Source organism: Amborella trichopoda, chromosome 2 (genome assembly GCF_054954075.1).
Source record: "Amborella trichopoda isolate Santa Cruz 75 chromosome 2, AtrichopodaSantaCruz75HAP2 v2.0, whole genome shotgun sequence".
Lineage (NCBI taxonomy): Eukaryota > Viridiplantae > Streptophyta > Magnoliopsida > Amborellales > Amborellaceae > Amborella > Amborella trichopoda.
Genome location: NC_142337.1, coordinates 7862879 through 7925965, shown reverse-complemented (window position 1 = coordinate 7925965; position 63087 = coordinate 7862879). Strand labels below are relative to the sequence as shown.

General features: G+C 33.0%; 2 protein-coding genes across 11 annotated transcripts; one reads left to right on the top strand and one right to left on the bottom strand.

Moving 5' to 3' along the window:
- The first annotated feature begins 7403 nt into the window (after positions 1-7403).
- On the top strand, positions 7404-35117 carry LOC18443227 (transcription factor GTE12). 9 transcript variants are annotated; one of them, XM_088857786.1, is made up of 13 exons: positions 12474-12545; positions 19648-19762; positions 25999-26064; positions 26178-27204; positions 28277-28334; positions 28426-28503; positions 28590-28675; positions 29662-29737; positions 29848-29949; positions 30055-30173; positions 30673-30739; positions 30823-30935; positions 34862-35117. In XM_088857786.1, the coding sequence occupies exons 4-13, from the start codon at positions 26248-26250 to the stop codon at positions 34997-34999; spliced, it is 1794 nt and encodes a 597-aa protein (XP_088713912.1). In that variant the 5' UTR covers positions 12474-12545; positions 19648-19762; positions 25999-26064; positions 26178-26247; the 3' UTR covers positions 35000-35117. The 9 variants fall into 9 exon arrangements, with proteins under 9 accessions (XP_088713906.1, XP_088713914.1, XP_088713912.1 ...); XM_088857780.1 differs by lacking the exons at positions 12474-12545; positions 25999-26064 and adding an exon at positions 7404-7536 and having other exon boundaries at positions 26117-27204; XM_088857785.1 differs by lacking the exon at positions 19648-19762.
- Positions 35118-48931: 13814 nt separating this feature from the next.
- Positions 48932-57925, bottom strand: LOC18443226 (Single hybrid motif superfamily protein). 2 transcript variants are annotated; one of them, XM_006853418.4, is made up of 4 exons: positions 54889-57925; positions 52884-52972; positions 52159-52329; positions 48932-49306 (listed from the first exon to the last, which is right to left on the bottom strand). In XM_006853418.4, exons 1-4 carry the CDS (start codon positions 54977-54979, stop codon positions 49178-49180), a joined length of 480 nt encoding a protein of 159 aa, XP_006853480.1. In that variant the 5' UTR covers positions 54980-57925; the 3' UTR covers positions 48932-49177. The 2 variants fall into 2 exon arrangements, with proteins under 2 accessions (XP_006853480.1, XP_088713904.1); XM_088857778.1 differs by having other exon boundaries at positions 52766-52972; positions 54889-55136.
- Positions 57926-63087: the final 5162 nt, after the last annotated feature.

Below are 63087 nucleotides of genomic sequence, written 5' to 3'. Positions count from 1 at the left end.
ATTGGCTGGCTGCTTCCTCTTTCATGCTGCTCATCACCTTCTTCAATATCTTCCTCACCGATAGCCTCAAGAAACGCTCTATTGTGCAACATTAGCTCCTCCTCTTCTACTACCCATTGGTCTATTGTGTCAGTGACAAATATTGTGTCTAAGTCTATCGGCCCATAGTCTTCAAGCTTCCTTTTTATTTGTCGCTTTCGGAGGTTTAAGTTATAATGAACGTAGACTAGTTTATAAAGTTTCTCCGAAGCGAGTCGATTCCTCTTAGTAGTGTGCAACCATTGGAACGTACTCCAGTTGCGCTCACAGCTAGTAGCAGAATATGTTTGGGAGAACACCTTGATTGCTATCCTCTTTAGGTGAGGTGCATCAATATCATATATCTCCCACAATTCAGTTGGATTAAAATGCAAAAAGCATTGTAAGGGCAAGAACAATTCATAAGATTAAATATATGAATGAACAAAATATTAGCGAGGGGCTAACCTGGATCCATCTTAGTTCGAGAATTCCTGATAAGTCTAGTTCCGAAAGATCCTATAGCATCCCTATACATAGCAAGCTAAAACAAATATATTCCGTTTTACTATATTATTCCTCACACATATAACAACTCAATAAAGTTCTTACCCAAACATTAAATAATACTGCTTGTATTGCTGCTACTTGGTTTCGATGGCTTCTCTCCAATCTTACAATAATGTATCTGACTCCTTCCATGATCTTGTAGGGATGTTAGGTGTCAAATAGAAAAATTTTGAGTTGAAGTAGTAACTTAGAAAATATATAAATAGAAAAATGCCATTTACAATTTCATAAAAACTAGCTATCTCCTCATCCATCCTCTGCTTCGCAATTTTTTTTCCTTTGATAGCCTTGAGAAATATCGTCATCTGCTTTCTTACATTATTAGGGACACTATTGCAAGAAAAAACATCTCCCTTAACCCCTGACAAGTGTTGCTTGAACTTATGTACCCCACTACTTATCACTCTTTGACAGTAATTACAAATAATTTTGTCTTTTTTGTTGGGATCAAGTCTGACCCCATGTTGCCATGCAGGGTCTTCTGCAGATCTTGCCATGGTTCAACTTTAAAATGTAAAAGGTTAAAAATTAACCTGACAGTTCAACATGAAAAATAATCACCATGTGTAGTGATAATATGTATGGGTAGTTCATGAAGTTATATTTGTTAGTTAATACAAAATACTTCTATTGACAAAAATATTTTAATTCATACTGGGAAAAATAATTTATTTATGCAACATTATAGATAAAAATAGCCTATATCATCCACTACATAAAGAACAATAAATTTACATTGCTATAGTATCAATAAAAAATATATTCACAAGGCCAATACATATGGACTTGTCACAAATCTTCATTTCGACAAATATGAATTAGTTCTTACTGAGAAAAAAAAAGTATTTATGCAACATTATAGATAAAAAAAATTTGTATAAGTCACACATGCCAAATATTCATACATCTCAATTACAAATATACAAGATAATATAATAAAAAAAGCAAGCTCCAAACATGTCTACAACTCAATTATCAAGAACATACATTTTTTGTATTAAAAAATTAATAATAAAATTGTTAATTGCAAGCTAATATAATTATCATACATGATATTTTACAATGATATTCACTTTAATTCCTCATGATAATGCAGTTTAACAACATGTATTTTTTGCATTAAAAATTTTAAAAATTAAAAAAACTTTTTTAATGCAAAACTGCATTAAAAATATAATACAGTTTAACAACATGTATTTGTTAATATATTTTTTTGAATTAACAATAAATTAAAAAATACAGTTTTGCATTAAAAATATAACAACATGCCACGATTTTTTTACAATGATATTCACTTTAATTCCTCATGATAATACAGTTTAACAACATGTATTTTTTGTATTAAAAATTTAAAAAATTAAAAATACTTTTTTAATACAAAACTGCATTAAAAATATAATACAGTTTAACAGCATGTATTTGTTAATGTATTCTTTTGCATTAACAACAAATTAAAAAATACAGTTTTGCATTAAAAATATAATAACATGTATTTTTTTGCATAAATAATCTATCAACATGCAATTTTTTGAACTAGAAATTTAACAATACAAATTAAAAATATTGTTTAATTCCTCATGATAATCAAAAACAATTTTTCTAAAAATCACGATTTCTCAAAAAAATTGATAATGAAAAAAAAAACCCAGTTCTTCACAGACCAACCTAACATTAGTTATTCCAACTCAAAAATCCACCTCAAATCGAATAAATTACATCAAATTTAATACATGTTTTGATAAACAACACTATAAGCAATCAAAGCCCTATAATATTAACACATTATTATCAAAATATTAAATAAATCGATTGAATTGAGGAAAAAAAAAAGAAAGCGCAGTTCTTCACAGACTTCAGTCATTCAATCTCAAATTGAATAAATCAGATAAAATTGAATACATGAGATGATAAACAACACTATAACGAATCAAAACCCTATAAATTTAACACATTATTTACAAAATATTTACTGAAATTGTGAAAATGGTGGAAAAAAAACAAAAAAAACAATTCATTTTTTTTTAACAGACATCACTCTTATTTTCTACAAAATCCAACTCAAATTGAATAAATATAATCAAATTGAATATATCTAATGATAAACAACACTACAAAGAATCAAAACCCTATAAATTTAATACATGATTTGTAAAATATTGACTGGATTTGATCGCGTGGCGGAAAAAAAAAAAACAGAGTTTTTACCTGTTCTTCGTGCATCCGTGTCTTCAAACTCAAAATTGATATGTATTCCTCCAAGATAATCACAAATTATAAACACAAAATTATGACCAACACTCTTACAATCACTCAGCCTGAAATTTTACAAAAAATGAAGCTTTACTTCGATTAAAATCACTGAAATGGCGGAAACCCTAAAACTCACTATTCGATCCAAATTTGTTGATAAAAAACGGTGGTTTTAATTCCTTTTATTGAGTGAAAATGATTCGAAATTTGAATTAAAGCCTGTAAGATTCGTTCATAAGGCTGAAAAAGTTGAAAATCGATCACAAAATGATAAAAAAAATCGAAATCCCGTGTAGAACATTGTGCAGCCCGTGTTCTTCCGGGTGACTCGGTCTAACTCGGGCGGAATCGCGAGTCTACTATTGGGAATCGCCCGGTTCTCTCTGGACACGGGCGATTCCCGTTTTATGTGCAAAACCGGCTCGTCCGATGGCGATTCCCGACTCAACGTTTTTTAAAACCCTGGTTACAACATTAAAAATGTAGAATTACATATGCACCTTAAAAAACTATTTTAACGTTGAAAAACCCTCTAACCGATCATCTCGACATTGAGATGCAAAACCTTGCACCTTAAAAAACTATTTTAACGTTGAAAAACCCTCGAATTGATCATCTCGACATTGAGATGCAAAACATTTTAATTGATCATCTTGACATTGAGATGCATGAATATGACACCAAAAAAAAAATTTTGAATCACATAAATGGTGCATCTTGCAACACATTATCTAAATTGTCTATTTGAAGATTTTCATATGTTTATAGATCTACTTGATTTTAACTATTTTTAATTTAAAATTTCTTAATTAGATATGAAAATAGATTTTAAGATAATCTTGAGAATTTTTTACGATAAAATTACATGTTATGATAAAATTTGGAGGTGCCTCTTAATTGGATTGTTTAAGGTTACAACCTTATAGAAACCACGTCCATAATAAAATTTAAAGCTTGAAAAATAGTGAAGATCAAGCTGACCTGTTAACACTTGAAAATTAATCGTCCAAAAAATACGTTATATGATGCATTATTTTCAAAATTTTAAATCTTGTTTTTCTCATGTCCATACATCTTGAGGTCAAGATGATCGATTTGAGGATTTTTGGGCATCGAAACAATCTTTTTAGTAAATTTTTGAAGTGCACTTTAATTTGATTGTTTACAGCCTCATCCTTCGTTTTTCTTGCAGCCCTATTATATATATCTTTGTTATCCTGGTAATGAGCCCAAAAACTCTGGTTTTTTCTTAGAAAGAGATAGGATTTTCTTATTTTTCTTATTTTCTTAAAAGACAAATTATTCAGGATCAAAGAAAGACGGATACTACTCAAGATTTGAAAACGGAAACTTATCGCCATTGATTATATATTTTGAGGGGCCGAGAATGACTTGGAATTCAATAGTTGAATAGTGTTTTTCTTCTAATATAGCAGAATTATTATTTTTGGGTTGAAGTTAGAAAATATTTTTCAAAGTAGAATTATTGAGAAATAAGGTTCGCTGAGGAATATAGATTCCTAATTCGTTTGAATTTCTCTAGTTTCATATTTCAAGTCCTTTCTTAACTTTTGAACTCATACACAGAGATTTTTATTCTTTTAGAAAGATTGCCAGCTTAAAATCGGTATGCTATAATTCATTTTCACATAGAAATTATCATTAAGTAATACTTCCTTGCATATATATAAACATTTTGGGGAGTGATTTCATGCAACAGTTGTGCAGTAATATAATGAAAAAATATTCAAAAGTTAATGATAAGACCTTTTGTTTAACCCATATTTTAAAATATACACTATTTTCATTCTAACGAACAATCACAAAGAAATAAAAATAAAATAAAATAAATAAATAAAATAATAATTTGAAAACACAATCTACAAAGTGTTTTTTAGCCCAATTAAAAGAGATTGTTTATTTTGATGAGATACTTAGATCTAGGCTTTAGGATATGATTTTTTGTCTTTCCAAATTTTTTAGATAACTTTATTATCATTAGATTAACAACGTTAAAAAAAAAAAAATTTGATTTTGAATTCATAAAGGCTTAGATCTTGAAATTAATCAAATGGACGGTTTAGATTCATTGGTAGAAAGGACTCATTTTGTCCATATATAGGGTGCAAAATATATATTTTCTTTTTTTGAGGTTGATTATTGAGATGAAGAGAATATGTGTGCAAAAGTTTGGATCATACAAATATAAAAAACATGATTTTCTAGAGTGTGGTTTTATTATATTATATTAGCATGGTGACCTGAAACCATTTCTCATTTTATATAGGTTTTCTTACTTGTTATTTTCAATAAAAAAAAATGTGATGTGCCTCTTTTTCTTCTTTTTTTTTCCCCATAATTGCTAAATTAGGGTCTTTATATTTTATAACCATCAATTATGCCAATTTTAAAAATGAAGTGAGAATAAATTATGCTTGATTTCAATTTAAAATAAAATATTTTTCCAAACTTTATATGTAAGCTTTGACTATTTTACTTATTTAAAATTTGCACAAATTTTATGTCCAAGGAAAATAATGTTTATTCTTCTCTTTCAGGTAAGGTGTATAAAAGTACAAGTCTCCAGCAAGTATAATATGTTTGATAATTTCAGCATACAGGTCATGATGTCCATCGCATTGACAGGAAACTTTTTAGTTCTATCAAGTGTTTTAAACAAGTTCCAGGATAATATTGGTCTCGACTAGTTTCTTCATGATGCAAGGAAAATATAATAACCAGAATAACAAATATAAAAATAATAAAGGGTCGATAGATAATACCCTCTTTTTGGGTCTGCCGTGGACTTGATTTTTTACTCAATTCCAATAATCTTTATTTTATAAAGAGGGGACATCTTTCATTTAAATACACTTATAAAATAAAATAAATAAAATTGAAAAGTTTCTATACCTTCCCTACAACATTAGAAGATATATACTTCCCACTCCATCGAGCCGTCCAATTTAGATTGAGTGAGCCACTAACCATTTGATCTAGATCTGACGCCTCAAAAGTGTTTTTTCACAAATTGTATGAAAATGCAATTTGATATGTGTCATCTTCTCAATGGGACGCACCTAAAAGAAATATTAAAAATTGATAAAGTATAATAACCAAAATACCCCTTGAAACTTTTAGGAGTATTTTGGTTATTTTATTTTATTTTATTGGGATATTTTTTAAAATATTTTTTGTAAGTGCGAGTTTTAAGAGAGGAGTGGAGTCCCAAAATTTGGTGTCAAAATAATTTGTAAAATAATTTAAAATAAAATAGTATAGAGACATGACACTATGATTGTGGCCATATTAGCCGTCCATTCAAAATAAAAGGTTTTATAGGAAAAGTACATAAGTTTTATGAACTAAGGGAAGCATAAAAACCTTGTCCTAAATAAAAACCTACACCAAAATAACGTTATCTCTCTCTATTCTCGGCATACCACTTTTTCAACACACCCTTATCTCTATCGAACTTCACATTAAAGAAAGCTTGATATATTTTATTGCTCTATTTATCTCTATTCAACTTCACATTAAAGAAAGCTTGATATATTTTACTGTTCTATTTTTATATACTCATTAAAATATATTCTAACTAATTCTTATAGATAATTTATTGTTCTATCATTTCAATCTTTACAACTGAAGACAATAATAACTGAAAAAAAAACATAAAATTCAAATAATATATTTTTAAAAATTTTAAAAATAAAAAATAAAATAAATAAAAAACCCCAATTTTCATTTGCATCACCTCCTTAAAACCCATTTTATATATTGTTTCTTTTTCTTTTTTTGAGTCCCTTCTAAATATCCACATCATAAATCCCTATTTTAATTTTAATTTTTCACTAAATTTTTAATATTTTTGGATCTCTCATTCGGACTCAATTGTCAATCCAATGATCCGACAAAAACCCCTTTTATATATATATATATATATATATATATATATATATATATATATATATATATATATATATATAAAATTTATCTTTGAGTCCTCTCTAAATATCCACATCATAAATCCCTATTTTAATTTTAATTTTTTACTTTTTTATATATATATTTTTTATCACCGATTTGGACTCAATCGTCAATCCAACCATTTGACATGGATGTGTGGGCGAACTATCCACCCCACATATCTAAGTTTTGAAACACTGGTTCTGTCAATTTATTCTTACTTTTATTTTGTGATTTAAAAACATATTAAATTAAGGACCTGATTTCTATGTGGCCAAGCTAGAAATACGGGCCTCTTAATAAATCTATTTTTGAGTTGGATTTTAAGATAATTTTTAAGGACATATAATTTCTAACATGGAGATCATGAATATGAAAAAATAAATAAGTTTTTTTGAGTGAGTAAGATAAATAATTTTAAAAAATAAAAAATAATAATTATAGTAAGAAAACATTTGGATAGTTAGTTTGCATTATTTTTATATGGGAATGCCTGGTTGCATCGGCTTTACACTTTCTGGACCGCATATGTAGAAATGCGGTACAGCCCACAGGAAACAATTATCCTTAAATCAAAGCAATACGACTTGTATTCCTATAACTATCAAGCTTTCTTTCAACGAAGGGCTTCTCTGCTTCCTTCAACGAAGGATTTGCAGAGCTGAGTTTCTTATTTCCTGTTAAAACCCTAAGGGCTTCTCTGCTTCCTTCAACGAAGGATTTGCAGAGGTGAGTTTCTTATTTCATGTTAAAGCCCTAATCTTCTTTGATGAGTTATTTCTTTATTGTTTGCCCTAGTTCCTTTGATGGTTTATTCTCTTAATCTTTCTTTTATTTTTTTATGTTTTGTAATTTTGATACCTGTACTACTGTTTTTCCGGTTCTTTTATTGAAACCATTTTTCTTTTATTGTTTGCCCTAGTTCCTTTGATGGTTTATTCTCTTAATCTTTCTTTTATTTTTTCAATTTTGATAGCTGCAGTACTGTTTTTCCGGTTCTTTTATTGAAACCATTTTTCTTTCTTTCTTTCTTCTATTTGTTTTCTGGTTCAAGAAACAGTCCTCTTTACCAAAAGTTGGGAGAACCATTGTTAGGGTAAATTCGTTCTGCGAATTGAAGTTTGTTCAGCTTATAATTTGAGATTAACAATAAAAATAACCATCTTATCTTAATTGAGAGCTAATATGGAAACCCACCGAATGGATATGGAATCGTTTTTGTTACTTTAATGAGAATCAATAATAAGAAAAGTATATGGAATTGGCAATTAACAAAGAAGTCATATAATATGAGATCCAAGCTTCAATGTATTTTGTGACGTGGTTGGCGTACTGGACTATTAAAACAGAGGTATTAAAAGCTGGACCTCTTTCAGATTTAGGGCAACGTTTACATAGCTAAAATATTCAGGGTACATTCGGTTCGTGCGCAAATATTTATACAGGTGATTCGTGCCTGTCGAAAATATTTAGTCTAAATTGTTTGGGAAACTGCTTGGGTTTGGTGATTCGTCCTAAAATATTTAGCCCTATGAAGATCCTGGTTTGGCGATTCGTGCTTAAATATTTAAACAGCTGACATATTTAAATATTTAGCCCCATGAAATCCAAATAAAATTGGAGTATTTATTTTTTTATTTTTAATTGGGGATAGGTAGATATAGCTAAAAATATTTAGCCCTATGAGATCCAAATAAAATTAGAGTTTATTTATTTTATTTTTTTAAAATTAAGGATAGGAAAAGATAAATTAAGAGGACCCAATTTTTATTTTTTTAAAATTAAGCATAGGAAGAGATAAATTAAGAGGGCCTGATATCTTGGATTTTATTTATTTAGGGGTAATTGGAGTTTATTTATTTAGGGATAGGAAGAGATGAATTAAGAGGGCTTGGGTGCATAATTTGTTTTAGAAGGTCTATCTTTTTAGTTTAGGGAATAATATATAGATAAGGTAAAGATATTTTGGTTTAAGAAATAATAAGTGGTAGTTATCTTTTACTACTAGAAAGGTTAATGTAGAAGTTAGAAGAAGGTTTATCTTTTTAGTTTAAGAAATAACATATAGATAAGGTAAAGATCTTTTGGTTTAGAAAATCATAAGTGGTAGTTAGAAAAAATAGGGATGACACATGAGAGAGAGAAAATAAAATAAGAAAGAGAGATAAAATAGGGGAAAATACACCCTTTATTTAAAGGAATATGGCTTAAAAAAGTTTATTTAAAGGAAAATGACCTAAAAAAGTAGTGAATGAAAATCGAGTAAAATTGATCTTATGAGAAGATTGAGAATCGAGTAAAATTGATCTTGTCATCAAATTGAAAATATGAGTAAAGTTGATATTTTTATTCTTAGACCTTATTATAAGATCGAGAATTGAGTAAAGTTGAAAGGTGGAAGATCTCTCGGGGTGGAAGTTGATATTGTGACAAGATCGAGAATTGACTAAAATTGAGGGGTAGAAGACCGTGAGAATACCATCTATCGGGATGGAAGACCGTGAGAATACCAAGTTGAGGGGTGGAAGATCTCTTGGGGTGTAATTTGATCTTGTGACAAGATCGGGTGGTCTACGGTGAGAATACCGTCTCTAATATCGTTTTTTAGTCGACCATGAGAATACCATCTTTCGTTGAGAGAGGGTATAATTTTTTACCATTCGTCTTATTTTTTATTATAATTATTTTTTCTCCCTATATCAAGATCTCTGGACTGGCCAAGTATCCAAGTGCAATTTGGGTATATTATTAAAAAAATAGAAAAATTCATAAAAATAAGTAAACTTGTAGGATTGATGTATAAAAACTATACATGCAATTTAGATGTGTTTTACATTGATATGAGAGTTTTTATTCATAGATTTCCTTTTTTGGGGGGATTTTTCCTGAAATTTCTCCAACTGTATCTCAATTTTTCCTAAATCCATGTGTCTTGTATTTCTTTGTGTTCCTTGTGTTGATTTTTAGTTTTGTTCACTTTTTAAAGTTTTATTTTAATATTTATTATTTTTTGTAGTTATTTATGGAACATTTGCCTTCTAAATGTTATTTGGCCTCGGCCAGTGCGATATTGGCTTAAGACCCATATCTCATTTGAAGGGGCAGTTGTTATCGCGACTAGGTTGAAAACTAACAAATGTAGGAAAATTTTTAAGTCAAAATTTTGAAATTGAGGATTATGAGTAGTGTTTTTAAATGCACTATGCCACAAAATAATGTCAAGGAAGTGTCGTTATTCACATGTATCATATTATAGGGTTATAATCCAAGTTAAAGACCTTGATACCAATTATATATGTTAGGAATTTCAAGTTTGTTGTAGCCAAAATAATCTTTTCTAGTGAATTTTTGAGGTGCGCCTTAATTTGATTGCCCTATTTTTGAGGTGCACCTTAATTTGATTGCCCTGTTTGATTGCCCTATTTTTGAGGTGCACCTCAATTTGATTGCCCTGTTTTGTTTGTGTTCTCTGTAGTCCTAGTAATGAGTCTAGGGTTTCTACTTAGAAAGACCAAAGATTTTTTGTTCTTCTTATGTCATTGAAAGGCAAACTATTCAGCGTCAAAAGAAGGATGGCTACTACTCGAGATTCGGAAACGAAAAATTATCGGCTTTGATTAGATATTTTGAGGGGTCGAGAATAACTTAGAATTCATGTAGTGGAATTGTGCTTTTCTTCTAATCTAGCGGAATTATCATTTTTTGTGTTTAAGTTGGATAGCTTTTTCATAGTAGAATTATTGAGAAATAAAGTTTCGTAGCATGCAGAGGAATATAGATTCCTAATTCTTTTGAATTTCTTTAATTTCATATTTCAAATAAAAGTGAGGGACATGGTCCTTTCTTAACTTTTGAACTCATACCTAGATATTTTTATTCTTTTAGGAAGATTGCCATCTTAAAATTGCTATGATATAATTCATTTTCACATATAAATTACCATCAAGTAATACTTCCTTACATATATATATATATATATATATATATATATATATATATATATATATATATATATATATAAAGATAACTTCTCAGTTTTTTTAGGTTTTTTCACTTGTTATTTTCAAGAAAAAAAATGTGATATGCTTCTTTTTCTTATCTCTTTTTTTCTTTTCCTCATAGTTGCTAAATTAGAATGTTTATATTTTATAACCATCAATTATGCCAAATTTTAAGAAGAAGTGAGAATAAATTATAGTTGATTCCAATTTAAAATAAAGTACTTGAAAAGATCTTTCTAGATTTTATATATAAGCTTTGACCAATTTACTTATTTAAAGTTTGCACAAATTTTATGTCCAAGGAAAATAATGTGTTTTTATTCTCTTTCCAGTAAGGTGTCTTTAGCAAGTACAATGTGGTTGATAATTTCTGCATGCAAATGATAAACTTTCAGTTCTATCAAGTGTTTTAATCGATTTTAATCGATTCTTCCTCGTTAAAAACTTTTTTTTATATTAAGTTTATCTAATTTTTCTTTCAATCCTCTCTAAATCTCCACTTCATAAATCCCTATTTTTATTTTTATTTTTAAATAATGTTTTAGGCATTTTTGGATCACCAATTCAGACCAATTTGGATCATCAATTTAATAATGGTTTGACATGATTATCTATCTTTGTTTTGAAACAATAGTTTTTTCAATTTATTGAAGAGAAAAGATTATATGGAGCCGAGGCTCCTTTCAAATGAGAGCCTAGCTCAAGTATTTCACTAGAAGAGGTTGTTTTGATTCCCAAATATCTTCAAATTGATCATCTTGACATCAAGATGCATGGACATGATAAAAGTATTTCGCTAGAAGAGGTTGTTTTGATTCCCAAATATCTTCAAATTGATCATCTTAACATCAAGATGCATAGACATGGAAAAACAATGGATTTCAAGTTGTGAAAATAGTGTATTTTGTAATGCATTTTTCGACCGTTAATTTTCAAGATTTTCAAGTTTTCATAGATTTATTGATTTGAACAAAATATATTTTAAGGCTGTTGCAAAGATTTTCTGTATTAAAACCACATTTCTCGATACTTTTAAAGGTAGGTTTTAATTTGATTGTTTAGAGCCTAGGCTCTATGCAAACCGCACCTTTTATGGAATGTGCTTTTGTTGTGGTTTAAAAACACATTAAATTGGAGAGTAAAATAAATATTCTATAAAAATTATTGGCATTTAATGCTATTAGAGAGTAGAATAAATATTCTATAAGAATTTATTGGTATTTAATGCTGTTTATGTAGGGGATATCACATTTTCCTTTAATAATGCTATTCTTTCTAGAGTGATTTTCTATTTGGCTTTTGAATAATTACTTAAAATACCCTAGACAAAATTAATAGAATAAGGGTATTAAAAATAAAAAAATATTGAGTACATTAAAAACTCAAGCACCCTAATATAACCCCTTGACTTGAAATATAATGAAAAAGTAACTTTTCCTACCATGAGTGGAAAATATAATAAAAATTTGGATGAGGGTAAAGAAGTCAAAATAATTTTTCTACCAAAAAAAAATCCGCATGAGAAAGTGCTCAATCGCAACCGTTCGATTCTTCGAGATTTGTAATCAACGGTAAGTTATACGGTCTTTACTCTTTAGAATCCTAGTCCCAGTCAACTTGTAACTTTGTAAGTGGCCATAGGGAAAGTTATTTCTTCCGCTGCGATTTTGTTTGGAGTCCCTCGCCCTAGTATTTTCTAGGGCTTTCTCGCCTTCCTTCGGCGAAGGATTGGCAGAGGTGAGTTTATAATTTCATGCTAAAGCCCTAATTTTTTTTGATGAGTTTTGCCTTTCTTGTTAGCGCTAGGTCTTTCGGTTAGTCTCTTAATCTTTCCTTGTTCCTGAATATTGATACCTGTACCCATTGTTTTTCCGGTTACTTAGGTTTGAATTCTTCATTCTTTTTTCTTTGTTTTCTCTATTGAAACCATTTTTTTTCCTTCTTCCTTGTATTTGTTTTTTTTTCTTCTAGTAGCCATTGTTAGGGTAACTTCATTCTGCGAATTGAAGTCTGTGAATTAGAGTTTTTTTCTACAAAATCAGCATCTGTGAATTGGGTTTTTTTTTTTTTTTGTACAAAAGCAGCACCTTAATTGACAGAGAGATCTCTAGAGAACAAGCCTTAAAGAGAATAATAATAGAGAATAAGAATAGAAAAAAAAAAAAGAGAAAATATTACAAACCAAGAAGAATCCACCTTCCAATACGAAACGTTCTTGGCAAAATAACTAGTTAAATAACTCATAACCTAAAATATCCGCCTCCCAAACACCAAACGTTCGTGTCAAAATAACTAGTTAAATAACTTGTAGCCTAAAACATCCACCTCCCAACACCAACTGTTCTTGGCAAAATAACTAGTTAAATAACTCATACCCTAAAATAACCAGACGTTCTTGGCAAAATAACTAGTTAAATAACTCAACCTAAAATAAATGAGTAAACTTCCCTAAAGAAATAAAGAAATAACAATTAAAATAAACCCAAATAATCCCCTTATAACATTATTGCCTCTTTCTTTCCCTCTTGGGTCCTACAACCCTTCTTGGCCCAGCCACGAACTATCGACTGGGCATGGCTGCATCATTCCCCCAGTTCAAAGGAACTCGACTCTGGCTATCGATTGGGCATGGTTGCATCATTCTCCCCAGTTGAAAGGCTATCGATTCCCCCCAGTTGAAAGGCTATCGACTGGGTATGGTTGCATCATTCCCGGGCATGGTTACATCATTCCCCCTGGTTGAAAAGAACTTGACTCTGGCGAGTTGGCATGACTGCATCATTCCCCCCAGTGGAAAGGAACTCGACTTCGGCAAGTTGGTTTTAGTATAGATGCGGTATAAGTCTGGATTCACACTTTTGATTCACACTTTTGACCTTTTGCTCAGAAATCTACGTGCTATCAGAGTATGGCCTGGCCTTCTATTTGACTACATATTGGCGATAACCCTTTTGAGTTTGAAAGTTTTTGGTCTTCAAAACTTGCTCAATTTCCTCATCTTTCTTTCTCATTAATTGCTTCATCATATCAATTACTTCTTCGACTTTTAGAGGATCTCCATGAAACTCAAATAAGTTAGCAACATTAAATATCAGGGAGATATCCAATGCCTTTGGTAATTCCACTTCATATGCATTGTTCCCATATTGCTTCAAAATGCGGCAAGGGCCCATCTTCTTGGATTTGAGTTTATTAGAGGTTCTCAATGGGAACCTCTTCTTTCGCAAATGCACCATTACTAACTCACCATCGTTGAAAATTTTCTCTCTTTTATGTTCATTTGAGGCTTTTCGATACTTTGCATTGGTTTCCTCAATTTTCTTTTTGATTTAAGCTTGCAAATCTTAAATATGTTAAGCAAAAGCATTGGCATCATCACCTATCTTGCCTGGCATGTAATGGCACTAGGTTCAGCACATGATTAGGAGTCTGCCCATTAACAATCTCAAATGGTGATTTTCCTGTAGACTGATTCATTGAACTGTTGTAAGCAAACTCACCCTGAGGCAAAATGAGGTCCTACTGAGATATGCTATTTCCAACAATACTCCTCAAGAGGTTATCAAGGCTCTTATTAACTATTTCGGTATTCCCATCTGTTTGAGGATGATAAGTACTAGAAAATTGAAGTTTAGTTCCCATGCACTTCCACAAAGTATGTCAAAAATGACTTAAGAATTTTGTATCTTGATAAGATGTAATAGACTTAGGAACATCATGTAACGTTACAATATCTTTGAAAAAGAGATTGACAATATGTAGCATCCATAGTTATCTTACAAGGAATAAAATGTGCCATTTTGGAAAATTGATCAACAACAACAAAAATAGAGTCCATACCTTGTGTGATACGTGGAAGTCCAAGTACAAACTTCATAGAGATATCTACTCATGGGGCATCTGGAACAGGAAGAAGAGTATAGAGACTTGTATTTTGTGTGTGACCTTTAGATACTTAACAAGCTCGACATCGGGTCACAAATCGATCAACATCCGTTCGTATACGTGGCCAAAAATACTTTTCTCCAACCATAGCCATAGTTTTGTCCTTCCCAAAGTGCCCACCTAAGCCTCCACCATGAAGCTCCATGATGGTAAGCTAGTACCAGGCACCAAGTCAATGTGATGCTGAACATTTCTCATTGGAGGAAGACCATTAGGTAATTCTTCAGGCATCAAATCTTTATACTTTTCAAGTAGAGGTTCAAGAGACTTAGGAATTGTAGTCGGTGTAGAATTTTCTTTTGCAGGCAACACATAAATCACATCCATATCCTTGTTGCCCCTTTTTAATTTTTGCACATTAAGCAACTTTGGACCCTCCTTTTTAGTGGATTTGGGTGTAGGAAGTGCTTCATAGGGTGGAGTGTGATATTAATACCATCATTGACAAAAGAATAAGAGTTTGGTACAGTTTTATGCACCATATCATGATCAGAAAGCCATGGTCTACCAAGTAATATGTGCCATTGTCTACTAAGTAATATGTGACATTCATCCATAGGTGCTACATCGCACCACACTTCATCTTTATAATTAGCACCAATGGAAAAAGAGAATAAATATCGAGTAAGAATTGGTACCTCATCTCCTTTCTTGAACTACTGGATGTGATATGGGCGTGGGTGCTTATGGTCCTTCAATTGAAGTTTCTCTTTAGATACAATGTTTTCACTGCTCCCACCATCAATTAGTATTGTACATAACTTTCCTCTTGATGTGTAAGTTGTTCGAAAAATATTGTGTTGCAGCCACTTCTCTTCCTCATTAGGTCTTGGGGTGGATAGCATGGTTCGCTGCACAACTAAGGCTTCAACCCTTTCATCTCCATACAACTCCTCAATTTCACCTTTGAAAGGCTCAATCCCTTCATAAGATTGGCTCGTCCCAATATCACTCTGGCCTTCATAGCTGTATCCTTCATCAACTTCTACTTCATAATTTTCTTCTGCCAAATTAACTTTGACAGGAGGTTGACGTGAGGGGCAATTGAATGCTTTATGCTCAGGCTGTTAACACTTGAAACACACAATTTGTGTAACATCACGAGGTGTTTTACGTGCTCCCATCCTTATCCAAACACCACCTTCCCCCATATTAGGGTTTGGCCTAGTTGGAAAATTTTGAGAGGTTTGGTTTCCATGCCCCATAGGTGGTTTTCTAAAGGTTAAAGCTTGCTGCCCCTGTGATGAAGTAGAGCTTCTTGTAATTGAACTGTTTCTCCCAAGGCCCAGATTGACTATTTCCTCTGCTTTGAGGGCCAAAGTATAGGCATCAGACATCTTATAGATATCTTTGAAGGCCAATTCATTATGAATGCCTTGATTTAGCCCATTCAAGTAGCGACTTATTTTTTGATCTTCATACACTTGTAAATTTTCCCTTGATGTCAAAATATAGAACTCTTCAGTATAGTCAGTTATCGACTTTTCTCCTTGCTTGAAATTTTGACATCTCTGGTATAAGGTTTGGGCATAATTTACTGGTAAAAATATTTTGCGCATCTTCGTCTTCATCTTTTCCCACGAATTAATTTTTTCCTTGCCTTGTCGAAGACAATCCTGCTGCAAATCATACCACCAAACCATTGCATGGCCAGGAATTGTGGCTACTAATTTTACATTTTTTGTGATCTTCAATATCTTTGTACTCAAACACCTTCTCTACTTTACTTTGCCAATCAAGAAAATCATTTGCATGAAATCGACCATGAAACTCTGAAATATCATTTTTTATTTTAGGTTTTCTTTCTCTTTCTAGCAATCGAAGAATTCGGTCATTCAATTCCTCATTAACTAGGGCCGCCCGAGGTTGGTTAGGAACGAGATGCATACCTCTTTCGCCTCTGTTGCCTTGAGTTCCAACACCGGTCTCCAGATTCCTTCCATCTTGGAGCTGAGCGAACTTTTGCACAAGCTTATCTACTCTCTCAGCTACGGGCATAAATTTGTCTACTCTCTCTACTAGGGCTTGAACTAATTCAATCAATAACTTTAAACCATCGAGGGGTGTCACTTTTGAAGCCATCAGAACTCGCTCTGATTCCAATTGATGCAAATTAGGGTTGTTGTTTTCTACAAAATCAGCACCTTAATTTGCAGAGGGATATCTAGAGAGCAAAATCAGCAAATTAATTCGCAGAGAGATCTCTAGAGAACAAGCCTTAAAGAGAATAAGAATAGAAAAAAAGAAAGATATATCACAAAGCAAGAGGAATCCACCTCCCAAAGTTTATTCACCAAACGTTCTCTGCAAAATAATAATCTAACTCCCCTAAACCCTTCAATAACCAGTATTTAAATAACTCATAACCCTAAAAAGTTCCTACGAAATCCTACCCATCCATCTTATTTAATCATTGCTGCCCATTATTAACTTAAAATAAATGACTAAACTTGCCCTAAAGAAATAAAGAAATAATAATTAAAATAAACCCAAATAATCCCCCTAATTACATCATTGCCCATTTTTTTCCCTTTTGGATCCTGCGACCCTTCTTGGCCCTGCCACGAACTATCAGCTGGGGCATAGCTGCATCAGAAACTTATAATTGAAGATTAACAATAAAAATAATCATCTTGATTGAGAGCTAATACAGAAACCCACTCAAGAGAGCTGGAATCGTGCTAAGCAGTTGAAGAGGTAGAATTGTGTTTTGTTTATTGAGCTATAAAGCAGTTGAAGCGGTAGAATTGTGTTTTCTTTTTTGAAAATCAATGATAAGAAAACCATATGGAATTGGGAATTAACAAAGAAGGGCATATAATATGACACCCGAGAAACATCGATGTTATGTGATCTTTTATGTGCTTCAATGTATTTTGCAACATGTTTGGTGTACTGGGCAATAAAACAGAGGTATTAAGAGCTGTACCTATTTGAGACTTAGCCTAAACTGGATAGGTTTGGTGGCCAATGAAGATCTTTACTTGGAAAATTATGATTAGTGAAGAGCTACTTGGTAGAGTCCAATGGGAATCGGCCCCTGGACGAGCCAAGTATCCGAGTACAACTTGGCTATTAAAAAGATAGAAAAATGCATAACAAATATGTAAGCTTCCATGCAATTTAGATGTGTTTTACACTGATTTGTGAGTTTTTATTCTCTCTCTCCCTCTCTCTCTCTCTCTATCTATATATATATATATAATTTTTTTTTTGGGATTTCTGAATTGTCTCCAACCGTAAATCTGTTTTTCCTAAATCCATTTTTCTTATATTTTTTGGATTTATTTGTATTCCTTTTGTTGATTTTTATTTTTGTTTCACTTGTAAAGTTTTGTTTTAATGTTTATCATTTTTTGTATTTTTTAATTATTTATGGCTTGTTTGCACCCTGTATGTTATGCGGCCTATGCTAGGGCCGAGTATGAGGTGTGAGCCAAGTTATGATCAATTAAAAGATATTAGTGTAGGACCCATATCTCATCTGAAGAGCAGTTGCTATCGTGGCCAGGTTGAAACATAACCTGTCTAGGAAAATTTTTAAGTGAAAATTTTGAAAATGAGGATTATAGTACTGTTCTTAAATCATGTAAAACCCAAAATGATTGGGTAGAACAAGTTCTACCCTCACCATGGTAGACTGTTGACTAACACCATCATCGTAGTGGTGGATGTATGGTGTTGGAGAGATTGCAAGGCCCACAAAATAGTGACAAGACCTGGTGGTGCATTCCACAATGTGATATCATCTGTCTATCAATCTAATGGTGGTTAGGCTGGTCTCTACCATAGTTCATTTAAAGCCTTTTCCATCTGATCGTTCATCTAATTGGAAACTATTTAGACATTTTACAATGAAGATATTCATTATATTTTTCGAAGAAACCATATCAAACTATTGATTGCTTCAATGTTTCGAAAAAGGTCCGCGTGACGCTTTAGCGTTCTGGACCAAAACACCGTACGCCTAGAACCAGGCGGGCTCAACACGGGTAAGATGTACCCAGGTTGGCTAGGCGGTGCCTAGGGAGGTGGGCTTTCCTATTTTTTATTTTTTTATTTTAAAGATACCCAAAAGCTTTTTCTTTTTAAAGATACCCAAAAGGGAAAAGGGGTTAATTTTGACCCCAAAAACGGTTTAAATAGATTATGGGGATTAATTTCAACCTCTAAAGTTAAAACAATTCCATAAACCCTTAATGTCTTAGCTATACCTATTTCTGAGAATCAAACAGTATTTTGTGGTTTGAAGAAGCTTCCTAATTTTTTCACTTATTATGTCATATGGAGAATTAGAGACTATTACTAATACATATCCTATTAAACTTTTAAATTTAGTATGGTTTGAATTTTGAAATGTTGAACAAGTTTATTCTCAACATGCGATATGTCATATGTTTGTATATAAAAATATTTTACAAATACAACATTTTCAAATACAATAAATTACAAAATCAACATATATATATATATACACACACACACACACACACACACACACACACACACACTCACATAGAACTTGTACTATAGGGCGCTGGGCACCAGGCCGGCCGCGTAGCGTTTTTTGAGACCTTGGATTGCTCTAAAACATTTTGATTGGTAACTATAGATTACTTCTCCACGATGTGTCATAATTCACATGTATCAAATTATAGGGTTATAATCCAAGTTAAAGACCTTAATACCACTTATATATATGCTAGAGATTTCAAGTCCGCTGTGGCCAGCCCCTTGTTGGTCATGCCCATCGCAAGCCCAGGTAAAGAAGGAGGGTTGTGTTAGATAGGCAGTTAGAGTAAAATTTTGCCGCAACTTTTCATGAATCTTGAATCTACGTTATCTGCTTATGCTAGGATGTTCCTCATAATTGTTGTATTGTACTGTCACCCAGGTATAGCGAGAAGCAGGGGTTAGCTAGAGTGTTCCCTAGAAGCGACGTGCTGCAGCGCCAACCGGTTGTGATGGAAAATAGGAAAGGGTTCTCGCAATATTTTAGATGAGAGCAGGTAAACAAGCTAGTCCAAAAGAATAAGATTTGTCTAGCCACATAAAATGTAGGAACACTAACAGGTAAGAGTATAGAGCTAGTAGATACAATAAGATAAAGGAAAGTAAACGTTGCTTACCTACATGGAATTAAGTAGAAAGGGGAAAAACTAAAGAAATTGATAGGTATAAACTTTGGTGTATAGGAAAAAGATAATAATGGAAATGACATAAGCATAATAGTAGACGAAGATTTAAAGGATAAAATAGTTAATATCAAGAGAGTAGGTGATAGGCTTCTATTAATTAAACTTATATTAGGAGAGGTGATAATTAATGTTAATTAGTGCTTATGCGCCACAGGTAGGACTAGAGGACATAATTAAGAGACAATTCGGGGAGGACATGGATGAACTAGTCCAAGACATACTAAATGGAGAGAGGACTCTTCTAGGAGAGGACTTAAATGGTCATGTAAGTAAGGGTAGTAGACGATTTGAAGGGGTATGGGATATGGTTTTGGGAAAAGAAATGAGTTGGGTGAGGCTATTCTAGATTTTGCTACAACTTACGAACTGCCAATAGTAGAGGAAGATTTAAAGGATAAAATAGTTAATATCAAGAGAGTAGGTGATATGCTTCTATTAATTAAACTTATATTAGGGGAGGTGATAATTAATGTTAATTAGTGCTTATGCGCCACAGGTAGGACTAGAAGACAGGATTAAGAGACAATTCGGGGAGGACATGGATGGACTAGTCCAAGACACATACTAAATGGAGAGATGACTCTTCTAAGAGGGGACTTAAATGGTCATGTAAGGAAGGGTAGTAGATGATTTGAAGGGGTATGGGATATGGCTTTGGGAAAAGAAATGAGATGGGTGAGGCTATTCTAGATTTTGCTACGACTTACGACCTGCCAATACAAACACCTACTTTAAAAAGAGAGGTGAACATTTAAAACTTATAAAATTGGATCCTACAAAAGTCATATAGACTTCTTCCTCATTAAGAAGGTAGATCGACTATCATATAAATATCGTAAGATTATTCTAGGAGAGAGTTTGACTACGCAACATGGACTCGTGGTTATAGATGTTTGCGTAAAGAGATGGATATAAATTAATAGTTGTTCAAAAACTAGGTGGTGTAATTTAAAAAAAGAGAAAATGGACTTATTTAGGGACAAATTGGTAAAAGAAGCAAAAGAAAACTCTGAATACGAAGTCAATGTTGTGTGGAATGAGATAGCTGACTGTGTTAAGAAAGTGGCCAAAGAAATTTAGGAGGGACTAGAGGGAAAAGAAATTCCAATAAGGAAACTCGATGGTGCAGTGATAAGGCTCAAAAGGCCATTAGTGAAAAACGATCATGTCATGAAACTTGGCAGTATAATAGACATGATCAAAACTTAGAAGAATAAAAAAATATTACAAAAAATGCTAATAAAATACTAAAAAATAGTAAACAAGGCTAACTTAAGGCATATGATAATGTATACAATAAATTGAGAACAAGAGAATGTAAAAAAGGTGTCTTCAAATTAGCAAAAATGAGAGACAAGAAGTGTAAGGATCCAGACCATATTAAATGCATTAAGAGTGAGGACCAGAGGGTCTTAGCAAAGAATGGCGAGGTCAATGAAAGATGGAGAGATTATTTTAAAAATTATTAAATGACAAACACAATGGGAACACCGTACTAGGAAGAACCTTTGGCTTAAATGAGGGAGGAGGTCATAGTAGATACATTCACATGATTAAGATATTTGAAGTGAAAGAAGCTTTGAGGAGGATGAAGATATGAAAGGCTTTAGGACCAGACAGTATCCTGATAGAGGTTTGGAAGTGCATGGAGGGATTGGTGTATGTTGGCCGAGCAAGCTATTCAGAAAGTTGGTGAGAACATAAAAAATAAAAATATCAAACGAATGGAGGGAAAATATTGTGGTGTCTATTTACAAGAACAAAGGAGACATATTGAATTGTGCGAACTATCGAGAGATCAAACTTATAAGTCACACTATGAAGCTGTGGGAGGGAGTGATTGGACAACAACTAAGGCATAGAAAGTGTACTATCAGAAAATCCATTTTGTTTTATGCCAGGGAGGTCAACAACTAAGGCCATTTTCCTCCTTAGGACCAGATGATATCTTGATAGAGGTTTGGAAGTGCATGGGGGAGATTGGCACATGCTAGCTGACCAAGCTGTTCAACAAGTTGGTGAGAACAAAGAAAATGCCAAAGGAATGGAGGAAAAGTATTGTGGTAACTATTTATAAGAACAAAGGCGACAAACAAACTTGTGCGAATTATCGAGAGATCAAACTTATAAATCACACTATGAAATTGTGGGAGAGAGTGAGTGAGCAACAACTAAGTCATAAAAAGAGTATATTGGAAAATCAACTTGGTTTTAAACCAGGGAGGTCAACAATTGAGGCCATTTTCTTATTTAGGCTACTGATTGAGTAAGTTCAAGGAGAAGGGAAAAGGCCTCCACATTGTCTTTATTAATTTAGAGATAGCTTACGATAGGGTACTCAGAGATTTAATTTGGGGGGTGTTGGAAAAGAAATGAGTTTTGGATGCTATATTGACACAATGAGAGATGTAAGAGGAAGCGCTAATGTGTGTGTGGACAACTAGTGGAGAGACAAGTGAGTTTTCAGTGAAAATATGTCTACGTCATCAGCATTGAGCCCATATCTCTTTGTTTTAGTTATGGATGAGTTGACTAGGCAAGTAGTATATGTTGTTCGCGGATGATATAGTTTTGATTGATAAGGCTAGAAGCGGCGTCAACACAAAGTTAAAATTTTAGAGGGATGTTTTAGAATCAAAAGGTTTTAAAATTAGCTTAACTAAGCAAAATTTATAGAATGCAATAATAGGAGTAGAAACGAGGAAGTAGTTATGATAGATGGCTAACAAATACCTAGAAGTGCGTATTTAGATACCTTGGGTTGGTAATCCAGGAAAATGAAGAGATTGAGGAAGATGTTGCACACATGTCGAGATGTGCATCTAGAGTTTTATGTGATCGCGGCATGCCAATGAAGTTGAAAGGGGAGTTCGATAGGACGACTTTGAGACCAGCTTTGCTTTGTTGGAATGAATTTTGGGCCTTCAAGTAACAACATACACATAGAATGAGTGTACTTGATGGAGGGCAAATATTTTCTTATTTTTAATTTTTTTTATTCCATTTCGAAGAATGTATATTATAATTTTAGTTTTAGACTTTTAGGGTTTATTTCTAGAGTATTTTAATTTTTTAAGAATTCTAGGGTTTTTATATTCTTTTGATGTATTTCATGAGTACAATTCATAAGTACTGTTCATGAGTATTGTTCATAAGGGTAAAACTGTCATTACAAATTTTAAGTTAAATTAGGATATATGGTCATTTTTTGTACTTGGAATGTTAAATTATAATGTATAAAAGGTGTGGGCCCTTGAGGGGTTATTCCACATGATTTTAAAAATAAAAAAAGAGAAAAACTTAGGCTTTTGGAACCCTAGCTTGGGTGTGGAGAAGAACCTCTAGTTTTTTTTTGAATTGTGCTTGTGTTCGACTTGTTTCTTGCTGATTTTACTGTTCCCTCAAATTCTCCTACATAAAATTGGTATCAGAGCCTGATGATTTGTATGGAGAGTACTGTAGCACGGTAGCGTAGGGTCGATTTTTGTGCCCTAAATAATAAACAAAGCCTAGATCCTCTACTTAAGGTTTGTGATTTCGGCGATCCTATGACGGCAAATAGGGGTTGTGCAAGGGGGGTTTCATAAATCCGCTCCATGACCTAGAGATGAGAAAATTGAGGAACTTGAAAGGCAAATTCAGCCACTGACACAACAATTCGTGAGCCTCAATAATGGGCAAGCAGCTGATTTTTCAGCTCAAGAGGATCTCGAGTACAAGATTTTTTGTTTTCGGGCTCCGCACAGGGAGTCGAGTTATGAGGATAGTTACAGAAGACCTAGATGTGGGGAACTTCATTCTAGGGTTTTTGATTTGAAGGATGAGATAATTGATTTTGACACAAATTTCATTGCAAATCAGCAAGTTGTAAATTAGAATTCACAGTTGATATGTGCTTAGATGAACAACAAGATCTTTTAGGAGATCCGATTTATGATAAAGATCACGATGATGGTGAAAATATTTTGGGAGAGGGTGAAGAATATGGAGAGAAGGCAACAAGACTAATCAAATCATACCTTTTGAAGATCTCATTAATATTAAAGAGATAGAGGGTGTTGGAATTACAGTAGCGCAAATGAAACGTGGTCAACTCATAAACTGCAAATGTAGTCTTGATTTCAAAAAAGAGAAAAGTTTAGGCTTTTGGAACCCTAGCTTGGGTTTAAAGAAGAAACCTAGGTTTCTTTGAATTGTGCTTGTGTTTGGCTTGTTTCTTGCTGATTTTATTAGTCCCTCAAATTTTCCTGCATCAGTAGCTGAAATGAGGATGTTGAGATGGATGAGTGGCAAGACAAGACAAGATAGAATTAGAAATGAATATATTAAAGGGAACTTAGATTTGACTTCAATAGGCAATAAGAAGAGGGAAAAGTAGACTTAGGTGTGTGGGCGGTGTGCAACGTAGACCCAATATAGTTCCGGGTAGGAGGTGCGGTTTGGTTCCAGTAGAAGCCTTTAAAAGGCGGGAAAGGCCCAAAGGGACATGGATGGAAGTAGCGAGAAAATATGTGAGGATTTATGGTTTTATTGAGATTATGGCCCTTGATAGAGCAAAATGACAAAACAAGATTCATGTAGCTGATCTCAAATAGTTGGGATAAGGCTTTGATGATAACGATGATGACGACGACGACGATGATGATATATGCTGAGGATTTTAAGCACCATCTGGTGAAAGATATTAAAGACATACCTTGAGATTTATCCTCGTATTGTTGCCATGAAGTCACATTATGTTGTTTTGGTTATTGGATAAACTGCATTATATATATCTGATAAGTAAAAGGTTATACTTTTTTTGATGGGATAGAAAATTTTAATGAACTCCATATTCCCTACATACTTTAAATTGGGGACTGGCATTTGAGTTCAATTTATCAGATCTTCAAATAAATGAAATTGAGAATTGGATAACTCATTAGAAATTTGGGGTTTTTCTTTTGCTGGAAAGCAGCAAAAGTCATACTGCCTTTTCCTGCTGTTTTGGAAAAGTTGGTATTCGTTTGATTTTTTCAGCTACAGAAAGTTGATATGGCTGACTTGACCTGATTTTGTTAAGAGTACCATGCACCCCAAGATTATAAATGAGTACCACATATGCAGACGGATATTTCCAATTTGGCTAATGTTCGTGGAGAATAACTGGGATAACTTATGGAACACACCAAGTGATTCTCTATTTGCATGAGTTCTACATACTCCATGCTTTGTGTTCTTATTTTATGTCCTTTATGCCTAAAATTCTTTAGGTGATATATCTTCCTTGCTTAGGAAGGATCCTTGTACCATGAGTCAGTCATCCGATGTCAATGAAGAAATTTCCTCTGTTACCTCAAGCTATGCAAATATGTCTTGACTCCTGGGTAACTTGGAACCCACTATCATGTCAATTTGTCCCCAATCTCCAAAAGGACCGAAACAATGAACATTTCACTCGGTAGTACTCCTGAACAAATCATAATATTCTTACAGTTGTTCAAAACAATGAAATCTCCCTTTTATGCTATGGGGAGCGACGATTGTCAAACTCAGAAGAGAAGGATGGGGTTTTAAGTGCCTTCTGAGTTTATGATCGTTACTGAAATCTTCCTTCACCCTCATAGCATATAAAATTTGCTCTTCAAGGCATAAAACAAAACTAGATGGACGTTCAAACTATATGTTTGATCTGCAACTTACATGACGGACAGTTAAGTATTGCACATATGGACATTGGCACTGTATGTTTGGCATGTGACTTACTTGAATGACAGTTCAGTGTTCGAGATATGGATTTGCGAACTGTACTTTGACATATAACTTGCATGAGCGATAGTGAGTGAAGTGTTGCGCACATCTCGGTAGCATCCCACAATGCAAAGATCTTATACATGGCTGTTACATTATTTCTATGTATATGCATAATATGCCATGCTTTTGAATGTTTTCTGATAGTGTGTTAGTAAATTGGTTTATGTCAATGCATTACCATCTTTAAAATTTGGTGGTTAGGACTCAAAAGCATTTTTTCCTTTTTTCTTTGGTATATCTGTGAATGCTTGCAGGGATGTTCCTTAGCTGATAACTAGTTTCGTTCATGCCAATGCCATGCCACTCTTAAAATTTTGAAGGTAGGGCTTAAATGCTTGAAGAGATGGTTACCTGACTGTTGCTCTTTGACAGTTGTGCTGCTGGGTCGTCATATCCTACCTTTTGGAGTTAACTGTGGACTTGGATTGAGCAGGTTCATTGAGTATATTGCTTGGAGCTTGAGAATTTGTGGGTTTTTGGTTGGTTGGAATCATAACAAAACGATGCAGGCCATTGAAAACTGTGAAGGACAACCAGTGGATCTTTTCAATGCTCCTGTGCAAGTTTTTGAGCTAACAGTTATGTCAGTTGCTGATAAACTCACCCTAAAGAAAAAATTGGAAATGGAGCTTTCTCAGGTGCGAGTTGCAGTTGAAAACCTTAAATCAAAGAGCAGGAAAAACATAGATGAAATTTGTCCAACTGTCACAGACGACGATGCAATGGTCTTGGGAAATGACCATTCTGGTAAGGATCAAGTTAGTGGAGTCCATTCTAAGCATGGATTTCACAGGCAGTTGTCTGTAGCTAGCCAAAATAGTCAAACCGCTCATAGCAAGGAAAAGCGTAAACCTGAGATCACCAAACTCTGCAACAGCTCTGAGTTTGTGCCTAGAGATGTGGGAGTGTTGGTTAATAAGCGATCTGAGGTAGCTAAAGTTGCAGATAAAAAACGTGCCTTACCTGAAAGGATTGAACCCCCCCAAGACAGAAAAACGCCAAGAATATTTAGTGATAGGATGAGAGACTCTGCCATTCTTCTAAAGAAGCTAATGCTTCATCCAGATGCATGGGTGTTCAACCAGCCTGTAGACCCAGTAAAATTGATAATTCCTGATTATTTTGAAGTTGTAAAGAAGCCCATGGATCTTGGTACAGTAAGATCTAAGCTAGAAAGGAAATTGTACTTAAGCACCCAGGATTTTGCTGCTGATGTGAGGCTAACATTTTCCAATGCTATGCTTTATAATCCTCACAACAATGATGTTCATCTTATGGCCAAGGATCTTAACACCTTATTTAATAAGAGATGGAGGTCTTTGGAGGAGAAGTGGAAAAAGGATGGTTCAGGCAGTGTGCTGAAGCCAAGCAATCCCAAGACAGTTAGTCAGAAGAGACCTGCTGCCTCTTGTGTGAGCTCGGCTCCTAGGAAGTCTATGACACTTGCCAGACCTGTGAAGGTAATGGAGAATTTTTTTGTTGATAATTTGCTCCTGCATGCACTATTATCTTTTTTTCTTTTAATAGAGGAAAAAATTGCAGAATGAAATGAAAAGACATAAACAACTGAGAAATAGTGTGACGATTCAGTAGTAGTATATGGAAAGAGTTTAAATTTTTTAAAAGAATTGAATTAACAATGACATATAGTCATGAATTCTAGGCACATCGTTAGAGGATGATTTTCTCATATTTTGGCAGAGTTAAAAAATGTAAAATATGTAAAATAGGAAACAAAAAATGTAAAATAGGCAATACAATGCATTATTCTTATGTTCTCCTACACTATAGTCAAGTTTCCTCGAAAGAGAAAAGGAGAAAACAGACACACAAAAAAGAGCATCATATGTGTTGGCACTTTGAAATCAATGGGGCCTTCGGGGTCTTCAGAAGAAAGGTTGTTTGCTATATTTTATGCCAAGTAGCTATGGAAAACAATTTTTTGGAGATTGCATGTAGCGATTGAGGCAACTTGATCTGTATTGTATATATTAAATGAAGCTAGAATAGGATAAAAAGAGCAGAGAAAGAAAATTATGATCCACATGCACACATGAATATCTGGGCATCAGGGTTGTCCCTGTCCAATCATTGGTTAGGATGGTTTTTAGAGTGGGACCTCATCCAAGGAATGTCGTGTTCTGGTGCATCCCACACTCCCCCTGACACTGTCCAACCCACTGATTTTGTGTTGTATATATATATATATATATATATATATATATATATTTGAATATATGTCAAGCCACTGATTACGTTATACTTCCGAAGTCAGCATATCAAATATTTGGAAGTATTCATCAAGGAATACTACAGGAAATTACCCCAAAATTGGAGAAGATTGAAGGTTTTGTGTGTACGATATAGGTCTGGATTCTGCAAAAACATTCCAATTTGGATCCCAATACCACTCACAGCAATAGAAAAAGAAAAATAAAATGATACAGGAAATACATTTGAAGTATGTGAGAGATTTGTGACTAATTAATAGATTGATGATGTATTTATAGTTTCCATATTTTGTGATTGCAGCCTGCAGGTGTTGACTGCAAAACAGTGCAAGGAATTGTCCACAAGAACATCTCCAATGGTACTATCAGTACAGTGCCATCTTTCTGCTGTACTGTTATTAGTTTGTGGCTGTTAATTAGGCTAAAACTTGTAATTGCTGCTGCACTCAGGCATGGGAAAAGCTCGCGAATTTACAGTTTGTGGTGATGTTGAGAATCACAGTGTTTGTACCCAATCGTTATCTAGTGGTTAGTTAGCTATGTCATCTCTCTCTAGTAAGTACTTGCTAATGAATTCCAAAAGTACCTCACTCCTTTGTCGTGGTTCATTCCAGATGTAGATTCTGAAGGCTCCATTGTTGGAGGGGTGAGCCAGGGTCATGCATCCTCAGGGACCAAATTTCATTTGAAACATATAAAGGTTAGCACCAGCAGTGACCTATTACATTATTTTGTTTTCTGTTTGTTCGTTTTTTTTTTTTTTTAAGATTTTTGTGGTGTTCAGATATCTTCTGTTTTTTCATGTAGTCCAACTTTACAAAAGTAACTACATTCTACTGTCTTATTAATTTTCCTTGCATCCCTTTTCCTATGTATGTCTGCATGCATTTGTAAGATGCCTACTATGGCGTCCTAACTTTGTATAGTCTTTTAATGTAATGTCTTTTGCTCTGCAAACTTTATTCGCTCTTTCTCTAGGGCAAAACATTTCTATGCAATATGTTATTTTGTTAAATTTTTTATCTCTTTTGCCTTTCATCGTAATTTTTGTTATGACTGTAAAAGTACTGTTACAATCACATCCCCCCAACCCCATTTCCCCCGCCAACAAAAAAAAAGAAAACAAAAATAAAAATAAATCAATAACTGTATTTCTATTTGCTCCATCTTCAGCCTTCATTATATTGATCTTTCTATATACTCCCTAAACACTTTAAATCTTTTATGGACAACCAAGGCTTGCTTCTTGTTTGATTATTGCTTAGTTATAGTAATAAATCTTTTGGGAACTAAATTTAAAATTTTTGTTCGTAACTTTTTACTGTAAAAAATATGGTGAAGGCATCTAGTGCTGTTTATCAGTGAAATCTTTTATTCAGGTTTTTTTTTTGTGTAAGTAATAAATTTTTATGAGGGTCCAACCCCTTACGACATGGCCCCTGCCAAAAATAGGTGTATGCCATTTTAAGTGGCGAGCACACGGTGTTCTATAGTAAAAGGCGAAAAAATAGTTCGCAAATTCTTTATTCAGTTGAGATTGGTTTTTATGCATATTATCTGAAGGGTATTTTCGAGTGGTTTCTTCCCTGTATTCCTGTGCAACTTCTGCTCTCAATTAGTGTCTCTGCAAGTGTGTGACTACTCCTCCTCCCGCCTTTTCTAATAACTTATCCCACTTGTTTGCAGGACACTCAGATGTCTACAGCTGAAGTTGCCATTGAGCAGTACTCAAACATGGACCATGATGCTGATGGTGGAAAAGGTTTTCTTCTTTCCTCTCTTCATTTATTTCTTCTTCCTTTCCGCTTTTATTTTTGATCACTAGATTTCACTTCTTTGATTATATAATTTCAATTTTCTTTTGTAACTTAGTTTCTCCAATAAACTGTTCACGATCCGCAAGTGATGTTGATGAAGAAAGTGGTCAGTCACGCAGTCCTCATCCAGTTGCTTCCACATCTGCTTTTAGAGAAGGTTGTTTATGTGCAGCTGCCCCACTCTTTGATGATTGTGGCATTTAGAAATTAGTAAGAATTCGTCTGACATATATGAATTGGGTTGTGGTGTTTGTCTTTACAGGTGGGCGTGATGCCCCTGATGGACAGCTCTCTCCGAGCAAGGCTCTACGTGCTGCAATGCTCAAGAGTCGTTTCGCAGACACAATTCGTAAGGCGCAACAAAAGACTCTCCTCAACCACGTAATTCCTCTCCCTCCCATTCTCTCTTTCTCACACACACATTTGCACATCTGGTTGGGCTTGTACTCCTTAATTTGATGCCTAACAGGGTTACTAATACCCTAGGTTGCTCTTGGAGCCAACTCTCTTTACGTGTTCTGGATGTTTAGACATCATAAATTTCCCCCATCATGAATCAAGTGGGCAATTATACTTTTGTCCTTGGCCTTGGACATTGATAAAATTCCACCATAAGGTAGGCTAGTATTTGAACCATGTAATGGTTGATACCACGTTTAATGCTCTACAGTTCAGTATCAGCTTTTGCTGTATGTTGAAATTTCATCACCCCTTGTGGCAAATGGTGCAAGTAACCCTAGCACAAAAATAAAATATATATAAGAGGGTATCTTACGTTCGAAACATCTTGTGCTTGTTGAGGTATTCTTGACATTACATAGCCCATGTCAAATAGAAGAGAAGATTTGTGTTTACATGTACTCACATGATCTATGTTCAGGGCGGAAGAAGAGATGCCATAAGAGAAAAAAGGGAGAGAGAAGAAATGGAAAGAAGAAAGCTAGAAGGTTAGAAATTCTTTACTTGTATTATCTTGGCTTTTTTTTTATCCTTCATTATTCTTTTTTTAATTTTGTACTATACCAAGCAGAGAGAGCCAAGATGGAAGCTCAAGCCAGAGCTGATGAAGTTGCACGAGAACAGGTTGAGGCCCAAGAGAAGAGGAATAGGGAACGTGCAGCTGCTCGGCATGCTCTACAAACTGTTAGTATATTTCATTCATCTTGAAAATATTTTATTAATTTTCTGATAATTGAAAAATGATTTCTTAATAGTGATTTTCCACAAAAGGCAAATCATCCTGTGTATTTTAAATGCGCGCTATTATGGTGCATAGAGTTTCTTTTACTTTTTTAGAACCTTATTTATTATTAGGATATGGATATCTCGGGATCATATTGATATATATCATTATGGTCGTATATATAGATATCTCTTGATAAGGTTAGGTATCTGGAAGATAGAGACCAAGTTATCATACCATATTTATCTCATGTAATTGTGTGATTGTCCTCTATATATAGAGGTACTTACTGATGTATACATTCATCCAAAAATAGTGAAGATATAGCCGATTGGGGCTTTGGATCCGTGGACGTAAGGCTTCGGCGTCCACGTAAATGTTGTGTTCTCTCTTCTTCTATCTCCATCCATTCTCCATTCTATGCTCTCACAAATTCGAACTTGGTATCAGAGCGAAGAAGAAAATTTTGATTTGTGGCTCATAGATTGCTTGTTTTGTGAAGGTCCGTAATCAAATCAATTTAATTTTCATCTACGATTGGAGCAATCATCGATCTCTCAAATTTTCATTGCAATCATCAATCTTTCAATCATCGATTGAAACCCTATTAGGAGAACATTAGCAAGTCTTCACAGGTTCAATCCCAACAAGTCGTTCACCCTTACATACCCACCACTCCGCATATACAATTCAACTAAGAAGCCATATGGCACACAATCCTTGTTAGCAGTTGATCAAGAGCATCGATCTTATCCATTTACAGAAGCATCGATCTTATCCATTTGGTGGTATGTGAGCATCAAGAGAGAGGGGGATGCAATTAATATCGAGGCTTTGAAGCGGGCCGGAACCCCCTTTTCCTTAACAGAAGCAGAGGCCCTTCACTATTGGCTGAGGGCAAAGGTTTTTTTGGCGATAGCTGCCTGTCCCATGCTACGGCTTCCCATTGCTCGGGGAAGATCATACCCATTTGTTCTAGTATTTGTCCAGACTGAAATGCCTGCCCGTCGACTCTTTTGCTCTTCTTTTGGGGTACTTTGGACATCGGATTGTTAAGATGTAGATTATTTTTCTGAAGAAATTTTTTTCTTCACCAGGAAATATTGGGTTCCCATATATATAAAAAAAAAATTGAAGAAGTTGAGAAGGAAAAAAAAAATTGGGTGGTATTTTTTTAAGATGTGGGCTTTTATCTAGAAACCCAATTTCATTCGCATTTTTTTTGATATGATTGTACTCACAAGGAAAAAAAAAAAGCACTTGCATTTTGCAAGTTGGGTGTTTCTTCTCCTCTACACCCAACTTGAGGGGGAGAGTATAGGAGATATGGAAAATATGAGATATGGAGATGAGATGAATAGAAATGTAGTCAACATCTCTAATGTACCCGCTATGTGGACAAGAACATCAGTTTTGGTATTCGTGCATTTTTCAGTTATCTCATGTGTTTTTTGCTCCTAGTGCCTTGCCATGTTTCGGTATTCGTGCATTTTTCAGTCATTCATGATTAGCGGATTTTTCAAGATTTTTTGGTTTCAAAATTCCTGTTTCAGTTTCAATTTGATGATCAAGAGTTTCAAAATTATGGTTGATGATCAAGAGTTCCATCTCTAGATGAGGAGATAAAGATGATCGAATTTCTCGATCCTGGTTGATGATCAAGAGTTACCGTCTTCAGATGAGGAGATGAAGATGATCGAATTTCTCGATCCTAGTTGATGATGGAGTTTTCCGTTACTCCATCCTGTGTGATGATCTGTTTGTTCCAGATGCCTATGTTTCAATGATTGAGTTTTTCGTTACTCAATCCTATTGACCATCCTGTGTGATGATCTTTTTCTTTTAGAGAGAGAAAACCTCTAGAAAGAAAAGAAGCCTCTGAAGAGAGGTCTTCAGAGAAGCCTCTGGAAGAGAGGTCTTCAGAGAAGAAAGTAGAGAGCCCAAAAAATGGTTGTTTCTTAAAAGTTCATGGTAACGTGTGAAATTTATCATGGATTTGATCACTACTCTTTTTTTTTTTTTGGCAACTAAGTATTGTTCAAACTCCAGTTGTTTTGTGTCAAAGCATCTTGAGTTTTAGGAGTGTTGGGATATGGATATATCGGGTTTATATTGACGTACATCTATATGTAGATATCTCTTGATAAGGTTAGGTATCTAGAAGATAGAGATCAAGTTACTTGGTGATCAAGTTATCGTATCATATTTATCTCATGTAATTGTGTGACTGTCCTCAATATATAGAGGTACTTATTGATGTATATATTCATCCAAAAATAGTGAAGATATAGCCGATTGAGGCTTTGGATCCGTGGACGTAAGGTTTCGGCGTCCACGTAAATGTTGTGTTCTCTCTTCTTCTATCTCCATCGATTCTCCATTCTATGCTCCCTCCCTCCCATAGATTTACACATCTTTTAGGACAGTTTTAATACATGGCACTTCTTCTAAGATAGTGTCCAATTTACACTATCCAAAATAAAATGGATGGTGTGGATTACTGCCACCTTATTTCTACAAATAAGGTTGCAACTTTGTGTAAACTTTTTCCTTTAGGGAATACCAATTTATTTTTTTGTACAATGCCACATTCACTTACATTAACCCTCTTCAAGCCTCTCTTGAAGCCCCCAATCACTCTCTACAAGTCCCCATCTCTATCCCTCTGGAGTTATTAGATCTTTGTCTTCTAGTCTTCAGCAAAACCTCATCTCTCCCTTTATAATCCCTTTTTTCCTTTATCTACAAATGCGTGCACAAATCCCTTTTTTCCTTTCTCTACAAATGCGTGTACAAGACCAACGATGCCGATGCCCCAGAGAGACAGCGGACTATCTCTCTTCGCAGACCTCTCTCTTCTTTTTTCTCTAAATACTCTCTCCCTTCATAAACCCCTTCTCCTTTCTAAGTGCCCCAGACTAGCAATCGTTCTTTTTTCTCTAAATACTCTCTCCCTTCATAAACCCCTTCTCCTTTCTTAGTGCCCCAGACTAGCAATCGTTCGAGAGGGAGAGGGCACTTCTAAATAAAATAGAGAACAATTGCCCATCTAAAGAGATATGACCTGTTTTTCTTCTCTTTAAAAATGAGCGATATAACAAGCCATGCCCACGTGAGAAAGAGAGACAACAATTCTATATCTTATGTCATCGACTCCACCCCACCTATTCCTCTCTCTAAACCATATATTGGATCCGTCCTACTCATGTTCTTTGGAATTTTTATAATTAGTGATTAAAAAAATGTTGGGTTGGTTTGGAATCGCCCAGTCTGATCTAGGAATCGGTTATCCTGTTCTGGTTCTGCGTGTCTATAGGAAAACGGCCGAGTCTAGAAGGGAACAGGCAATTCGGCATGGTAAAACGATGATATGGATTGCCGATTCATTGATCTAGACCGGTTTTTGGTATGTTCATTGGTTTTTCATGTGTTTTTTCCGTATAGTAAAACGGCAATCCATACTGTTGATTTACTGGTCCGGACTGGTTTTTGGGGTGCCTAATCCAAGTCACTTATCCTTTTTGTGGATCATTATTGAAAACAATTAAAGACAAAGAAAACCATAGTTTTGAGAATCTGAAAAGGCAAAAATTCAAATTGAGAAACACCAAAAAATGCCCAAATTAAGACGCACTCTAATTGTCCTCAATATTCTAAATCTCTTAAAGAGTCGAAGCAACAAAAACCACCAATCTTCTAAAAACGTATTTTTCTACTTTTATGTATAATATATACTTTCTTGATGCCTCGTGGGGAAGCTAGCATGTCTAGAATTTTTCAAGAACAAGAATTTCATAAAGTATCACAGTTATGCTGAAATTTTGATTTACGATATGCATTATTCGATTCAAATTTTTGTGCTTATTTGGTATATCTTTGTGTGCAGATGAAAAAGACAATATATATCGACAACTTCACTGATTTTGAATCAGTTTTGAGTAGTTCATACTTACTAGAGAACTTGGGTTTATTTTTGAAGGAGGACTACATGGATGATGGTGTGGAGGATGCGGTTTATTTTTGAGGGACTACATGAATGATGGGGAAATGTTTGAAATATGAAACAATTTTTAATTTTATTATTTGTCTATATATTTATTGAGTGTTATGAAATATATAAAGAAAGTTTAGTTGAGGGAAAATATGGATGGTTGTTGTAATTTGGTTATCTTTCATGAAAAAAGAGTAATATCTGATTATTTTTATATAGAACATAAATCATCTAACATTTCACATACTCAAATTTATCTAACATTTCACATGCTCAAATTTATCAATGGTAAAGTGGAACCCAAAAAACTTTACTACGAATTTTACGTGGCGTGGGGGAGGGGTTTTTTTTTAAAGGGTGCGGTTTGTATGGAGCTTAGGCTCGAAATGGTCAAATTAGAGCCTACTTTCAAATAGTGTCGAGAAATGTGGTTTCAATACTGAAAATCTTTGTGATAGCTTTAAAATATATTTTTATTTTTATTTATAAAGTTTAGAGCTTGAAAAATAGTGTAGATCAATAGATCTATGAAAAATTTAAAAATTTTGAAAATTGACGGTCCAAATATGTGTTACAAAATATGCTATTTTCGAAACTTGAAATCCATTATCTTTTTTCATGTCCATGCATCTTGATGTTGAGATGATCAAGTTGAGGATAAGATCTAATTTGATGGTTTAGGGCTTTGGCTTTATATAAACTTTTCCCTATTTTAAGTAGGGAAACGTTCATATCGAGCTTAGGCTTTAAACAATCAAATTCGAGCCTACCTCAAAAATTTCACTAGAAGAGGTTGTTTTGATGCTCAAATATTTTCAAATTGATCATCACAACATCAAGATGCATGGACATGAGAAAAAAAATAGATTTCAACTTTTGAAAATAGTGTATCTTGTAACGCATTTTTTTATCGCCAATTTTCAAGATTTTCATGTTTCTTTAGATTTCTCGATCTATACTATTTTTTAAGTTTTAAACTTTATAAATAAAAATATATTTGAAGGCTATCAAAAAGATTTCCAATATTGAAACCACATGTCTCGATACAATTTAAAGGTAAGTTATAATTTGATTGTTTAGAGCTTATGCAACACCTATAGGCGAAAATGAACTGGGATTTCGATTATGCTCACCACCGTTCAAAGTTCATCACATGGTTACGGTTGTTTGGTATTTTAATTTTCATTTTTTTTCTACAAATTGGAATGATCTGAAATTTGAAGCGCGTGTTCATCAAAAATAGAAGAATCTAATAAAATATAAAAAAAATAATTTGTAAAATGTAAATTAAACAAAATACCTCTGAAAATTTATGGGGGTTTTTTGCTCAATTTATATTTCACAAATTATTATTATTTTTATATTTTTATTAGGTGCATATCATTAAGATGTACACATGTGTTAAATTTCAAATCATTTCGATTTATATAAAAAACATGAAAATTGAAATACTACCAGACAATTGTGACCGTGTAATGAACTTTAGACGGTGATGAGCAAAGACGAAATCACTTTTCATTTTTACCTATAGGCATTGGGAAAAAGCTAACAATAGCTGATGAGCTATAATGAATAGTGCTATAGGTGGAATGGGAATCGTCTGATCTTCATCATACGGTTTAGAATGCATATCATTGTTTTAATTTTAATTAATTGTCTATTAATCAGATCATAATGAAATTTTGGACATGTATACTAAAACATAGGGTGCACAAATAAAAAATATTTCTCAGAATATTAAATAATCGAAATACCCTTGAAAAATTATGAGGGTATTTTGGTCATTTTAAATTATTGAAAATAATTTTTTTATATTTTTATATGGTGCTCAATTGTGTTAGGTATATACACTAAAAATTTTATATTAATCAGATTTAGATAAAAAAAAACTTAAAATTAAAATAGTGATATTCATTCTGAACCACATGATGAAGATCTGACGACTTTCATACTATCTATACTATTTATTATAGCTGGCCAGCTGTATTGAGGTTTATCCATATATATATATATATATATATATATATAATCATTATTACATATTGTTGCTTCAGACAATTTGTAGTTTATTATCATTTTATTACCATCAGTATTATTCAATATCTGTATAGTTTTACTAAAATATTTAACAGGGACTAAGCCCTCGTTTATGCAATTTAAGTATGCTTTCGAGTCAATTAGGGCAATCGACTGGAAGCTGTATTCATTGCTGACAACTATAGTAACTATGGTGTCCCATCTTGGAGTTATTATTTTGTCTATCATATTAACGTATTCCAAATTTTTTAATTTGGTTTTTGAAAGAACATTAACATCTTTAGTCCTTCCAGAATTGGGGTCTTGGCTTATTTCTGAATTACTAGTTTCTGGATTGTCAGGATTTTTTGTAAGTTCTAATTCTTTGAAGTCCTCCATAAACTCTTCGAATGACTTTTCGCTTTCTAGATCATCGTCTTCCTTTTTAGAATAATCAGTTGTCATTTCTAACATATTAACTCTATTTTTTAGAGTTATTAACTCATTGCGAATTTCACTAAGTTCATGTTTTAGTTCCTTAACAGTTGGTTCCTTATGGATATGAGCTTTTTGTTAAACTCTATCCATAATATTTTTGAAACTAGAAGCTTCCAGTTGAACAAGTAAATTTGGTTTAGGGTCCGTAAACTTAGTGTATAACATGTTAGTCTATGGTCTGTATAACATTTTAGTGAAATGCTTATTGAACTGATTACACAGTAATTTTGTATGGTCCCACATCTTGTTTGAATTGATACAAAACTAGGAGGATGATTTTTTGAGAGTTCCTCTAGGGAAATCCACCGTTAAAATGAGAGTTGAATGATTGTGATTGAACGAAGGCTCCTCCAAATACAACAGCCAATATAATGGAGGCTTCATGGCAATCACATGACTTAGGTAGACTGAGTGATGTGGATTGTATGATGATAAATATTCTTTTGCTTCAAATAACTTCAAGAATCACACTATTCCGTGAGCTGTTGGAGGAGATCAAATTGGTAACATTCACATGATATTTTATGAAGTATTTGGTTACTTAGAAACCCTATTAAATGATTAGACTTATCATTTTTGGGTGTTTAAACGTGTATTAATTTTTTGGTGTTTATGTCAAAATTATTTAACTAATATATTTAGATGTCGTTGAATATGTGATGGTTATATCCAAATTATTTGAATAATATATTTTTGTGTGTTTATATTAGGTTTTTATATTTAAATGACCAGACCTATAATTTTTGGACATTTATATCGAAAGTATTCAACTAATAAACCATATTAAACGACGAGAATTATAATATTTGGGTGTTTATATCAAAAATATTTAACTAATATATTCAGATGGAGTTGGAGTTGGAGTAGCTGATGATTACATTAGAGTAGGTGATGATAATATTTAAATGATTTACATAGTATATTTTTAGGTGTTTATATCAGGTTTTTATATCTAAAGTTTTAAATAGTAAATTTAAGGAAGAACTGGTTGGTTGAAATAGCTAAGTAGTTATATGGAAATTATTTGAATAGTATATCTAAATTAACATGCTTAAACAGGTGAGGTATATCTAAATTAACCTGTCTAAAGAGGTGAACTATATTTAAATTAATAAGCTTAAAGAGGTGAGGTATATTTAAATTAACCTATCTAAATTAACATGCATAAAGTGGTGAGGTTTTGTTTTACCATGAATTACACTATTAGTAAAATATTTTACCATGGTATTTATTTGCATATGTATTACACATGTATAAAACACAATTTTTATATAAAAATACTTGTGAGAAAGTATTTATGTACGGACCAAATGTGCCCTTAAGAAATACCAATATATTTATTTTATACAAGTCTATACAAGCCCCAATCAGTCTCTACAAGTCCCCACCTCTATCCCTCTAGAGTTGCTAAAATCTTAGTCTTTACTCTTCAACAAAACCTCATCTCTCCCTTTATAAATCCCTTTTTTTCTTTCTCTACAACTGCGTGCACAAGATTAACGATGCCCCAGAGAGAGATTTGCACACCCTCTCTTTTTCTTTTTTATAAATACTCTCCCTTTTATAAACCCTTTTTTCTCTTTTTTTAGTGCCCTAGACTAGCAATCGTTCGTTCTGCGTGTATATAAGAAAACGGTCGAGTCTAAACGGTAATTGGCAATTTGGTACAGTAAAACTGCGATATGAGCTGTCAATTCATTGATCCAGACCGATTTTTATCATGTTCATTGGTTTTTCATGTGTTTTTTCTGTATAGTAAAATGTCAATGATTCATCGGTCTAGACTGGTTTTCAATTAAGACAAAGAAAACCATGGTTTTGAGAATCCGTAAAGGGAAAATCTCAAATTGAGAAACACCCAAAAATGCCCAAATTAAGACGCACTCTAATTGTCCTCAATATTCTAAACCTCTCATACCGTCGACGCAACAAGAACCAATTTTGCCACCAATTTTCTAAAAAAGTATTTTTTCACTTTTATGTATGATATATACTTTCTTGATGCCTCCTGGGGAAGCTAGCATGTCTAGAATTTTTCAAGAACAAGAATTTCATAAGGGAAAAGTTCATGTAAGGTTGCAACCTTAAAATGTAAAATCACAGATGCACCTCAAAAATCTATCGGAAATGTTGTTTTAATGTTGAAAATGCTTTCTAATCAATCCTCTCGACATTGAGATCTATGAATATGGAAAAAAAAAAAGTTTTTGAATCTCGGGAATAGTGCATCTTGCAACACATTATCTAAACCGTCCATTTTCAAGATTTTCAAATATTTATAGATCGACTTGATTTTAATCATTTTTGGAATTTAAATTTTTTAAATTAGGTAAGAAAATAGATTTTAAGATAATATTAAGAATTTTTTACAATAAAAATACATGTTATGATAAAATTTTTAAAGTGCATCTTAATTGGATTGTTTAAGGTTGCAACCTTATAGAAATCGCACCCATTTCATAAATTATCTCAGTTATGCTCAAATTTTGATTTACGATATGCATTTTTGGATTCAAATTTTTGTGCTTATTGAGTATATATATCGATAACTTCAAGGTTAACAATGATTTTGAATCAGTTTCGAGTTCATGAATACTTGGGTCCAGGCCACATGAAACAATTTTCCGCAATTTTTTTTAAAGGGAAAAAAGAGGCTTTAAACAATCAAATTCGAGCCTACCTCAAAAGTTTCACTAGAGGTGGTTGTTTTGGTGCCCAAATATCCTCAAATTCATCATCTCCACATTTAGGTGCATGGACATGAAAAAAAAATGGATATCAAGTTCTTGGAAATAGTGTATTATGTAACATACTTTTGAACCGTCAATTTTCAAGATTTTTAAGTTTTCATAGATCTCTAGACCTACACTATTTTTGAAGCTTTAAATTTTATAAATAAAGATAAAAATATATTTTAAGACAATCAAAAAGATTTTCAGTATTGAAACTACATTTCTAGGTAAGATAGGCTCTAATTTGATTGTTTAGAGCCTAGGCTCTATACAAACCACACCCTTTAAAACATATACAACATGTGTCCCTCCCTAGTTTATGTGTTCGGTATATTTTAATATTTCCACCGGTGTTTTCGGACGGCAAGAGCAAAATCCATTTATCATTCATTTTCTTCTCTTTATGGTTATTATCTTCTAATTGACTGTTTTCTTTTTTATTTCTATGATCGTTTTCTCAAATTCTCTCTTTCTCTCTCTTTATTTCTCATTCTCTACTTCATTGAAGTTTTTTGTTTGTTATCTCTATGATCGTTTTCTCAAATTCTCTCCTTTTATTTCTCATTCTCTACTTCGTTGAAGCTTTTTGGTTGATATCTCGGCTCTTATGATTTAATGTTTATTATTTTTTCATGCATAGACTCTGTCTCCTCTTTATTTTTATACACATGTATATTTCTATAATAATTATAAAAATTAGATCTTGATAAAAGTAATAACTTTTTTGTTTAAATATTATAATTATACTATAATTATATCAAATTTTTGTCCCCAAAAAGTATTTAAAAAAAAAAAAAAAAAAATCAAAACTTTGCTATGCGAAAAGTTCTATAATAATTGTAAAAAGCAGATATTAGTAAGAATAATTTAATTTTATTAGAATGTTTCTATTGTAATTAGATATGATAATTATAACAATATTCTCTCTCCTCTTTATCTTCATGATTGGATAATAAATATGATATATATTATATTTACAATTATTGATTTTTACTAAATAAATTTTAAAATAATCTAATGTAATTATAATGTAATAAATAAAAAATTAAATTTAAGTGAGAATAATTTATTCTTATTAGTATATTATATTTATAATTTCTCCTTCATTCCCTCAAGTTAAGTACGATTTCTATATACGTATATTTTTATAATAATTATAATAATTAGATATTGGTAAAAATTATATATATTTTGTTTGAATCTTATAATTATAATTAATTTTGATCCCCAAAAAATGATTCAGAAAATTACAAAAAAAAAACCAAAAACCTTGTTAAGTGAAAGGAAGAAAAATAGATAATGTTAACTTTATAAATATTTTATTAAGTATATCTAATAAATATGTTTAAGTGATTAATAATAAATATCACGTGCAACGCACGTGCATATTACTAGTATTTACATTCTTCCCCAATTAAAAACCTTTCCTGTAAATATATTTACAATATTCCCCTAATTAAAAACCTTTCCTAGAAAAATATTTACAATCTTCCCCAATTAAAAACAGCGGTTGGTTTTGTTCCTCATTAAAAACCTTTTAGAATCCGAAATATATTTGCATTTCCCAAGTTAATAAAAAAAATCATACGATTAGGTGATTATAACTGAATAATTTGAATCGCATTTGGAGGGAAAGTGAAATCATATTTATTTAGAGGGAAGGTGAAATAAAATTTATTTACGGTTGGGCCATACAACCCATCATCATCCACGTAATGATTGAACGGTGACGAACCTCACTAATTTCTCGTAGTAAAGAGGAATAATTTTTTTTTATTTTTGCGGAAGATCAGTATATACTTTCCTATCTCCAGGAGAATTAACATACCTAAAATTTTCAGGTTGTTAAAATATCTTTCTTATGTTAAAATATCTAAATTATGCTTGAATTTAATCTACGAGTTTTTATATTCTTCTTAATAGCTTAATTATGCTTGAATTTCAATCTGGGAATTTTTATGTTCGCCTTATTAAATACGAGTAGTATTTATTAATGGGAAATGTTTCTATATGATCTCAACAACATATAAGTTATATGCGATCTCATTTGTAAGCCGTTTGATTTGAATTGACCGGCTATAATTACAATTGTTTGAACGGCATTGTTCATACCACAATGTCACATCAATGTTTTATTTTCATGGTTTTTTTACAAAATATTTTTGGATTGAATTTTAGACGTCTCATCAGAAAATTTGGGCGAACCCAAAAAAAATAAAAATAAAATAATAATAATAATAGAAAAAGAAGAAGAAGAAGTGTTAAAATATCTAAATTATGCTTGAATTTAATCTACGACTTTTTATATTCTTCTTAATAGCTTAATTATGCTTGAATTTCAATCTGGGAATTTTTATGTTTGCTTTATTAAACAAGAGTAGTATTTATTAATGGGAAATGTTTCTATATGATCCCAACAACATATAAGTTATATCCGACCTCATTTTTAAGCCGTTTGATTTGAATTGAACGGCTACAATTACAATTGTTTGAACAGCATTGTTCATAACACAATGTCACGTCAATGTTTTATTTTCATGGTTTTTCTACAAAATATTTTTGAATTGAATTTTAGACGTCTCATCAGAAAATTTGGACGAATCTGAAAAAAAAAAAAAAAAAAAAAAAGGGTAAAAATAGATTGACAAAAATACCCCTATAATTTTTAAAAATATTCCGATAATTTTTCATCATCAGAAATATTGTTTTAAGGGTGGAGTTTTATTACCAGAAATATTGTTTCAAGGGTGCAGTTTGTATAGATCCTAGGCTCTAAACAATCAAATTAAAGCCAACCTTCGATAAATGTGGCTTTTCTAAACAATCAAATTAAAGCCAACCGTCCAGTGGCGATAAATGTCTATTGGAAATTTCTGTGATAGCTTTAAAATACAGTTTTATATTTATTTATGAAGTTCAAAGCTTCAAAACCTTGAAGTAGTTTCTTGCGGGTTTCCTCTTCCAGTAGTTTCTAGTGTTTCATCCCCCTGTTCCAGTCTTCGTTGTCAGGGCTTCAGACTGCCAGCGCTTTCTCTTTCTCATTTCTAACTGCTTCATACCTCAGTTTCATAGGTTTCATCAAGGTTTTGTGCAGGCTTCATTCCCATCTTTGATGGCTACTCATCAAATTCTGGTCAGGTTATTGGACGGCCGCACCAGATGCATCCAGATCGAAAACCCTAGAATCACTGGTTCATCCCTTAAGAATCCGATCAGCGAGAGAACTGGTATCCCTGTTCCCTTTCGAAGATTGGTGGCTCTAACCTAGAAATCTCTGAAACTAGCTTGCTTTCATTCATCAATGAATGGCCTGTTCCCTTCTTGTACCCTACTCTTGAGATTGAGAGGTTGGAAAGGGAGGTTTCGGATCTCTTTTGAGAGAAGCGGCAAACAAGGCTGGGCAAAAGAAGACCAACAATTTTGATGCCACTCGTGATATGAGTGGAAGGAGGCTCCGTCATGTGAATGCAGAAAAAAGCTTGAAGAATGGAAAATTGCAGAGAAGTTCTTGACGAAACAGTCGAAGAGTTTGAAGAAGAAGAATGGGAAGGATGTGGATAATTATCTGGAGAAGTATAAGGAGGAAACTGCAAAGTCTATGGAAGAAATAGATGAGGCTGTTATTGCGTCGATTGATTTATGCAAGGGGAAAGCGTAGGGTTTTACATGAAGCAGAAGGAGGTTCCAAAAAACTGAAGCTATGATAAGATTTTGGAAACCCTACTTTCAGATTTACCATTGTTGATTTTTGCAGAAGTGATTTGACTCTGTTGTTACTCCCCTTCTCGCTAAATTCCGTCTTTATTTATTTTCTCTTGTCCTGCTTGAAAGGCTTCGCGCTGGGGTTCAGTTATTTAGATATTATACATTAAGGATATTGTTTTTATGAGTCCATTTAGAAATAAGTCACCTCTTAAAAAATCTATTTTTGATATGGATATTTTTGACCTAATTTTTAAGGACATTTAATCTCATGGGCATCATGAATATGAATAAATAAATAAATTTTTAAAATTAAAAATTATAATTCTATTAAGAAAACATTTGGATCTTTAGTTTCAATTGTTTTTAAATGGACCACCTATTTCCATACATCTTTAAGATGGATTCCGCAAATGTAAAAATGCAATCCCCGCCAGCATGAAACAATTTTCCATACATTAAACAACTTAGAGATTGGATTTTTTCCCTTACATTCACAACTTACTTAGAGGGTGACGTACAAAAATTATTTGGTCCTGACCACGTCAAATGTTTACTATGATGGTAGGATGCTTAAAGATGAAGAAGAAGAAGAAGAAGATGATGAAGAAGATGATGAGGAGGATAACATGGGCAGTGTGTAGATTCTCACAGGAAAGATAACACGAGTGCTTACTTTGACAATTAATTTCAATGCACTTCCAGATATGAAGTTATGGAGATGCTAATGAAACTTTGACAATTTCAATGCACCTCCGGATATGGAGGTATGGATCCTTAAGGAGCAGTCTATTTCACATGTTCTTTGACTTCTTATCATGTCAATTTATTTTGTTGTATGAATTCCAGTCCTCCCAAATCAATTTATTTTGTTGTATGAATTCCAGTCCTCCCAAATCAATTTATTTTGTTGTATGAATTCCAGTCCTCCCAAATCAATTTATTTTGTTGTATGAATTCCAGTCCTCCCAAATGTGCCAATCTGAGATATGACATTATCTTATGGTGGTATTTAGTGGTTACATCCTAATTTTTATTCTAATATTTGTTGTTATTTTCGATCTCTTCTTCTGGGGATCTATCTTATCTGGACAGTTGGAGGATTACTAATTCTAAATCAGGATGGATGGAACACAATGTGTGTACGCGTGCTTCCATGAATGTTTTTTCTACCAAATATTTTTGGATTAAAAATTTGAGCGAACCTAAAAAAATAAAAAATATTTATTTAAAAATAGATTACCAAAATGCCCCTATACTTTTTAGGGATATTCTGGTAATTTTTCATCACCAGAAATATTTTTTTAAAGGTTCGGTTTGTATAGAGCTCAGGCTTTAAGCAATGAAATTAGAGCCTACCTTCAAATAGTGTTGAGAAATGTGGTTTTACTATTGGAAATCTTTGTGATAGCCTTAAAATACATTTTTATATTTATTTATAAAGTTCAAACGTCAAAAACTTGAAATCTATTTTTTTCTCATGTCCATATATCTTGATGTCGAGATGATCAATTTGAAGATATTGGGGCATCAAAACAACCTCTTCTAGTAAAGTTTTTGAGGTAGGCTCAAATTTTATTGCTTAGAGCCTCGGCTCTATACATACGTTTCCCTTCTTTTTAATATTTTTATCATGTGCGCCTTTATTTGAGCCTCGGCTCTATATAAACTTTTCCCTTTTTTTAATATGTTTATCGTGTGCGCCCTTGTTAGATCTATACATGCCCCAAATGTTATTTCAAAATTATTTGTAAAATAAAAATAAAAAATAAAATATTTGGAGGTGCACCTTACCTCTACAGCTACGGATGCATCCGTATGCCAATTGCACCCTTGTTAAAATATCTCCATGCATCCGTATGCCAATTGCACCCTTGTTAAAATATCTCCATGATTGTGTAATATTTTACCAAGCATAGAGATATCTCAAGTTGGGGATATCTTATTTAGAGATATTGAGCATAGAGATATCTCTAGTTAGGGATATCTTATTTGGAGATATTATAAAATACCACAAAATTTGTCGTCCTCTTGACTACAAGAAATAGGTGAGATTCGACACCATCAAATCAATTGGGTGAAGATTTATAATTTTTTATTCAAAAATTTTATGTTATATTGGATTTGTTCTTAAACAACGACATCATGGAAGGTGGTGGAAGTTCAGTAAAGAAAGTGAAATTCGTGGATTGGTGCGTATTGGGGAGATTGGGTTTGTTCTTAAAGAACGAGTCCATGGGGTAAATTCAGCAAAATAAGGGAAATGGTAATTTTTTGAGTAATGACACTATAGGTGTGAGAGGGTCTCATAGTATCATTACTCTTATTTTATTAACAATATTTATATTTATGGAGTAAAGAATTGGATGGTTTATGTTTAGGGATTGTCCACAAGAGACTATTTACTTTTTGTACAAGGAGTCAATCATTCATGCCTTTTGGATTTAAAAATGGGTGGTTGTAAAAGTGTCTCGATTAAGTACAAGTTTCTTACAAAAACGTCTTGGACTTCGTGACCATCTAATGAGCGGAAATAGTTGTGACTTTTTGTACAAAAAATAAATAGTTTCTTTATAAATAATTCAGCATGCTTATAGTACTGTAGTACCCAAGAGATTTACTTTTAAATTTTAGTGCTATAGTACTATAGTTTAATTTTGTATTTTATCACGTATGTCACTAAATTTGTTGGCATTAAACTTGGTATTAATCTGATTTTGGTTAAAGATTTATGGAGTGCGAAGTCAAATTTTTTAAGGGAAATTGATCCAAATGTTCATAAAAATAAACTATTTAAGTATTTAAATTTGTGGATCTACTCTAACTCAAGACTATGTTTTATTCAAAAAAAAATAAAAAAATATATCAAATAATATATAGAATACGTTAAATTGTTAATCTTTTGTGGGTATTTTGATAATTTGTCTAAGAAAGAGGTGAATTATTCTATTTTCCCTTAAAAATCAGGATTTAAAAGAACCTTTCAAAAACATTATGTACGAGATGACCTCATCATTGTCACAAAATCGACAAAGTATTTTTCTTGAAATTATTAGATATTCCCCTTGTATAATGAGATCTGTTGCTACTAGTATTAATAGTTTTTATACTAGAACTCCCATTATCACTATAACTTTTCCCCTCACTACATATGTAACTATATATATAATTGTCATTACAATTGTTGCTACCAAATGAAATGGACTCGATTTCACAACGAATATAGCTGTGAATGCAACCATTAATATTAATATGATCATGCCAATTGTATCTAATGTCATGCATAACGATCATAGTAAGGGTTGTAACTCTTAGATCCACTCTTGAGATTAACATGCTCATATATAAAATGAGCATGATCTCCACGCTTTTATCATTTAATTTTTTTTTTTTTTTAGATATTAATTTGTTCCAAATATTATGATCTCCATGTTAAAGATTACATGCTCTAAAAAGTCAGATCTAAAATTCATTTAAAAAATACATCATAAAGAGATGCCACATATATATAAGTCATCCAAGTCCCAAGATTCCTAGAAACCGTGTCCAATAGGCGCGATAATATGTAAGATTTAGGGTGTGGTTCGTATAAGGATGAGGCTCTAATCAATCAAAATAGGGCGCACTTTCATATATAAGATTTGCGACGGATTGAAAATTTATTTTCATATCTAATTATAGTCTAAAGCTTCAAAAATAGTACAGATTGAGCGACTTGAAAATCTTGAAATTTGACCGTCTAGAAAATGCATTACAATATGCACTATTTTCAAAACTTGAAATTCATTTTTTCTCATGTTCATACATATTGAGGTCGAGAATTTTTTAACATCGAAACAACCTCTTCTAGATTTTTCTAGATTTTTGAGGTGCACCTTAATTTGATTGTTTAGTGCCTCACCCTTATATAAACTTTTTAAGATAAAAAAGAAATTAAAAAAAAAAAAAAATACACATTAAATGCTATAGATTCCCACGTCTTATCTTAAACCACATAAATTAACACACAATCCCATGGGTACTCTTAATAGAATACCTTGCTTAAAAGGTCCCACATCGCCCTTAAAAAACCAAAGATTAAAACAGAGGTAACATTAAGGTAGACCAAGTGGCCTACATTATATTAGCCGTCTCATAACTACACAAAATAGGATTATCATGACGACATGAGCTAAAGCATAAAAAATAATCCAAAATACAACTGTTTTGAAACACACAAAATATAATAAAGGGGAATGTCTATATAGAGCCGAGGCTTTGAACAATCAAAAGGGGAATGTCTATATAGAGCCGAGGCTTTGAACAATCAAATTAGAGCTTGTCTAAAAACTTTAACCAGAAAACGTTGTTTTGATTCCCAAATATCCTCAAATTGACCATCTCGACATCACAAAATACACAGGCATGAAAAAAAAAAATGCATTTCAATTTTTGAAAATAATATATTTTGTAACATATTTTTTGACGGTCAATTTTCAAGATTGTTAAGTTTTCATAGATCTATCAATCTACACTATTTTTGCAGCTTTAAACTTTATAAAAGAAAAATGAAAATATATTTTAAGGCCATTACAAAGATTTCCAATATTAAAACCACATTTCTCAGACACCATTTGAAGATAGGTTCTTATTTGATTGTTTAGATCCTAAGCTCTATACAAACCTCACGCACATATATAAGGGCACGGTTTTTATGTGGCCAGCCTGCATATTGTAAAAGTGCGGCTTGGCAATAAATATAATTTGATCCAAATTTGTAGAGAGTATATAATCTTTAACATGGAGATCATGAATGCGATTTTTTTTTTTTCTTAATATATATTTTGACTGTTAGTTACACTTGCTGTTAGTTACACTTTGTTTTTAGATGGACCACCAATTTTCATCCACCTTAAAGATGGATGCTTTATACCTTACCCAAAGGCATACATATCATGGGACACTCCATCCCTTAGTGAGCATCCTCCCCTTGATATCTATAACAAATGGTACTAAAAAAAAATGTCACTGCGGATTATTTTGGCAAATTAAACACACAGAAGCACCTCATAAATGAATAGTTCAATTACAATGACAATCCAGAAGAGCTAACAATTCCAGAAATGCGAAACAAATTTTATTTGAAACTCCGGAAATATGGAGGCACGCATGCGATGCCCACCAAAATTGGGATAAGAGGATCATTCAAAACTTTTAACTCAAGCCGCAAAAGGAAACCCTATCAAATTTAGCAGCAAGCACGATAATACGAGCACGCTTAATTTCAATGCTTATTATCTTCCTCTTCACAGAACTGAGTGTACTGATCCGCACCCATTAGGGAGCTCACCTCACCTGGATCGCTCATCTCCACCTTTATGATCCACCCCTCTTCGTAAGGGCTTGCATTAACCTGAGAAACAGATTATTAAGATTCCCTTCAGTTCCATATTTTTTAGTAGAATCATGGGGCCATACTGCATTACTAATACAAGAAAATAAATAATATAGCAATGTTGTGAAGCCAATCGCGAGTACTTCGACATTTGTGAGACTAGAGCATCAAGATGTTCTCATAAGAACTTGTTTGAGGCATACATGCAAACAAGGGTAAAAGACTAAAATTTTGAGAACATTTGAGGCTCCTCCAACAGATTCTAGATGCAAAACCATGTCATTATTGCTTACATTTGAAAATTTACCAAAAGAAAATGAAAAGAAAAACTGAAGTTGTTCGCTAACGCAAGACCACATGCTTTTTTTTATATTTCCATTTCTTAGTGCTCAACACTACTTGCCGAGTACTACTTTGTTGTCTTTCTGATCACCACATGCTCAGCCTTAATTGCACACACGCTTTAATAACTCGATGGAGCGAACATTGAAATCAGTGGTTAAGTAATTACTTCCAAAGACATAAAGAGGGTTTGTCACAGCAAAAGGTTATTCATAACCACGTGCCAGTTTCAAGAGGAGCATGGCAAGTAGAAAACAATGTTCTGAAGATGTGTAAGGGGAAGAAATGATATTTGTGTGAGCAGAGGTCCATGTTGGAAAAGAACCCAGTGAACTATGCTGCCCAATTCTATCCCAATGTCTTGGAGTGCAGGTGCCTTTTGATCCTCACACTCCATAAACCCCAAGCACTCCCACATAGCAGTGATAGACTCGGAAATCCCAATGGGATGGGAGTATGAATGGAGAATGATACCGTCTTTGTCTCGAAATAACCCACCAATACCTGTGGGGCCTGGGTTGCCGAGGGGGCACCATCAAAATTGAGTTTTATCAGGCCATTATCTGGTGGTCTCCACAGGGAGGCACGGGGTATTCTGAGGTCCAAGGGTCAACAAAGCAGACCACTTTAGGTGAAACTCAAGAGTGGGAGAAATGTTTGAAGTGGTTGCCGTGGGTTGCCCAGAAAATGACTAGGGACTTGATCTTGTCTCTCAATGCATCTAAGATAGCCCTCTGGCTATGGGGCATAGGTCCCACATCCTAACTTAGCAAGGAAAAAGTACAATATGTTATCCTTCTATGAAGATTTCATGAAAACATAGTTTTTATTGGAAAGGAAAACGCCCTTAGTCCAAAGAAGGAAAACATGAAATTTGTGCAATATTCCTTATGTCTAGATTCTTCCCTGAATTGCTGCTTCAGGTAGGACAGGTGAAGGTGGTGGTCAAAAGTGCAACTGGTTTTGCCTCCCAAATGAAATTGTCAACTTTGCACTAAAAAATGTGCAACTGGTGGGTTCAAGGGGGTGCATGACCCAATTCTTGATCCTTTTCAACTGATCGGTTCAGAGAATGATGGGTCTCCATTCCTAATGCCCGATTGGAGGACCTACAACATGGGTCTATTCATGTCAAAACCAGGTTGAATGAGCCACTCCAATCCTTTTTTCATAAGATTATTTTGATCCAGCAGTTAAACAATGATTCCCAGAGTGTATGGATTCATTAAAATATGCCTGTTTGATCTAAAATTGTCCAATTGGCCAGCACTTAAATGCCTTGCCAAGGCATGATTGACTCCACAATTAGGAAAAATGACAAGCATGCATGCTCCTGCTAGATCAGCATAAAAAATATTGAATTTAGAGACAGTCATTAATCTTGAATGCATATTAGGTCGGTTCTGCTTCTACGAGGAAGCACCTCAAAAGATCCAGTTTTCCAGTATGAACGTTGAAAAGTTTCAAGTTCAATTATCAGTCTTAAGATTTGAACTAGCGCATTGTGGTTGTTGGATGAGCAAAATCAATCCGATCAGTCAGGTTTTATTTTAACAGCATTGCTCTGCACCAACAAATGAAATAAAAGAGAAGACAAAATTTAAGAATAAGACCAAGACTTCCCCAACAATAAATAACAGTCTATTTTCCAAATTAATTTTCTATACAATTCGTTGCTAGTTGCATCCCTAGACATGTTTTCCAGTTGCCCACTATATTCACAGAAGTCCCAAGAGTTAACAATTGCCCCACAGCTAGAAGTGCGATACTCAAGTAGAACATATCAAACTTCCACAGGCATTAAGATTTTCCGTGTGGTTCAACATTAGTGAGCCACATGTATATGCAAGTGTGGCTTTATAACAAACAAATATGCAGTGATTCAGTCATAAGAAATGTTTCACAGCTAGATTGATGTTTTCGTAACACAATACATAGTGGATTCTTTATGAAAGTTTCTTCATTTGCATTTCTTAAACACACAAGAGTAATATCATCTAAACGCCCTCTAAATTACTCCATGAATCTTGACTGTGAGTATTACTTGAGTAGGTACTAGAACTATGGCCCACTACAGCACATCCGCACCAACATCCTTACCTTTTCTAATGGGTAATTATGCCACCTCCTATTTCACTAGGCAGCTAGACCATTTAGGGATGCAGCACATGCAATTAACAAAAATAATAATAATAATTATAAACTACTTGCAATTCAGATTCTCGTTCACATACAGAAATACTGATAGCTGAAAACTATGATGATGGATGCATGATGACTGGACAGTACTAATAAATCAGAAATACAAAGTTACTTCATCCCTAGGCCGTAGTCATACAGTCATCTCTTTACCTACATAAGATTCAGATAGTAATCCTGCTACAAAATCATTATGCAAATGGGAATCAAAGTTATGTAGCTTGCTTAACATAGCAAGAATATCTGCCTTGGATCAGTAAAATAATAGAGGATCCTCATTCACATTGAAAGGCATAACCACATTATATAACATTAAAATTTCAACTCACCAGACCAGGAGAGCTGCTGAGTTCGCCGTTGACTTCCACTACTTTCCCCGAAACAGGTGAGTTAACATCACTGGTCGCCTTAACACTCTCTACTGCTCCAAAACTGTCACCTTTTGTCACAGTTGCTCCAACTTCAGGCAATTCAACATAAACAACATCTCCCAAGTGGTCCTGAAATTGAGAAGTAGCAAACAAGTGAGTACCCAGGAGTGGCACATATATTATTAGAAAGTGAAAAAATTTCAACATGGTGACACGAAGATTATGGTAGTCATCTGCACAATTTTTATGACAAAATAGAAGCAGCATTAAATACTAGGATAAAAATAAGGAGAATAATACTACAATACATTGGACTATGGAAACCATAGTCCATTGAGGTCCTCAACATCCAATGAAAATGATGGAAAGTGACAGAGAGAGAGTGGGACCCAGTAAAACAGGATAGATACACACTCTCCCCATCACTCCCCACCATTTAATTGGATGGTGATGACCCAAATAAACAATGGTTTGCCGTATTCAACAGATTATAGCAGGCTTCCCCTAGGATCCCAAGAGAAAATATAAGCAGCTACCCATTCTAGGGTTTGATTTTGAGACATACAAGAGCAAAACCTTCTGATAGATTTGTGTTTGTCACCCATTCCGAGGCTTCCAGTACTGAAAATCCAAAATAAATTAGAAAAACTACCACTTTTGGTAAGAATGTGAAAGATAAGAACCTGAGCATGATCAGTAATTCCAACAGTAGCAGAAGAGCCATCAACCTTTACCCATTCGTGAGTATCAGCATACTTCAAATCTTTCAATACTGCAAAGTGTAGAATGGGTAAAAGTATCAACACATCATGAAAATTAGAGAAGGCATTTTATTTATCTCAAACTCACTACCTGCATTCATATTATCAACAGAAACTAAGACATGAAAGTTGAGAAATGAGATATAAAGGATGAGCTTGTGCCTTTCTTTTAAACTAATGAAAAGTAAGGTAAAACCACAACGCAAATAAAGAAATCTGTTCACAGAAAAATCAAAAGACAAAATCTGAAATTTTCTTTCATTAATTTTATAAAGACAAGCTGATTTTCTAGAGAACTATTCACCGATAGGCTTTGAAGGTAATTATCCATTCTTAATCCATGGTACAAGACTACTATTGCTCCAACTGAAAAAGGCTGCATACATCTCCCAGTTTGTCCCAAATGACCAACATTTCTTTTGAGAAAACAATATATCAAGAGAAATTCTCTATTTAAGTACGTACTACAAGGAATGTTACAAATCTCCTCCTCTAGATTTCCCAGTGAAGATTTTACCTTTACTTTTTCTCATTTGGTTTCCCAATGAGATAGTGGCTCTGGTAGTCTTCAATATTCGTATTTTTGGGTATCTCTTTTAAAATTCTGAGTTGACCAAAGCCAGGAAAAATTGCAAAAAAGGAACAAAATAACAAAGATACAAAAATAAGAAAATGCAAAATGTATTTTCCCATATATATATATATATATATATATATATATATATATATATGGAAGATACTACAAAACGCCTATAGGCGAAAATGAACAGTGATTTCGCCTACCCTCATTACCGTCCAAAGTTCATCGCACGATCACGATTGTCCGGTAGTGTTTTATTCTTTTTTATTTTTTTTCTATAAATCCAAATGACCTGAAATTTAGAGCGTATGTTCATCAAAAATAGGCGAATCTAAAAATAGGCGAATCTAGGGAAAATATCAAAAAAATATTTTACATGAAAAAATTTGATCAAAACCCCGAAAAGTTTTGGGGGTATTTTGGTCAATTTATTTTTCAAGAATTATTTTTTATATATTTTTTGTAGATTTGCCTATTTTTAATGAACACACGCTCTAAATTTCAACTCATTTCAATTTGTAAAAAAAAAATGAAAAATAAAACACTACCAGACAATTGTAACCGTACGATGAATTTTGGACGGTCATGAGAGTAGGCAAAATCAATGTTTAATTTCGCCCATAGGCGTTCTGAAAACTTCTCCTATATATATATATATATATATATATATATATGGGATTGCTACAGAGAGACCATTTGTTTGTACATGGAGGTCACCGTCTTGTCCCTTAAATATCAAAATGGATAATTGTAAGAGTGTCACTCAATAGACACAAAGTTCCAAAAAAAAAAAATTCTTGAACTTTTCGTGATCCATGCATAAAAGATAAATGGACTCTTTGTAGATAATCTCTCTCTCTTTATATATATATATATATATATATATATATATATATATATATATATCTCAATTAAAAGCCAAATTTTATATTTCAAATTTGCCTGAAGATTTGAAACTCTTATGTGATCCAAATGTTACAAGTAATCCAAACTCTATAAAGTTTAACAGGAAAAGAAAAAAAAACATAAAATGAAGCATTTTTCTGGAAACTGATAAAACATGAGTACACACAAGGCCATACTGCATTTCGAGACAGCGATTTTCTTTCAAACTAAAAGAAAAGAGAAAAAAAACAATTTTTAGCAACACAACAAGCAGTCATTTTCAGGGAAAGAAAGTTATATCCAATCTGATCTGACTCTATTCAAGCCATTCATCAGTAAGGAGGAATCCATGCGAAAAGAAGATAAGGCTTTCAATCACAATAGGAAAAATACAGAGCTAAAAACAAAAGGAATTGGCAGTAAAAAGTAGAAATCATTCAAAGAAAAGAAAAGGAGGGTTACCAGAAGAGAAAGGCCTGTAAAAATTGAAACTAGGTTTAATAGAGATCCTTAAGTATGAAGCGGCCCTTGAACCCCAGAGCCTGGAAGCCATGGATGACTCTACTCAGATCTCAAACAGATCAAAGGATCGCTCTCTTCCTCTCAGTGGTTGGTGTTTCTAGGGTTTGTTTTTGCGTTGTGCGGAAGATGCCATGATGGTTGGCTCAATGTTCCAGCGGCAAATGGATTGCTGGTGGAGCAAGGGGGTTGGTGAATCTTTTCAGTTCCGTATTTTATACCCAATTTTGTGCTCTCCATACGAGAAGGAACTTTTGATAAATTCGTCAAATGATCCTAATCGTACTTACATTATTTTTAATTTTGGATGCGGTTTTTATTAAGGAAAAAATCCATTGGAAAATGTTTATATAAGGTTGCAACCTGAAAAATCAAAAATTAAAGATCTCAAAAATCCATCAGAAAAGTTTATTTTAATGCTCAAAACCCTCTAATCGATCATGTCGAGATGTATGAATAAAAAAAAAAATTGAGTCTTACGAATAGTGCATCGTGCAATACATTATCTAGACTGTTTATTTTCAAAATTTTCATATGTTTGGAAATCTACTTGATTTTAACCATTTTTGGAGTTTAAAAATTTATAATTAGATATCAAAACAGATTTTTAAATAATCCTAATAATTTTATACGCTAAAATTACATATTATGATAAAATTTGGAAGTGCATTTTAATTGAATTGTTTAAGGTTTCAACCTTATAGAAACCACACCCTTTGATAAGCTCGTATTGTTAACTTCAAATGAATAGGATGCAAGTACTACTTAGTTCGGGATGAAGTCTTGTACTCTATTCTCACAAGGGTATGACCCAAATCCCCATTGATTAAACATTTTTTGGAAAGAGGCTGGAGTCGTGATGGTAGCATCTCGACACTTTAATCGCCATGTTGTAGTTTCCATTCATATTGATACTACCCTATTAATACCTTCAAATAAACTATTAAACTATTTGAAAAAATAGACAATGGTATGTATTTCCCATTGAAATTACCAAAAGAAAAGAAAAACTTTACTTGCAGTTTCCATTAAGGCATAGGCTTTGTGAGACCGTTTACTATTGGTACAAAGATATCACAATTATTTATAACTATTTGCATTGTGAAGTTTGATAACTCAAGTGTCACAAAGTTCGAGAACATTTCTTTTGAACTTTTAAGCTTTGTTAATGGAATAAATGTAATTACCTAATTTTACATCCAATGGTCAAGATTAATTGTGACCACCTTGTACCAAAGGTAAATGATCACATTATATAGTTTTCTATAAAGTAAAGCATTAGCTTGAATTCTCATCTAAAATGTCCAATACCAACTATAAAATTTGAAGCTAATAAAAAAAATGTATGCAATGAGACTGTTTACTATTGATACAGAGAGGTCAAAATCACCGTTGCCCGTTAGATTTAAAATTGAGTAGTTGAGAATGTGTTATTATTTAGATATACAGTCTAAAACAAAAATTTTCGAATGTTATGATACACTTTCATTAATGAGATTTCACATCCAATGGTTAAAAATAATTGTGACCACTTTGTACCAAAAATAAATGGCCTCATAAGATACAATCCCACTAAAAATTGTATAGATCTTATGGATCTATGAACTTTAGTTTAGGGCGAAATAGATGGTCTACTTAATATGTTACACTATTTTTAAAGCTTAGCATCCTATTTTTCTTTGGCAGCCATGGTCAAGGCCCAGATAATGGATTTGGAAGTTTTAATATACCATGACTTTAATTTTTTATTAGTTTTGAGGTGAGGCTTAATTTATTTTGATAGGCTTACAACTAGGAGTGCCAATGATCTACGCCGGTCCTCAAGCTTCAGGCCGAGCTGGGTTCAAGCTTTGACGGGCCGATGCGCGGGCTTTCAGGTCGAAGTGCCAATGATCTAGGCCAGTCCTCAAGCTTCAGGCCGAGCTGGGTTCAAGCTATTAACGGGCCGATGTTTGGGCTTTCAGGTTGAGGTTTGGGCTTTCTAGCCGGGTCTAGGCTAGGCTGTTGCGGGCCATTCTAATTTTCGGGCGGGCTGGGCCGGGCCAAGCAGGCTCCTATCCGAGACGAAAGCCCGAACCCAGCCCTCTTAAACCCAGCCGAAACCCATACGCACACTCTCTCTGTCATTCAAATTTCCTTTGAATTTCTCTAAAGAATCTGGCACACCACAAAAAGAATCCTCACTAGGTTCCCTTGTCTCTCTCATCCAAATTTTCTCCGTCTCTCCTATCCAAATTCCCCAAATGTGTTTCTTTCAGTCTTGATCTGTTTCTGATCTTTGTTTAATGATCTTCATCGCTTTCCCCATTATGCTAATCTGCTTGGGGCCAGAGCCTCCATCTTCATTCTCTTATCAAAACTCCCCTAGTCTCTCTCTCTAAAGACCCATAGGAAACTTTTATTGCCTCCGTATACCCTTACAAGAAAAATACCCATTGAAATTCCTCTTGACCAAATTATCTCTTCGTTTTCTTTGGAGAAGCTACCTGGTTTCCAATCTGAGGTTGCTTAGTTTTCTTAGAGAGATGGTTGTCTTTTCTGTGCAACTATTTAGAGAATGTTTGAAGGAGAAGGCTAGAGAGAGAAGATGGAGACTTTTTGGGGGAGAGAGAGGTAGAGGTTAATGGCGAGAAGAGAGAAACGTAAGGTCTCACTACAGTTTGGTATCAAATTGATAGGAAAAAGAGAAAGGAAGGAGGTGGTGGGGGCTTACAATGGTTCGAGTGAATTAGGGTTTGCGGTAACAAGTTCTTTGTTACTGAATGAGATGAAATGGGAACCCTTCCATAGAGAGAGAAGGGGGGAGGGGCACCATATGCCCCCATCACTCTCCCTAACGCTTTTTTTAGATTTTAAAAAAGATGTTTTATTTGTTAGGGTTCAGTTTTTTAAATATATTTTATTACAAAAAGCTTTAGCATAATTTTCTATAGAATTTTTTTTTTTTTTGGGGTTACAAATGAGTTAAAAAAAAAAAAAAAAAAAGTTCAAATAGAGATCTTGAAAAAAGAGGGGAAGGGAGGCGGAGGGAGGTTATAGCAGGTAAGTGTCCTCTGTTTTGGGCCCAACTAATACCATGTGCTGACATAACATTAACCGGTGCTAATATAATGCACTCTGAGATTGATTTCCGAGATTGATTTCTTAGATTGAGCCGCCACTTGGCCAGGGCCATTGCTCTCTTGTTTACCGTCCCATTTTAGTCGAATTCTTTGAAGAAATTTAGGAGCTCTTCTTTAACAATGTCTCAAAATTCATGAAAGATTCGGAAACCATCAGGCCCAGGGCTAGACAATGAAGAAACCACTTCTAAGATTTCCTCCAAAAAGAATTCCTTCTTGAGTTCTACCTAGACATCTTGTTGAATACTTTGAATAGTAATATCATCAATATTGTTTGATCTCCTTCTAGAGGTATTTGTAGCATCAAAGTATTTCGTATTGTTATCTCTTCTTTTCATCCACTTGGAACGAGATCTCTAATACTTTTCCTCTGACTATAGAAGGTTCAGAGCCTCTCTAGAGTCTTTCTATTCGATAGAAAACCCCCCATATTGTTGTTCAGTTTTATTTAGAGGGATGATCTCACTATAACTGTTAGAAAGCCTTTGTGCAAGATCACCAAACTTCTCCTTCCCCCAGAGATTCAATGTGTTTTAGTATTTTCAATTTCTGGACAATGACAAAACCTTTCCATCCTTCCTCTGGAATGTGCTGCTAAACCGAAATCACCTCTCCCTCAATGACTTCCCTCCTAGCCACATTAACTCAAAGCGAAAAGGTTATGGGCTGTAAGCCTCACCTTTAGTATATAGGAGAAACCGAATATGATCTCTGTCCATTGTGGTAAGGCTTTTACCATCGCCTTTTGGAACTTTGCCTCTCAGGGGGTGTAACCAGAAATCCATCAAGCTTTGACATCTAGGATGCGACTGTTGAATTGTTCGACTGGTTCCACTTATATTGAAATCTATTAACTCACTAGTGTGAATGAATTTATTAAAGTAAGTGGTTTAAAAGCGGATCGGTGATCCGAATCGAACATCTCAAAAATTCATCCGGATTGATGAATCGGCGATCCGAATCTGGAATCGGTTGAATCGGTGGGATTAAACCTTAAAAAAAATCCGAAAAAATTATTAAAATTCATTATAAATGTTGTTTTTTTAAGAATTCAATAAGAAATGAGGGTACTCCATTAAGAATTTTCATTTCTTTGCATGAATATGCGAATATTGATATGTTCTTCCCTTGCATGAACTACTATTTACCATTTAATTTACATCACACAAAAGGATAAATATAGAATTATCACTCTTTGGCAGTAATTATAAATAATTTTGTCCTTTTTGTTGGGATCAAGTCCCATGTTGCCATGCAGGGTATTCTGCAGATCTTGCGATGGTTCAACTTTAAAATGTAAAAGGTTAAAAATTAACCTGACAGTTCAACATGAAAAATAATCACCATGTGTAGTGATAATATGTAGGGGTAGTTCATGAAGTTATATTTGTTGTTAATGCAAAATACTTCTATTGACAAAAATATTTTAATTTTTATTAAGAAAAATAATTTATTTATGCAACATTATAGATAAAAATAGCCTATATCAACCACTACATATAGAACAATAAATTTACATTGATATAGTGTCAATAAAAAATATATTTACAATGGTATAGTAGTTCACAATGCCAATACATATGGACTTGTCACAAATCTTCATTTCGACAGACATGCATTAGTTCCTACTGAAAAAAAAATGATATTTATGCAACATTATAGATAAATAAAAGTCTGTATAATTCACACTTAGAATCAAGAAAAAATTACATTAATATAATCATCCATAATGCTACTACACGTATATTTGGCACAAAAAACATTTACAATGATATAATCATTCAGTATGCCACAAATAAAATTTACAATGATATAGTCGGTACAATCCCAACTCGATTGCAATGATCACAAATAGTCGTACATCTCAATTACAAATATGTAATATAATATAATAAAAAATGCAAGCTCCAAACATGGCTACAACTCAATTATCAATAACATACATTTTTTGCATTAAAAATTTAATAATAAAATTGAAAATTACAAGATATTATAATTATCATACATGCCATAATTTTTTTACAATGATATTAACTTTAATTCCTCATGATAATACAGTTTAACAACATGTACTTTTTGCATTAAAATTTTAAAAAATTTAAAATACATTTTTAATGCAAAACTGTATTAAAAATATAATAAAGTTTAACATCATGTATTTGTTAATGTATTTTTTTTGCATAAACAACAAATTAAAAAATACAGTTTTGTATTAAAAATATAATAACATGCCACGATTTTTTTACAATGATATTCACTGTAATTCCTCATGATAATACAGTTTAACAACATGTACTTTTTGCATTAAAATTTTAAAAAATTAAAAATACAATTTTAATGCAAAACTGCATTAAAAATATAATACAGTTTAACAACATGTATTTGTTATTGTATTTGTTGGCATTAACAACAAATTAAAAAATATAATTTTGCATTAACAATATAATACCATGCCACGATTTTTTTACAATGGTATTCACTTTAATTCCTCATGATAATACAGTCTAACAACATGTATTTTTTGCATTAAAAATTAAAAAATTTTAAAATATATTTTTAATGCAAAACTGCATTAAAAATATAATACAGTTTAACAACATGTATTTGTCAATGTATTTTTTTGCATTAACAACAAATTAAAAAATACAGTTTTGCATTAAAAATATAACAAAATGCCACGATTTTTTTACAATGATATTCACTTTAATTCATCATGATAATACAGTTTAACAACATGTATTTTTTGCATTAAAACTTTTACAAATTAAAAATACATTTTTAATGCAAAATTGCATTAAAAATATGATACAGTTTAACAACATGTATTTTCTAATGTATTTTTTTGCATTAACAACAAATTAAAAAATACAGTTTTGCATTAACAATATAATAACATGCCACAATTTTTTTACAATGGTATTCACTTTAATTCCTCATGATAATACAGTTTAACAACATGTATTTTTTTCATTAAAAATTTTAAAAATTAAAAATACATTTTTAATGCAAAACTACATTAAAAATATAGTACAGTTTAACAGCATGTATTTGTTAATGTATTTTTTTGCATTAACAACAAATTAAAAAACGTAGTTTTGCGTTAAAAATATAATAACATGCCACAATTTTTTTACAATGATATTCACTTTAATTCCTCATGATAATACAGTTTAACAACATGTATTTTTTGTATTAAAAATTTAAAAAATTGAAAATACATTTTTAATGCAAAACTACATTAAAAATATAGTACAGTTTAACAGCATGTATTTGTTAATGTATTTTTTTGCATTAACAACAAATTTATAAATACAGTTTTGCATTAATAATACAATAACATGCCACGATTTTTTTACAATGATATTCACTTTAATTCCTCAAGATAATACAGTTTAACAACATATATTTTTTGCATTAAAAATTTAAAAAATTAATGCAAAACTGCATTAAAAATATAATACAGTTTAACATCATGTATTTGTTAATGTATTTTTTTTGCATTAACAACAAATTAAAAAATACAGTTTTGCATTAAAAATATAATAACATGTATTTTTTTGCATAAATAATCTATCAACATGAAATTTTTTGAACTAGAAATTTAAAAATAAAAATTAAAAATATTGTTTAATTCCTCATGATAATCAAAAACAATTTTTTGAAAAATCACAATTTTTCAAAAAAATCATGAACAAATAATAATAAAAAAAAAACGCAGTTCTTCATAGACCAATCTAACATCAGTCATTCCAACTAAAAAATCTGCCTCAAATCGAATAAATTACATCAAATTGAATACATGTTTTTATAAACAACGCTATAAGGAATCAAAGCTCTATAATATTAATACATTATTATCAAAATATTAAATAAAATCGATTGAATTGAGGGGGAAAAAAAAAAAACGCAGTTCTTCGCAGACATCAGTCATTCAATCTCAAAAATCAAGCTCAAATTGAATAAATCAGATAAAATTGAATACATGTGATGATAAACAACACTATAACGAATCAAAACCCTATAAATTCAACACATTATTTGCAAAATATTTACTGAAATTGAGAGAATGGCGGAAAAAAAAAAAACTCAGTCTATTTTTTTTTCACAGACATCAGTAATTTTTTCTCAAAAATCCAACTCAAATTGAATAAATATAATCAAATGGAATACATGTGATGATAAACAACACTACAACGAATCAAAAGCCTATAAATTTAATACATGATTTGTAAAATATTGATTGAATTTGATCGCATGGCGGAAAAAAAAAAAAAAAAAACACAGTTTTGACCTTTTCTTCGTGCACCCGTGCCTTCAAACTCAAAATTGATATGTATTCCTCCAAAATAATCATAAATTATAAACAAAAACTTCTGACTAACACTCTTACTATCAATCACCCTAAAATTTTACAAAAAATGATGCCTTCTTTCGCTTGAAATAAGTGAAATGGCGGAAACCCTAAAACTCACTCTTCGATCCAAATTTTTTTGATAAAAAACAATGCTTTTTAATTCGTTTTATTGACTAAAATGGATAAGAAATTTGAATTAAAGCCTGCAAGATTCGTTCATAAGGCTGAAAAAAGTGAAAATCGATAACAAAATGACAAAAAAAAATGAAATCCCGTGAAGAACACTGTGTAGCTCGTGTTCTTGTGTGTGTCTCGGTCTGACTCGCGATTCACTATTGGGAATTGCCCGGTTCTTTTTGGACACTGGCAATTCCCTGTTTATTCGTGGAATCGGTTCGGTATCAGACGATTCCCGAGTAGAAATGGGCGAGTCAGGCTCGCCTCGGTGATTTTTCAAACCCTGATTAAAGCAATAATTCCCTGTTTATTCGTGGAATCGGCTCGGTATCAGACGATTCCCGAGTAGAACTGGGAGAGTCAGGCTCGCCTCGGTGATTTTTCAAACCCTGATTAAAGCAATTCATTCTTGATGAAATTCTGTATTCAGTTCTAGATTCATCTTGCTATCTAACTTGAATAAAATCACCAGGCAGCCCCCCCAACCGG

Excerpts from the sequence above, each read along its gene's own strand:
- LOC18443227 (XM_088857780.1), top strand. Across the intron at positions 28,504-28,589 it reads TACCCAATCGTTATCTAGTG|ATGTAGATTCTGAAGGCTCC; the intron begins GTTAGTTAGCTA and ends GGTTCATTCCAG. Across the intron at positions 30,936-34,861 it reads CTCGGCATGCTCTACAAACT|ATGAAAAAGACAATATATAT; the intron begins GTTAGTATATTT and ends CTTTGTGTGCAG.
- LOC18443226 (XM_006853418.4), bottom strand. The coding sequence starts at position 54,979 with ATGGCTTCCAGGCTCTGGGGTTCAAGGGCCGCTTCATACTTAAGGATC. Across the intron at positions 52,973-54,888 it reads TTACAGGCCTTTCTCTTCTG|TATTGAAAGATTTGAAGTAT; the intron begins GTAACCCTCCTT and ends TACACTTTGCAG. Across the intron at positions 49,307-52,158 it reads TCAGCAGCTCTCCTGGTCTG|GTTAATGCAAGCCCTTACGA; the intron begins GTGAGTTGAAAT and ends TCTGTTTCTCAG.